The 72,089-nt window shown below is 37.3% G+C and overlaps 1 long non-coding RNA gene across 1 annotated transcript; it reads left to right on the forward strand.

The window, feature by feature from the left end:
• Positions 1 to 13,302: 13,302 nt before the first annotated feature.
• LOC143695013 (uncharacterized) lies at positions 13,303 to 27,765 on the forward strand. The gene is made up of 3 exons (XR_013183880.1): positions 13,303 to 13,511; positions 20,904 to 20,968; positions 22,799 to 27,765. It is a non-coding gene; the product is annotated as an uncharacterized LOC143695013 (long non-coding RNA).
• The last annotated feature ends 44,324 nt before the right edge of the window (positions 27,766 to 72,089 follow it).

Raw genomic sequence — 72,089 nt, forward strand, 5'->3', positions numbered from 1 at the left:
GCCACTCACACTACTTACTGGGCTGGGACTAGCAAGAGCTGATGACAAAAACTTCATCGGGACTTGAGTCATGCACTTCAGAGCAGTTACATTTTTAAAAAATGCTTATATCACATGGTTGCCATTTCTGATTTTAGCAGGCAATTTTAAATTTATCTCCAATTTGCATCTAGTTGCATTAAAAGATAAAGCAGTCTTAAAATCTTGTTTTCATGAGTGCCAGGCTAAAATAATACAGGTGACTGGAATCCTTTTTTTCAAGTTTAAGAGCTTAGGGCTGAAAACTTTAGAAATTAAAATGTTGCATGAAGATACAGATCAGAGATCTTTGTGTTGTGTGATTGCTTTGCTCTTCTGGGGTCCACTAGTCTGTAAGCAAGTAGATTGTTTGATCTCTGCCTGTTCCATTCCTTAATTACTCACTCCTAAATCAAAGTCAATTTCCACACTGTCTTTGATGAAATAGCCATTAATAGACTGTTGGCTTGCAGTTTTGTTGACATTCATTTGTAAAAGCTGCTTAAGAAAAGTAACTTATTATGATGCTGGTTCTCAAATTTTATTTCTACAAGTATCAGGAATCATCTGGACTAATTGGTCAAAAGATGAAGTAAATAGGAATAGAACAACTTTCCATTCTAATATTTTAAGACCTGCTGCTTAAATTTTTAGTCAATATATAAAGGCTGGATATAGTTGGTTTTTAAGGCACAAACAGGAAGAACAACAAAAATCTCCCCATGGCAAATTGTTTATAAGCAGGTTTTTAAGTGTCTTCTCAATTTTCAGTTTACAATAAGAATCCCTTTTTCACATTACCTAGGAAAACTGATGCTATTCTACATAGATATACTGCAAACAAATTTTCATTTTCATTTCCTGGATAGCTGCCACATTATGCATACTTGATGAAAAATGAAATAAAAAAATTATTTTAATTTAGTCAGATTAATTGCATCTTTAGGATTTTATTATTGAAAAAGATGTCTAAAAGAACCTGTACTCTCCTCAAAATTTCCTGGACTGTCAATTACACCAATGCGAAGATTCCATTCAAATGCAGAATAAAGTTACTCTACTATGATTGTAAAAAATTCAATTTCAAAGCTTTTTACTGCTAAGAAAAATGCTAAATAGAAATTTGTGGTTGTAGTAAAATTTACAGGTTGAAAAATATATTTAATTTTTCCTCTAATTTCTGTGTTAAAATGAAGAAATTACCTAAGGTGGTCTAAGTGATTTTGTTGTGTAATATTATTTAAAACTTTATCAGCTGCCTCTACAAGAGTTTCCATGATGAAAATCTTGTAGTAAGCTTTCACTGAGACAGATATACATTAAAGAATTTTTAAATTAGCCCAGCTTGTCAGCAGTTATCCACAAGAAGAGCATCTCATTAAGCAAAGTAGAATATCAGCTTTAGGGAAATAATTTGGCTTCTGACATTGAGAGATACAGATACATCTCAATTTGTGTCAATATGGACTTTCATCTGAATTTAATAAATAGATCATGTTTTGCAAAACATTTATATCTAATGAGTGCTTCATATTAAAGGATAAGATATTCCCTTCTGTTTTCTTCTTTAACATAATTTTCTACTGTCTTCTCTGGTGCAGAGATGCAGAGATATTCATATGGTTTTCCAACCCCAGAACATGAAGGAATTGAAGGGGTCTCAGTGTGATTAAAATCACAGAATCACTGAGTCACAGAATATCCTAAGTTGGAAGGGACCCACAAGAACTGTCAGAGTCCAGCTCCTGGCCCTGCACAGGATGGCTCCAATAATCACACCATGTACCTGAGAGCATCGTCCAAATGTTTCTTGAACTCAGGCAGGCTTGGTGCTGCGATCAATGCCTTAAACATTTAGCCTTGCAGTTTCACTGAGTCACAGACCTTTAACACTGCTGCAGGGGTTTTGTACTTACTGTCAGAAGGATGTCAAATATAGCTCTTTATTCACATTAATTCTATACAGAGATTGCAGCTAGGCATAAAAGAACAAACTGTGATTTTCAAGAATTCTTTTTGCAAACTTCATGGAACTGCAAAAAACCCCAAATCAACAAAACAAACTAACCAAAAAAAAATATCAGAAAGAAGGTAATTTCAAAATATCAGGCTCTTCCACCATAACCAACAGACCCTAAGGAGAGTGAAAGGCATTACAAAACCAGTAACTACCTGCTGGTTAAATCCTTGATGGATATTTTCACAGCCTATTACAATCAGATAGCATAAAGGACTTTCATCATGCAGATGATGCTGGACTTAGATGACAGATTAATTAATCTAAGAAAAGACGTAATCATATTAAAGCTGCCACGGGGGGGAGGTCTCTTGTGAGAGATACTGAATATGAACATATTGTGTAGTCGCTTTATGAAATACTTTTGGCAAAATATCAGTAGCAAAATCTTAATAAAGAGCGTGAAAAAAACAGTATTGAGAAATACCTGTAGATTTTAAAAATATGATAACTGAACTAAAAATGGATGGAATGGACTGATATGAGAGCTCATACTGCTGGCTGCAACACCAGTACTCTGGAGATAATTAGAAGCTTAGAGTAACATATTCAGGTTTCCTTTCACATATTTAGAGTATTTGCATTTTGGGGTAGCCTGAATTTTGTGTGGAAATTGCCTCTGTAGTGATGACATTCTTTCTCTGATGTTGAAAACTTCCTGGCATCTAGAACACTGATCTGGAGGCTTGCCTACATCGTTTATTCCACTTAAGAATGCCCTTCTGCAGTGTGTTTTAGCTGACTGTCCCCATTCACCCTGCTGTGGTTCACAGCACGGTGCTTTCTAAGGTATCATGAATTGGGTTCATTCCAGATGCTTTCCAGGAGCACACCTGTCACCAAGGCACATTCTTTCCTTGAGAACACACAAGATCTTGTCCAATGTTAAAAATCAACTAAATAAAACCCTCCAACTTCCCATCCTGAAATCAGTACTGCTTCCTATTGTAATATAGTCTCAGTTTTCTGTGTAATGGGGTAATCAATACTGACCAGGTTCATGGAAGTTTGGTGTATACAGGAGGAAACTTTGAATTAAGCTCATGAGGCCTTTTCCTGTGCTGGGTAATGGACTAGACATAAGACAGCAGAAAAAAAGAAGGGAAATCAGCTTTCCCTGCTCTTCCCACTGATTCAGTTTCTGAGCTTTCATACTTACATAATATCATTGGACAAGCTCAGGGGAAGAACTTAGGAGCCAGTTCATTAATAGAAGCTCTCAAAACACAAAATCACACAAAACTTCGTTGTCTTTACTGTTGCTGATATGGGCATCAAACTTTGCACTGATGTGGAACCATTAAGTTTGGAAGAGACCTCCAAGATAATTGAGTCCAAACATTAAGCCAGCACTGTCTAGTCCACCACATCCAAAAGCCTTTCAAACGCTCTGAGGATGGTCAACTCAATCACTTCCTTGACCACTCATCCTCTGAAAAAAAAACTTCCCAATATCTGATTTAACTTCCCTTGGTGCAAATTGAGGGCATTTCCACTGATCCAGTCACTTGTTTCCTGGAAGAAGAGGTGAAACCCAGCTTCTTGCAGACTCCATGGAGGTATTTGTAGAGAGCAGTAAGGTCTCCTTTCAGCTTACTTTTCTCCAGGCTAAAAAATCCTAGCTCCCTCAGTTGGACCTTGTAGGACATGTTCTCCAGACCCTTCTCCAGCTCTGTCGTCCTTCTCTGGCCATGCTCAATGTCTTTCTTTGGGGCTGAAAACTGAGGATTAGAGCTGCAGCTTCACTGGTGCTGAGTGTAGGGGAAAAACACTGGAGAATGTGGCCATAGATTCTTCTACCTCTCTCATGCTATGTAAATGCTCTACCATTTGGGATAATTCCCCCTCAAGCTTAATTCAGGACTTTGTCTGTGACTGCTGACAACTTACAAACAAAAGTCAATCCTGTTATCTGTGTCCATAGTTATTTACTCTTCCAGGAACAATCATGATGTTAAGATCACTGCCGAGACTTTTCATTCCATGTGGGAGAATTTAGTGTCCACATTCCCTTAAAAGATCTTTCTATTTAATTGCAAGGGTAGTATTATTGAAAAATAAAGTGTATGCCGAGTGATCCACGGCACTTAATAAGTGTAAAGATCCCACAGCTGTCTGTATTTACACTTCAGGGTGATACTCCTGAAGAGTCCTTTCTTCACAGGAAGGTTTAATAGCTCATAAAACATGTTTGTCAGATGTCAGCCTATTATATAGTCACTTGATGGCTCTTCTCTCCTACACAGGCCTGTCATATTATTTAATATTGTGTCTCCACAAGGTGGTAGAAGTGGGTAATTAATTCCACAGCATGTAGCATTCATAGTTTGATTGCTTTCCCTTTTACTCTGGTGATGAAAAGATAGCTTAGTCCTTTATTTTATGGATTTTTATAAATATGCCAAATTTTCTTATAAATCTCTTGTTAATGATCAGCATTTCATTTATCTCTCTTGTCATATTTTGTTGTAAACAGTTTTCCTTTAATTAATCTCATCACTTTTTCCTCAGCTCCCTTTAATGTTGACTTTTCTAAGATTCTTTTATTTGCTGTTTAATTGTACTGGTAAAGCATGACATGTAATGGCTTGAATCCAAGGTCAGGTAGCTTGGAATGCATGAATCAAACTCTTTATGGGTTGATCTTAAATGAAATACTGAGTGGTGAAGCCATCAAAAGAGAGTCCAGGCCAAAATTGTCAACGGGAATGACTCATTCTATAATGTACACTTCAGAATATTCCATGCTGTTGCAAACTGTCACAGTAAAGAAGTGGAAGATAAACACTTGTTGTTTCCTTTGTGCTGCTGAGATTTTAATGGGCATCTGAATCCTAACTGTCTAGTGGGAGGACATCTCTCACTCCATGTGTTCTAGCTTCCTCACTCATGAGCTTTATCATTACTCTCCATAAATGCGTAGACTCTATTTTTGTATACCATGACCATATATTTTCAGTCTGTTTAGATAAACTTTTGATATAAATACAGAGATCAGTATTTAAGGATTTAATTAAATTAAAATAAAATACTTATGTGGATGGCAGTGCAACATTTTTAATTTCAAATTTTTTCTCACATCAATTGTAATCTATTTTAAGTATCTCATTTTCTCTGGAGTTGTGATTTATATGCTTGAGAAGAGTAGAATACAGTATATATTTACAGATGAAATATTCTTTTTTTTGGCTGCATATCAAATCTGGATATTTGATTTAGGATTTACACATTCAGGGCTTGCCATCAAAATAAGCTTTTTTATTACATGACTTCTAAAATGAAAATTTTGTTATATATCTAAAGTTTTTAAATAAATAGGGCTGAATTAAATAAATAGGAGTTTCAATTTACAGTTGTGGAAAATTTGAGTAATTTTGCAATTCTAAACTAAAGAAATATGAATCCAGATTGCCAGCGCTCTTGAAGCGTAACCTATGATCAGATACCAATCTTGCCCAATCTGTTTGCTTTATCTTTTGAGAAAACTAATTAATGAATAGAAAGGTATTTCAAGTACTGCTGAACAAAGGGTTTCCAAGTTGAAGAAGCTTTTTGTAACAACCTTCACATGACATTCAGCAAAACCACCATAACTAGTTAAATATGCTTACCTTTTCTGAAGTCTGAAAAAACCCCTCATAGTCTACGGAATCATAGAGCATTAGCTTCAAGAAAATAATTTTAAAAATACTATTTTCCTTTCAAAACAGGTGCTTGTAAGTGCAGGTTACAAGTATGTACAGCTTTGTGACTCAGAAACTGAGGATTTGAAAAGTTGAGCACATCTGCCAAGTTGTAAGCACTGTCTAGGCTCTTTTTCATGCAAACTGTCTCAGAAATCCTGAATGAAAAATGTTTTATAACTGTGAGAAAAGGATCACAGTTTAAAGGAATAATTTTGCACACCTCTTAGCCTCTTAGTCCCTCTTCAAATTGAAAGGAAAACCATTTAATCTGGAACAGAATACAATTCTCTAATGAAGATGCCAGTGGAACAAATGAGCATTCAATGAAGCAAGTTCTGTTCATCTAAATTTTTAAAACATCATTCCTAAATATGCAGCCTCTTGCAGAAGGACCTGTTGAATGAAGTTAATGGTGTTGTGTGGATCACAGGTTCTCATTTATCTCTCTATCTGGTCTGTATCTTAATGTACATGTTCAGGAAATGGAAACTGAAACTTCTGCATATTCTTCTGCTCTGTTGGCCATAATCAGTGTCTGAGGTACTGTCTTTGATATTTTAAACTTTGCTGGAGATTTGTACATGATTGATCAATTTTTAGAACATGGAGGGTCAATCTTAATCAAGGCTCTAAGACATATCCAAATAAAAGTACAGAATAAATGCAAAGCTATTCCATAGGCACATTAAACAATATTAAAAAAAAACACTCTAAATTCCAGGTGAGTAATGCACCTTGACTCATAATGACCAGAAAATAATTTCATCTTGGAGGCTGTAAGGAAAGAAAGATCACAGGCTGCCTTGTTATAAATAGCAAGGAAGAATTAGAAACATCTATCTTGAGTACTGCAGGTATAGACTCCTAACAGTAACATTTGCAAAGACAATGAAATACTGTTCATTTGCAGTAAGGGATTTAATTAGTACTTCATACTGTGATTGAAGAATAGTCTTTCCCATCTAGTGAACTTGTTTTCTATTTTAGAAAATTTAAAAATTGAATAATGAGAAGATTGCACATAAACGTAATTAATTTAATCCCACAGAGATGTTTTTTAAGTTACTGTGTGGGCAAGAACAGGAGAGCTGAAATTGGTCTTCGGGTAGATGATGGAATGAAATAAGTATTTCATAAAGGGAGTAGCATGAAAAACTCGTGATGGTATCATGTGAAAACTCAGATTCAAGTACATCTGTGTTGTATGCTTCCTTCACTAATTTGGCATTCAAAAGTGGATATAAATTTTTACAGTCTTCATCAGTCTCGCAGCCGAAAACTTTTCAGTCAAAATGTCCCCATAGAATGCCTTGTCAGAAAAGTACACTCAGGTTAGACAGATTAGTGCTCTGGTTTTGTCTTGGACAGAGTTCATTTTCTTCTTAGTATCTGGTACAGTGCTGTGGTTTGGGTTTGGTATGAGAATAATGTTGAAAACACATGAATGTTTCAGCTCTTGCCTAGAGCTTGCCTGAAGTCAAAGATTTTTCAGTGTCCCATGAACTTCCGATGAGGAGCTGCATAAAAAGCCATGAGGAAGCACGGCCAGGGCACATGGCCAGAACTGGCTCAAGGAATTTTCCATACCACAGAATGTTGTGCCAAATTTATAAGTTGGGGGAGTTACCTGGCAGAGGGTTGAAGAGGGGATAGGCTGGATATTGGTCAGTGGGTGGTGAGCAGTTTTGTGCATCACTTTTTTTTCCTTGGGTTCTGTTATTCTCTCTCCCTCTCCTTGCAATTACAATTATTATTATTAATATTAGCAAATACACAACAACAACCACAATGACAATAATAATAGCAATAATTTGTTTCTATTATTAAATTGTTCTTGCCTCAACCAACAAGGATTACCCTTTCTTTCTGATTATCCACACCCCCAGTGTGCCAGGATGGGGGAATGAATGAGCAGCTGCATGGTACTTAATTGCTAGCTGGGGTTAAACCACAGCAATTACTTAGGGCAAAGAGTTTTGAGGAATGTTTGTTCTTGTGGAAGAGAAATGTCCTTAATTTCCAATTTCTATTCTTATGGGATATTTAGCAGCTTTTAATCTGAGTTATATTAAACCATGGTTAACTTTCCATTCTAAAGAACTATTACCAAATAAAATCAACTGATTGCAAAAAAAAGTTATGGTGAGCTTTTATGAACTACAGGCATGAACCTCCTTCATCAGTGTCTTACCATTATGTTTGTTCTCACACTGCTCTGAAGATAGTGAATTTTTTGACCACAGATACTGTGAAAATTGAAAAACATTTCTATACCAAAGACAACACAAGATGGTAAAAAAGGAGGTATATAAGTACAAAATGCTAATAAGAACTTCGATTCTCATCTCAAATATTTTTCCTATTTAATGGCCTAAAAATGAAGGATGAAATATTAGAGAATCTTTTAGAAAAGTTAGCATAAATGGCCCCATTCTTAGAGGTTGTTGAATGCACCCATAGTTTTGCAGAGAGGTTCAGATATGTTTTGCAGAGGGCTGTTTTTTAGCCCTTGGCTACTGCACATACTCAGTGTGCATTTTTGCCTCCCAGTCTAAACTGGAGTCCTGCAATATGCTGTGCACAGAATCAAGAAGAAGCTGGTTACTAGGGAATTCAATTTATCTCCACTAACACTGTTATAATGCCTGCCATAAAGACGTTTCCTCACTTGAATATACTTGGAGAAGACAAACAAATAAGTAAAATTCTTGGGTGTTCCTCTCCTCTGCGGTCAATCTGGACTTCCAGGGAAACAGTGTGAACACCAGCGGAGATCAGACAGTGCAGCACCTGCTCCGTGGCAGCAGTGATTTCTCCAACTTCAGAGTTCTTCTCAGTTTTCAGAGGTCAAAAATTTTTCTGATGGGAACAAGCAGACCTTTACAGTTACAAAATATTCATTTATTTGACAAGGAACTTAAAGACCTCTGTGTTTTTTCACTACTAAGAATTGTCACCTGCCACTAGTGATGCCCTTACTGAAGGTCACTAGGAAATGACAATAATTACTGACCAAAGTAAATCATCAACCTGCTTTTAAGAATATTCCCTTCAAGATATGGAGAAACCAAGTTATTCACAATGGACTCTGTGTGAAAACATTCTTACATTGAAATGTCACCTAATAATTTAAATATGAGTGATAATATTTTGCTTACTATATTGGGTCAAAAGCACTTCCCTTTGGTCAATGATAAATTGATCAGTCATACACACAGGAAAAGTATCTCACACTTTAAACCAAGCTATACTGAACATGTGGAAAATCTATGGGTTTACAATATCAATAATAGCAAAAATTTCATCCTTTTCTCATTGGGTTTTCTCTATTTTCTGCACTTTAAAAATCTATTTTGACACACTGAAAGCTATCTGGTAGCTGAATCCAATAAACTATTCAATCTTTTTTTTTTCACTTCAGCACCATGACTCTGGGAAGAAAAGCCTGAGAAATCTCACTGAAATTGTCACTGGTTTTATTGAAGAGCAAAACCTTCTGTTTTTCTGATGTCTAATAATGGCTTGCATGAGTCTGTATTTTTAATAAATTTTGGACTACAAAGGAAAAACTCACATGAATACTTGAGGAAATACTGGAGCCAAAATTGAGCAAAACTTTTCTTTATACACATGCTTAAAATTCACCAGGCAAAATGTCTTTTGCATGTCAGCTGATGAAAGCAGTACTTTTTTCAGTTTTTTCCTCTTCCAAAACTTTGGTTACTATCTGAAATTCTTAAGAAAAATTTCCTAAGCTTTGCTGTAGCATTCACTGTCAGTGATTCAAAGTAGCTCTATTTTTGCTGTTTGAGTTTTCTGGTATCTATGTATGATGCTTTATCTGCAGTTAATTTCAACTGTGAGAATACATCCTCTGGAAAGAAAGTGCAATGTAATATTACCAATTTTTAATTGAAATCCTAGAATATCCACAAGGATCATTGAAGTCTAAGTCCTGGCCTTGCACAAGACAACCCCAAGAATCAGAGCACATGCCTGAGAGTGTTCTCCAAACATTTATTGTACTTTGTCAGGCTTGGTGCTGTGACCGCTTCCTTGTGGAGCCTGTTCCAGTGCCCAGCCACCCTCAATGCACTTGCCTATTTACCATACAGCCTGAAACATCCTATGTGCCTAATATAATTTTCATATGAACCAATAGCCTAATAGTAATTAGGCTATTGTATTTCCAGAGTTACAATTATATTTTCAAAAGGATAAAGAAACTGGAAGTTCTCTTGCATGATGTGGAGGAAGGGAAGGGGACAATTCCCCTATGTATCACTTTCCTGAAATCAGAGTACTGACTTTAAATACCCATGCTTTGAGGCACTACACCTGATCCAACCTTCTCCTCTCAACTCAAAACCCTCTCTTTGGCTCACAGATGTCTCAAGAACCCTCAGCCTTGCATGCAGCAGAAAATCAGTCTTATTTTCCACCAAACAAGGCCTAATTTACATTAGGCATTGTTGAAAAAGGTGTTAGGATATGGCCTTTAGTTATCCCCAAAGGACAAGAGAGTAACAAGAGAGAATCACCTCAAGCTTAAGTGACACATGCACAAATCAAAGTTTAATAAAAGTAAGCCTTTCAAAAAGTGAAACAAGTTGCAGTGTAGCTGTGATCCAGTGCCATATCTGAGGTGCTGGTAGAGTACAAAATATCCTGGAGGGTGCTGATGGAATCTGAAGAAAATCACTGGGATTATGAAACCACATATAGATATTGGGGATGAGAAGCTAGCCACGCAGCTCAAAAGAAAGAGATCTGCAATACCTGTGCTGGAGTCCCTAAAGCAACTGAAATACTAGGAACAGAATAACCACTTTAGTTACTGCCCCAATTGCCAGGACTACACTGCATGTCCATATCAGCTCCTGCATGCAGGCCAATTCTGTGCAGGAATGAATTAAACAAAGGAAAAAATGCAGATGGAAATATTTGGGTAACCCATCTGGGCCACTAAGGTCAAAAAAAGACATCATGACATACCAAATCTGTTTTGCTGTGCTTAGAGGACTGCTATGTGCTACATGTAGTGCCAGCATATGCCATCCACCCACAAACACGTCTGCTGCCATGACTCTCACAACAGACTGCTGGAAAATGAGTGGTGAGGAGATTTGCAGTAGGACAGGTGTACAAAAATACATGTATAACAACCTATGGGCAAGGCACTAGATAGAAAGCAGTGTTTCCACAAAAGACATAATCTTGACTCTGGTGCTCAACAGCACTGAGAATGATAAATGAGGTTGCAATTAATTAGATAATTGTGACTATGTGAATAATGCCACATTTGTAATGAGTAAATTTACTTGGACAAATTCTCATATTAGTGGCATTAACAATCAGTTCAGATATTAAGATCTGGAGGATGTCTCAATGTGTATATAAAGTTTCAGAAACGGAAACGCACTGAACTAATCTGTATGGATATTTACAGGCACATCAACAGAACAAGAAGTGGAAGTGTAGCAGTTCACACAGGTTAGATGCTGTTGACATACTATTAACATATGGACTTTAGTTAACTCAACAGGCTAAGGGAGTAACTTAAGGACAGAAGAGAATAAGCAACCTAATGTCTGTAGTGCAGTCTTTGAGGCAAGCAGATTGTGAGCACCAAGCAGTGGTGACAGGTTTTGGACATTGCACAAATTTCAATGAGACAACCAAGAATTTGATTTTGTCTATCAAATCAGATAACTGATGGTCATCAGGTTACCATCAGGAGAAGACCCAAAGAACTCAAGCCTGGAAAAGGTCTGTGCATAGCATGGCTAGAATCTAGCCTAGCTAAGTCAACTTTTCTCTTGGACAGTGCTATCCCACTAGCAGAGCAGAGAAGTACAATAATTTTAAAAATTGAATTTATCTGTGATTAAGTTGCTTTTGTATCCAATTCCAGTCAGGCCCTGCTTTATCATTTGGTTTTAAATCACAAAAGGAGGATTCCACATTTCCATGGTTGCACCTGCTCACCAGTCCATCCAACATTTAACCTTTTATCTCAGACCTGTCAGGATTATGCCCGTATCTCTCCAAAGACAAATGTAGTCTGTACATATTATGGCTTTGGTAGCAGTTGTCATTGTATATTAGGGACCTAATAAAACTAGCTAGCAGGAAAATGACACTTTTTACATTGTTGCCTCTTAGAGTTTTCTTATCTTCTATTTCATTCTGATTTTAGGCTTGTCCTGACAAGAGATGCTTCATTCAATTCCAAATCACTTCCCTTCTAAGCCCTCCATTATCCTGGAGAGCTCAACCACTACCCTTCCAAAGCTCACTCTTTGACTCCTTCCAAGCCTTATCCAAATCTCCATGTCTTTATTTGACTTGCCTGGTCAGCCAACAACTTGCGTTTCAGCAGTCATTCTGTTCTCTGTGTTTCAGCAGTCCTTCATTCCTCATTCTCATTCTTCACACTGTGTCCAGATTTGACATGGTCCTTGTCTGGCCATTCTTGTTCAGTCTATCCAAAAATCACTCCTCTGTTCTCCTGGGTTGTCCCTGACATCTCTTTAGCTTGGCTGCTGCAGCCTAGTGAAACTCTCCATCCCTCTGCCTCTTCCTATCAGCTCTAACAATGGATCCAGATATGACTGCTATTTAAAGCACCAAATGTAGCCATCATTTAATCCAAATCTACCCACATCTACTTTATTGTCTGGAAAAAAATTACTTTGATGAAGGAGGAGAAATTAAAAAGGAAAAATTAAAAAGGAAACATGAGTTAAACAACATGCAAACAGGATTTTCACAGGAGCTATTGAGGCACTGTTTTGTGTTCTAGCTTTAGAAGAAACATAGTACTTACAAACTTATTGTAGCATGCCTGTTCTGGTGGAAAAGGGGACAAGGACAAGCCTGTTCCCCCCAGAAAACTGTGACTGATAGAAATCAAGTTTGTATTTTAATAGATAGCACTGAGAAATAATGCAAATTTCTTTCTGTTCATGGTGTATACTTCAAATTTAATGTTTCGGTTCACATATGCTTGAACTGAAGTAAGTAAAATGGAGTTTCTTTGGGCTCCTTTCCTTCAAAGAAAAAGGAAAAAAGTGAATTGAATGGAAATTTGGTCTTTGAAAGAGCTGTGCTTCTTTCAGAAGAACTAGAAACTTTTGACCAGTATGTTAATCTGACCTATCAGTGATAGGTTCTCTGGAATACATAAAATTAATCTCTTGATTTAAAGTCTTTCTAATCAAGTCTTTCTTGATTTAAAGTCTTGAAAATGGAGAATGGTAATTAAGTCCCCATAGAACTGCTTTTATTAACTATAACTAATAATTTTGATTGAGGATTTGGCAGGAAATGCCTGCTTTAAGAATGAATATTGCTTACTTGGTGACACTCAGTGGATTTGTCAATGCAGTATTTTATTCCAGGACAATTGAGTCATCCACCACATAGCCAATATATTTGCTAAGAGTTACACAAGTGGCCTTGGAATAAAATGGAATATCTAGGCCTTATGCATCTCAATGAAGGAAGCAGATTGTCATAACAACTTTGAAAATGCCATTCTTTTTCAGTCACAATTAATTTTAGCCCAGCACAGGCACTTCACAGAACTGAAAACCAGAAATTCAACAATAAAACTGAAGGCGATTGCTAAAAGGTGCAGGTTATGGACTCTTTCTACATCTAGCATGCTGCAACAGTCCTCATTCACAGCATGAAAGAACAAAAGCCAGAGAAGACAGAAAATGAAGCCCATGAAAAAGTCCTATTCATTCTATATTGTGGAGAATTTGAATAGTGTATCTTTAAAGGTAAGCTTTCAATATAACAGGAGAGTCTCAACTAATTAACAGCAATTAATGGATTTAAAGCACATATTCATGTGCTTTGCTGAATTGAAGCCTAAATAATGGTTACAAAATAATCCTGTGTGTGTACTGCTTGCTTCTTTTTGTGTGAACAATTTCTTCTGTATCATTCAGAGACTTTATCACAGTAAATAGTGCTTGGCTTTTGTGTGGCCTTCCCTAAGCAGCAAGGACAGAGAGACTGGCCCATGGCCTAAAGACCTTACAGACTAACACTTCCTCCATTTTAGAAGTGGACAATCAAGATCTCTTTTAATAAAGTGTGGATCAGTGTTAGTTTCTTTACATAAAAGGTTTATTTAATGTATATGTGTTACTTACAAAGCAGACAACTTGTACAATTGCAAATATGTAATACAAAAATTCCTTTGAATTAAAAAAAAAATTGTTTCTCCTTTTCCTTCTTTATCATCTACTGTTTCATTATCTTGCCCTCATCCATATCATCTCAGTCTAGAGCCAAGTAATATTCTTTAAGCGGAAATAGGAGATTCTGCCAAGAATTTCTCTATGTAAAATCCCTTTCCATGTTGTCAAGACTCATGGCAAATCATTTTTTCTCAGTTGGAGTGTTATCTGCTTTGGCTGAGAAGTGAGTTTTGAAAAAAACAAGGTGTGAAAAAATGTCACGCTTTGTTTTGTCCAGGCTGGTGTCATCTGTCATATGTATTGCTGTTATTTATTTAGCTGCATTGAGCAGCAGTGTGTTTTTATTTGATCTCTTTGACTTTTGACTTTGCTTCTCCAGAAGTCCTTTTGTCTCCCCTCTTCATCAGCTTTGTCCTGTGTGAATGGACTGTCAGCATCTGTGGATGTCATGGTCTACCCATTTTGTTTTGGTCCTTACAGGCTCAAAAAGGCAAGATGAAACAAGGGAAAGGAGAAAGACTTTCTGTTCCTGACTTGTAAGAAGGCAGGTCTTGAAAGTTTCTTTAATTTTCGAGAATATTGCTATATGGAAAGAATATTATTCTTTTTGTATAATAAACTTTCTGCTTATTAGAGAATATGTTTCTTCAGAAGATCACAAAATACCTCTCAAACCAAATTAACATCATTACCTTATTTTCATGAAATCCTGATTATTGAAGAGATTTATCTGCAGTGACTCAGCAGGTCTGAGGAACTGTAACTGGAACCAAGATATTTTTGAAAGATGAGTCTGACCACTGTAGCTAAGAATATGAATTCTTTAAAAGATGTTTCAAATGTTTTATACTTTTTGAAAAATTACTCTTGGTTTCCTTATCATCACTGAGAGACCTTCACAGTCAGAGTGAAAGGTAAGGCTGGTGTACTGTACCATGGGCAAGCCCACCAATCACTAGAGCAAACACAAACTGCAGAAATGTGGTGGGGCTATAGGAAAGGGGGTGTGGATAAGATTGATGTTGCTAAATATGGGCTAGTCATGCTTATTTTCAAATGCACATTCTGTCTCTGTGAAGTGGTCTCACAATGATGGGTAGTCCTTCCACTTGGCTGTACTACAAAGGGACTTCAGGCAGTGTTTGCCACCACTTTTCTGTGAATCTTGTGCCCTCATACCATGTCTGCTTCTAGGTGAATCATTCCTTCACAAATTAACCTTTATCTTAAAATACATTCTCTCAAAATACTGATCAAATTGATATAAGCTATATGTTTTAGGAGAGTTATAGAACCAAATGTGAAGTAACAGAAGAGACAATAAACAATAAATAGGGATAGTCTATCATGTAATAATTTGCTCCCATTTGTACAATGTATCAAGAAATTCAGTGTGTTAACTGTTGATTTCATAGGGAAACAGTGTCTTTTGTAGGTAAACAGTAATGTTTGTCACATCATATTCTTTGAGCAGGATGACTCTGCCTTTGTACAAGGCAGATACTTTCACATAGGTGTATATTATTTTCTTTACATGTGCAACAAAAAAAATTAGAGAATTAAATTCTTTAGCATAAGAAGTGGATCTTAAATGGCTTAAATTGGTTGATCATGAAACTCTGGGAAACAGAGCAAGCAAACAATTACAGAACACACAAAACAAAAGCTTAGTTCAATGTATAAACATGATTTTTATGTGATATGTGATATTTTCTGGTAATGAGCAGTTGAAGACAATCAGGTAACAGGCTGTGTTGAAGATATCCTAGGACTGCTAAGGTGTTTCTTTTCAACATATTCTCAATTCCAGCAAAAACTCAGGACCAAACTAACACTGAAACTTTTCTTCTTTTTTTTTGCCCACTAGTATAGAATTATCCACCTTACATTTCATGGCAAATGAAAGAGTTGCTGCCCCACTATTGAACTGCAGTGGCCTCAGATTCACAGAGAAGATGCACAAGATTATCAAATAAGATGTTCTGTTGTCTATCTTACTTCCTTGAAACTAAAATATGAAGTGCCTCTCCAAGGAATTCCTTTGGAATACGATGCTTTATTCCATCTTCTGAATAAAATTGTTTTATTTTAATGCTGAATGTCTTTGGAAATGATTCTTCCAGCTGTGGCATACTGAAATGTCTGTGGCTTAGAGGCTTGCTCCAAGACCTCTATCAGCAACACTTTCACAAATGCATGTGTTCAGGAAACTATGGCAAAATATTGGTGTGAATCTTTTGCATTGTCTTTGAAAACAATCAGCAAGTCATAGTCATGAATATTTTCTCATAAAAGCCTACATGTGCATACACTATATGTGTGTGTATGTATGTAGAGATTAAAATGCATATATGTAGATGAACACATACATAATAAAAAAAATACAGATTGCAGTTTCTGGACACCTGCCACTGGCTTGTAGCTAATAATAAGCATGATTGACTCCTGCAAAATGTGACTAAAAAAAAAGTGGATTTAAGTCTCCTGTCTGTCTGGACATAATATCAGAGTTTAGAATTTTAGTTTTCTTGAAATGAAGGCCCCCAAACCTCTAGGGTAAAAATATCAAGAATGATATATGATTGCTCTAAAAGTTATTTTGTCCAAAAATAATCACAATGGGATTATTAATAACATATTTAATGTTGAATCCTTCATTGTGGTTTCAAGATTTAAAAGCAGAAAATATGCAGAGAAAATATTACTGAATATCAAGTGCATCTTTCTGTGTGGAGTAGAATACAGAAATCTGTCTTGCTTAATGAGGATTACCTAAATCTTATGAAATATTTAATTGTCATGCTATGTATTTTAGAATTACAGGAAAGCAATAATCAGTTCAGACCACACAGATAAAATATGAGGAAAATTCTAGAAATCTTAATGCTGAAAGTGTATTCGTATATGTCAATGTCTTTCTTACACCAGTGAAATCAAGTAAAGGGAGACATTTCAGTTTCTTCCTAGTTCCATAGCAACAGAAGACCAGACATGTTGATATCCACCATCAACAGTATATTCAATTTTAAAAGGCACTTAAACCTCTTTTAAGTTAAGCTCTTTAAGAATTTTTAAGCTACCTTTCTTGGGAAAGACAGTGTTGCATTGTCTCAGAGGCTTAGAAATTCTTTCCATGAAGAGGTAATTATTCCTGTTCCTTGTTGGAATTTGTGGCCATAAAATAAATGAGATTTCATCTCATAGCTATAACAGTTTGAAAAATGTTTCCGTAATGGTGTGAGATCCAATCTCTTCTGGCTACATGTGGGTAACTAACATTGATAGGAAGGAATTTTTTGCATGCAGATGCCAAGGAAAATAAACAAGGGACATGCAACTGGCATCACACTGCAGGAAAAATAGGTATTGATATCAAGCTGGAAGTTCAAAGTGGGGGTTTCTATACAGGTATAGTCAGTTTACGTTTCCATAGAGCTGAAATGAGAAATGGTCCTTACATTAAATACTCTTATACGCCTCTTTGGAATGAAGAATAGACCCTTTCTTCCAATAATATAGTTGAAGTTCAAGGTTATTTCCCTACATTGAGCATGCATTCATATTTCATAGCTAATATACTTAGAAATACTTCAGAAATGGTCCAAACACATCAAACACATCAAAGCATTGGTTATGTGAGATTATATTTCTATACAGGGATATGAACTCTATATTTTGGGCGACCTTGCAAAGAAGAAATCACCAAGAGTCTCTTCTCTGAACAAAATTACTTTACATTGTGGTCACTCTGATTCCTTTCCCTTTGAGAAAAACTCCCGTGAGTGTGAATATGAGACATGGTAACAAAAGCACACAGGGCTGAAAAGCCATCAAGAAGGGAGCATGAATTCAAACAACTTCCAACCTTGAAATGATGAGGTTATTATAAATCATATCCCTGAAATGCCAAGGTGAAGGGAGAAACCTTGTGTGTCCTTACAAGTGCATTCAGTTTCGTCCTCAGACAGTGTATTATTCACATGCAGAAGAGGGCTAGTTATGAATAGATGCTCCCAACTCCTATCCTATTCCACAGGCTTTCAACACACAAGAGCAAACATAAAGGATGAAATAATTTCAAGCATCTCTTAAGGCTTAGTAGAATTAAAGAATTTCAGGGTCATGAAATAGCTCGTTGAGCGTCATTGTCCTCTCAGCATCTCTACTGGTATCCTGGAGCCATAGACTTATTTATTATATTCTAAAAGCACGTTTTTCATAGCAGTTATGAAAGTTTTGACTTTCCAATCACTGTTTATTCCCACTCTGTTCCCTATGCAAATTTCTTTTCTGATTGCAAAATGTCAGGATTTTTGTGTTGTGCCCTGGATGACCCGGAAAGGAATCTTTTTGGAACTCAGAAATTACATTACTACATGGAGTGATAAAATTAGCCAAAGCATTCCTGGTGAACTCTACAGAATGTTGGTGCCACAACAGGCTTTCCTAACTCAGCATTGATATTCACCACTTGCCTCCCATTCCTCTTCTGCTTAAGTAGAAAAATTATTACAGTGTTAGTGTAATCCTCGACAAAACAAGACCTTCTTTGGTGGGGGAAACAAATAAATTAGTCTTTATTCTACTCTACCAGACCAATCATCTGAATATGCTTTTATGCTTAAAAAAACCAAAATTCATTCTTACAGGGGAATTTTTCTATTGACTATTTAAGCTGCATGGTTAAAGGAGCTTCCACCCTCTTCCTATGTCTTCTCAATATTCAAATGCATTAAACAGGTCTCTCTGCCTTTGCACAAAATTTCCCATGTTGCAGTCTTTGGATCACAGAGACAAAATGCATTAGGTGTGTCTTTAAACCTGTTTAGGAAGTCTCCTCAGTGTTTAGTGCATGCTTTCTCACAATCATCTCCCTTAATCATGGTAACAAAGTATTATATTATTCTTCTGGAGAGGGCTCAAATGGGTTTCAAAATTTATATCCATAAATGACAGTAACCTACAAAAAAGCTAAGTTTAACTCTCTCAAAAGCTGTACATTTCAACAGATAGTTCTGCCACGGTCTCTCCATTTAGATTGACATTGTTTTGTCAAAATAGTGAGATTAAAAAAATAGTGCAACTGCAAACAAGAATGGTGTGAAAAAAGCAAAATTGATTAGAAAATTAGTAGTTTTGAGGTAGAGGATTATCTCACAAGAAAGTACTGTTCCAAAGAATGAGACTATAACTACAAACTGTCATGATAATGTGTGATTTTAATTATATCACTAGCATTGATAGATTAACAGATAATGAACAGAAATATCAATGACATCAATATTACTTCAAACGCAGGCTAAATATTTAATGTGTAAATTGAAAAATCAATGTAAAAGTAAAATTTCCTGAGCTAAAGACAAAGTGTGTTAAATAGATCTGAATGACAGAGATTGGTTAACTCCCTAATTGGAAGAACACACAAGTGAAACTAACCACATAAGTCAAAAAATAAATGAAAGAAAGGCTGTCACAAAGATTAAAGATTTATACAGCTGTTTCATCCATCTGGTGTTTAACCAAGCAAAGGCTGGTGGAGAGCATATGACTCAGATGCCTGTATTGCAGGATAACTGACTGATTAAATGAATTTGTACATCCATCAAAGACCATAAGATTTAAAATTAGACTTACCAAAAAAAGAGACACAAAATGTTTTGAGAGCACAGAATTTGTAGACGAGTTGGCACTGATTTTAAAGGCAGTTTTAGAAGACCACAGAACAAGATACCAGGATGGGTTTTGGAGCTGCAGCATATATTAAGTGCATAATTATTGAAATCTATAGGCTTTGATGCATTGGCCAAAAATACTGCACATAAAGAATATGGGTGACTTTTGAATTTAAAACTGAAGCATTCGGTGGTGAGTTAGACTTATAAATATGAAGCCATGGAGAAAATTTTTTCCCACTGGATTTGAACAGGTTATGCATAAAATTTCCCATGAATTTTATTCAAGTGAAGAAAAAATAAACTGATGTTAGTACTGCCACTTGTCAAATCAGCCTTACAATCTGCTTAACTATGCACCCAAAATCTCAAGAAAAGCTGTTGGTTTAATTGAGATGTTTTTCATATCGCCAAAACATTCAGATGTGCTGGTAATTGAGAAAAAAATCAGTTTCCCACTTCTAAACTTTTCAATGAAAAGTCCTGGTGATTTGCAGTGCATGGGTCAGCAACCAGTAGTTCTTTGTTTCAGGGTGAGTACTTTTTAACATGTCTCATGCCCAGCAGAGCATACAAAATCTTGGAAAAAGAAACATTCAGTCTATCTTACAGTAGTGAGATTGTTTTTATTTAGCTGTAGTAAATATCATGTACATAAATATCTTGAGATGTTTGCCTCTTGTATTCTCTCCCATACATGTACTGATGGGGAACCTTGCACACCGAAACATGCAGTGACTGGAACAACGGGAAGAACGACCTGATGAACATGATGAAAGGCAGAGATTTGGGAGGATCAAGGTTAACATGTTGGACATCCTCATAACAGAACTCTAAATTTGCCATGAGAGAAGATGCAGCAAAAAAAATTGTATTAAATATCCAAAAAAAGATATGTAAATGTTTTCAGTTTTCTGTAAAATCTCTAAATTTTCTCCCTATCTGTCGTGCACTGGTATACTGCAGCAAAGAACATGCCAAACAAAATCTAAACATACTGACAGAACACTGGCTTTGGTCTTTCCCACATGCTTTCTCTTTGCCTTTTCCTAATAACTATTTTTTTGGATTTTTCACAGCTTTTAACATCACACAGTACCAAAAGCCACAACTTACAAAATTTTAAGTGTGTTTAACTTGATACTATGTGTGTTATTTATTAAATTAACTATGGACTATGCTGGGCTATATAAAACACTGAGTGCATAAAACATGTCAACCCATAGAAATTCTAAAGCTCAGCTTATCTACAGGCTGGTCACTTGCAATAGTTTAATTGTGCTTGCTTTTACAGAGCTCCTGAAGCACAAATCCTGCAAGAATTTAGGGCAAAACCTTGAATACCTCCATTTACTGCAGGTAAGTCCACTTTGTAAAACAGACAGGGCATATAGGTACAGCCATCTACGGGCTGTGTGATCTTCCTCCACTTATACATTGGCAGACATTTAAGCCCAAGTCAATCACCTTCAATAAGAAAACACAAGGAACTCAAGAAGGTAATCTGTCTCACAGGTACCCAGTTTACTTTCATATTAATAGTACTTTAGAAGTGGTTATTTCTTTCTGGGGATGTTGAAGGAAATGTTGGCAGACTGACTGCCTCAAAATGTAGATGTAAAACTTTTAGATATCTGCTTTATGATGCTTTGATTTTCCATGGTTGTACTTGCCTGCTGCCTAACACCAAAGGTGCTGGACTGTTTCTTTTACCGTCATGTCTTTGTATAGGGTCAGCACAAAGCCACCTGTGGGACATAATACAATTCTTACATACAATTCGTACATACAATTCTTGCTCAAGTTTCTGTCTCCCTGGTATTAAACTCCTGTGCAGGTCATTGCATGATAATGGAGAGCAGCAGAGCAAGATGTGTGCAGCCACTCACGAAGCAGGTCCCTAGCTGTCAGACATGGTGAATGTTAAAAATGCCCCATGGACTTCTGAAGAAAACAGACACAATTTTTTTTCTCCCCTTGTGGGGAAAGTGCTGCTGTTCACTAGGTGACATATCATAGAGCATGGATGGATGAACCATGCCATGGACAAGGAAGCCTTGAAGAAGAAATGGGGGACACTTAGCTGGACATTTCACTGTTCCCTTTTTGTCTTAAATGACCTTTAATTTTGTACCAATAAGCAAAAGGGTTAATATGGATAGAGATTTAGAGTATTTCAAAGATGGAAGTAAATTTGCAAGTGAAAAAAATTGAAACTGTATAGATTATAGGTTATAAAGCTATGGAATTAATAAGTTTACTTGCATTACTTCTCTGTGAATTCCTTCCCACAGTCCTGCTTTGTCCCCAAAGAAAAGTAACAATATCTACCAATGGCATCATCTACTTCAGACTCAGTTTTTCTGACAAGACAGATGGCAACCTTTTGCAGAATATATCCAAAATGCTCTATAGAGAGCACTTAGAGATAAACATGAAAAGACATTTAGAGCACAGGGTGCACAGGATACATTTGTAAACACGCATACATATAAAAGTAAGATAATTACTGATTTTTCAAAAGTATAGGGAAGATGGTCTACAGAGATATTGTTTTTCTAATAAGCAGAGGTAAACCCTAGAAGGCATGGTTTAATTGGGGAAGTTTTTAACCAGGTTTTGGCATTAAGAAGATACCAAAAAAAATTACAGAGATGATTGTTACACTTTTGCTCTTCTCTATGCCTGATAAGAAGGCAGTAAGTCACACTTAAAATGACCCAGATTTTAGAATTCCTGAAGTGAATGAGTTGACAAAATAATGGTAGAAATGGTTAGTTCAAAGAAAGTGGAAACCATAGTTAGAAAGCATGTGGAGGGTATTGTAGGGTTGGTTTTGAGCAGATCTATCTTTCCTTAAGAAACTTTTGGGACACAACTCTTTTTGTAATATTTTCAAGGATGTATTAATATAAGTCAAACTTTCAGCAGGATCAAGAGCTTTCAAGGGAATGCTTTCATGGCACTGATGACCACTCTCACTAGAGACAGACATCTCATACACAACACCTGCTTTTTTCATTCTAAAAAATTTGCCCAGCTGTTATCAGTGTGTCTTTGCTCCCAGGGAAAGAATGCAAAATGAGGGCACCTGGGAAAATTGCCTCATTCTTTCTATCCCATTCAAGTTAAAATTAATCAAGGATGAAAAGTTTTAAAGGTGTTTTTTCTCTTTCCCACTGGATTTAGGCAGTCAGAAGAAAATTAAACAAAAGGAGGAAGATGATGAATCAGCCTCAGAATGTGAATAATTTGGGGACCAAGGAGCTCCAGACAAAAGAAAACACAATTCTCATTTTCACAGTTCATCTTTCATTTTTGAATACTCATCACCATCTACTGCCAAGATGCCAAGATTAAAATCTGTTTCTCCATTTGTCATCTCTTACTTCAAGTGAGTTCAAAGGGATCACTGGTCCCAGACTGAAAGTGCATCACTCAGAGCATGAAAAACAACATAAGAGTTTGCAAGGAAAATCAGCATGAAGTCATTAATGAAATTGTGTTTTTCTGACAGTAAAGAACATGGAAGGAGAGAAAGGAAAGACCCTTTCCACAGGGTATTTTCAAGTGTCTTCTTTCTGTTTTATCTATTCTGGAATCCTTTTTTCTGAGTTTCATCCCTTTCCTTTTCTATTATAAATGCAAAAAATATATTGCTACTGCAAAGAGTAATCAAACACTGGGGTACTCAGAATCTGGATCCTATTTCTCACATATTTCATGTATGATCTCAAAAGGTCTCATAGGCCATCTTTTCCATGGTTGCATACTTGTGATGAGAGCTATCTTGTCTACCGAGTTTGCAAGGCTACACTCTGCATTGTTACCAAGAGATCCAGCCTCTCACAGCACCCAGCTTCTCTGGACATTCTGTATTCCAGGCTGCAGAAATGGTGCCACCTTTCTTCTAGAAGATCTCAGGAAATCTTGACCCTGTGTGTAATATCTACACAGAAAAACTTCTTGTGTTGAGAATGCAATGGCCTAAATATCAATTACTTGACACCATGAGGAGCAGAGAATTTTGCACCTAACTGGCAGGAAAAGAAAAGCCCAGGAGCACAGAAGTTTTCTATACGGACTGACCAGTGGCATGGAAGCAGGAGGAAGGTGAATACAGCCCTGGTGCCTGACAGGATGGGGGCTGTACTGTCAGCAATCCGTCAAACCAGTGTGAGTAGCCAGAGTTGTCAGTAAAGTAAAATAAGAGCAATCCCCAGTTTCTTTGGCCAGCTTTATTGCCCCAACTCTATTGACTCTTTCCCAAGTGGCTAACTGGTTCTAAAATCCCTGAGTCCTGGTCGTGAACCATTTCAGAGAGTTGAATCCAAGCCTTTGTATTTGGAGCTCTAGCAAGTCCCTGGAGTTTGTCCATCCATCTAATCCAGAATGGGATCTCCCTGTCCAGATCCTTCATGGCCTGGAACTGATATAGCACTGAAGGCATGGATTTGAGAGCCTGCCCAATGGGATTGTCAGTGTGAAGCCACATTTAACACTACCAAAAGATTGCCGTCAATGCACACACTTTCATAGAATCACAAAGCCCTAGAATGGGTTGGGTTTGAAGGCACCCTAAAGATCATCTCATTTCAATCTCCCTGCCACAAGCAGGGACACCTTCCACTAGACAAGGCTGCTCAAAGCCCCATCCAACCTGGGCTTGAACACTTTCAAGGATGAGGAATCCACAGCCTCTTTGGGCAGCCTGTTCCATTGCCTCTCCATCCTCACAGTAAAAAATTTCTTCCTACTATCTAACCTAAACCTACTCTCTTTCAGCTTAAAGCCATTTCTCCTTGTACTATCACTACATGCCCTTGTAAAAAGTTCCTCTCCAGCTCTCTTGCAGACCCCCTTCAGGTACTGGAAGGTGCTGTAAGGTGTCCCCAGAACCTTTTCTAGGCTGAACAAGTGCAGCTCTCTCATTCTGTCCCCGTAGAAGAGATGCTCCATTCCTCTCATCAGGATCATACCAAAATCTGTTTAATACTGAGCTTACATCCTGAAATTGTTGCTCAGCAGTGAGCTTTTATAAGAAAGGGTATTTGTGTCTTAAATTGTTTTAAAAGCTACATCTTGCGTATTGTTTTTTTTACCATCATTAAAGAAAAATACAGCTTTTGGGTTTTGCTTCTTGGTTGGAGGCATAATTACGTAAACATTATGTGTGTGTATACAGGGCAGATTCTAAGTATACATATATATTATAAGTGTAAAACAATAAAAGTAGGTGAGCACATAGATTAATATTATCCTAACTATGGCAGATGTATACATATGTTCACATATGCATGTGCACAATACAGAGTGAACTAATGCTTCCTATCCTACTCAAAGGACAACTATTGATATATATAAAATCACAACAGAAATACTTGCAGCAAGGTAAAAATCCAATGGCTTTTGGATTAATGGAGTTGCTGCTAGAAACACTTATGATCATCAAACATTGTTTTTGATTTATTGTCCTCCAATACCTCTAAAAACAAAAGGAAAAGGGTAAATTTTATTTTATTTACCAAATTTTAGCCTAAACACCAAGTTACCATGCAAATTTTCTGTAATTCTGTGTGAAAATGCTAGTATTTTATTTTTATTTTGAAAGATACCATCCATTATTATGTAAAATGCATTAAACAAAGAGCAGCCATTTCTCCTTATTTATTTTGTTTTTCTTTAAAAAGATGTTTTTCAGCCTGGAAAACACTCTAACAATAAAATATGAAGAAAATACAAGTAATTTCAAGATGTTCTGGGACTGTGGGGAACAGAAAAATGAACATTTATAATTAAAGACTACATCATAATGCTCCTGAAAAGAACTGATTGAAGCATTTTTCATGCAATTTCACTGCACAGAGGCCAAAACAGTCCACAGAATAACAGTATAAGTGTTGAAAGGGATGCTTTAAACAGGAAATTTTTTAATCTGGATTCTCAACTCAGAAATGACCAGAGCAAGAGACTCACATTTTTAGTGCTTCAGTCGTTGTAAGCTGAGGCTTTATCTTCACTCTGTCCATTTCAGAGAGAACTGCCTGGAGATGCTCAGCCCTTAAGGAAGGAGGCAAAAGCTCCCAGCCAGGGTCATCAGAATTTACTTGACATTCGAATCACTTTGAAAACTCACAAGACAAAAAGGTTTCAAGATTCATGTGTATTTTGCAGATGTTTTTGAAGTATATGTTTGGATCTCAGGATAGTCCAGCACAATTCCATAAACCAACTGCGAAGGTTCAACTCTGGAATGAAAAGAGGATCTGGAAAATCAAATATTGTCATGGAAAGGATTTGGGAAATAAAATGTCATGGAAAGGAACTTTTACTTTCTTTCAGCTTTGAAGCTGAAATCTTTTAAATTTTCAGGTTAATTTGAGATCCCAATTTTCTTGTAATAAAGCTTATTCTTTCACTCTCTCCATGTTTACTTACAGGTAGGCATTATACTGAAATATGCATCTTCTTTCTGGAGTTTTACCAGGATTGCTGACATTTCCTGAAATTTTTGTCCTGATTTTTTACAATTTTTTTCTTGATTCTCTACATGGAAGTAAGAAACCAGGAATTCCCAATTCTGACAAGGAATAAGTGCTTAATTACTATTATCTAGGAAATTCTGCAACCTCACTCTTTGAAACTCTAACAGGGTGCCTCAGATACATTCTTAATAAGAGGATCAGACCTATGTGTCCAAGTTGGAGACTATTACAAAAATAAAAAAAACAAATAGCCCAAAAACCTGACAATATTAATTAATACCAGGAGCAGCTACCTGCCCTTAAGTCACAAATGGAAGAAAGGAAACTGAAAGAATATTGAAATGCACAAAAACTCATTCAAGCCTTCATAAACCTAAGAAAAAAATACATCTCCTATTTATCTCAATTAAGAACTCCAAAGGTTGTAGCAGCTGTTGTGGAGAAACTCTCCTACGTTGAAAAAATAGTATTTACATAAGGAAAACAAGCATTTCCTCTTGAATTTATAAGCAGATGAACTGTTCAGAGCTTTGTGACAAACCAGAAGACCATCCCACGCAACGAAGAGTTGAGGAATGCATTTTATGCTCTCATTTACCAAAGCATTTCAGACACATCTTTGCTTAAAGGAGAAATTTTGTAAACACAAATTCCTAGGAAAAGATAATTGGATCACAGCATGGCAGGAAGAATGCATGACCTAGCAATGTACCAAGGACAAAGGACTTTTTTTCTGCAGAATATGAGAATGGCACACCACGGACTCATTGGAAAGACAAGTTATTGAAGACAGGATTGCCTGTGTGCCGATGTTCCACAGCTGCCATCCAGGATGCAGCTTCAGAGGCAAGCCAGTAATAACACCTACCTTGGACAGCTTGTTGATGCTTTGTGTTCAGCTGAAATGTTAGAACAAGATGGAATATCCTGAGCACAGCAAGTGGACAAGCTAATGCCCCTGGAGATCACAAAGCCAAATCACATTTAAGCTGATATTGATCTGAGGGAGATGACCCTGTTAGTAGAGGACTATCAGTGGAAATTAAAGAAATTGCTTTGCAGGCAAACTTGACAGGTAGCCCAATTTTTGTGATTAAATGTTGGGTTATTATTTGTAATTCATCAGACTGTTCCAAGGTAGAAGCACTACTTTTCATATTAACTGTCATAATATTGAAGAAAAAGGAGGCAGAGGCCAGAAGTGCACACAGCAGCCATATTTCTGGATGTGGAGTACCAAGAAACTTCCAGAGAGGTAGAACAAAACATCTGGCTAGCTAAAACAGACTGGGACATGCATAAAGTTGGCAAGCAGGAGAGCCATAATATAATTGCCTATTCTTTCCAAAGTTCTCAAGTGGGAAAAGTGAATCCTATTTGGGACTTCTGGCTTAATGGGCAGAAGCAGAGACTGGAGGGAGATTGCTTTGCCTTAAACCATTTCCAGAGAAGAAGTTGGCTCAATATCAAGCATAGCCAGTGCAGGGGTGAGGACAAGCCAGGTGCAGAAGTCAAACTGGTCACTCAGAGGAGCTCATCATTCAAAGCTGAGCAGGCCATCACCTTGTTTCTCAGGAGAGGGAAGAGCATATCCTCACATCCAGAGGCCTGTGCACTTTGTTCAAACTTTACTGGACATTGTCTACCATATAATAAATGCATATGTGCTGCTCTGTGGCTCAGGCAGATTTTTGTCTCTGCTAACATATTTGGGAATCTATCAGATTCCCATATTTGGGAATCTATCAGATCATCTTAGTAAGGAATTTGTGCTAAGGTTAATACAATACTGAACAAAGGGACTTCATACTCCCTCATTTATTTATTTCTCTCTCTGTCTCCTCTCTTTTCCTCCACTGTCACCTTCACTGCTCTTTCTTCATTTTTCTCACTCATTAGAGTGTCATTTTATTACTTCAAAGGCATTTTCAAATATATGGCCTAAATGGTGACCTGAAAACAGCAACATTAGAAAAATCCTACATGGGCAGGAGCATCTCCAGTCACAAAAGTCTACTCCCTCTGGGCTTCAGCTTGGTCTCCTGAGACCTCTCCTCTTGGCTCTGTCATTGTCATTATCTCTTCAGAGCAGTTTCTCTCTGACAGACCTTTTAGGCAAGGACCAGGATTTTTAATTGCATTCTGAAACAAAGGATGCAGACCTACACCGTATCTGTCTCTTTGTTCAACAGGCAGGCTGGATGTGCTGGATTTTCTGTGCAGTGTGCATGCCCTTGCAGACCTTTCCTGCCAAAAAACTGTAACAGCAGACTTTGCTTATAAGCACTGTTGCAGATTTTTGTACTATTTGTAGTTGCCTTATTTGCCTGGGAAAACATGTATTAAGTGCCTGTACTAATTACTATAAGACAGTTTCAGCAGGTGATTTGTCAAACCTATGCAAATATTCAGCCTGATGAAAATTAAATGTGTCTGAAAGTAATTTAATTTGGGGAGAAAAAGTAATATAGAATTTTAAGTTATTACCTTTTAACCATTAATGTCAATCATATTGGTAATAGACAGCTTCAAAACACTCTTTAGTGGAGGAGAAGAGTATTTTTAATTTATTTCTCTAGCTTCCTAACAAATTGAAAGGCTTTCTGCAAGATTTTGCCACACAGTATGCTGGCTGCACTATTAATTAAAAGCTGGTAGTTTCTAAATTAACCTGTGAGTACCTACAGGGATGGAAATTGCCTCCTTAACATTATTATTTACTGACAAAGCAGGTGATGACCTGCTCGTATCTCCAAAACAAGCTCATTAGCTTGTCCTAATGGCTACTGCAGATAAACACTCTGATATTTCACTATCATGCTGCCTATAGAAGAATGAGCTGCTGAAATAAAAATAAGGAGAAAAAGAAAATAAAAGAAAATAAGCAAAAAAAAAAAAAAAGCACCACAGATTTCTAGCTAACTGGGCCTTCTAGTAGGGCCAGTGTGACTCATTCTTGGTCAATAGATGCATACCTGACAGCTGCCATTAATAACTATTAAAGTGCTGCTTGAGCTGCAGGGTGAGACATGCTTCAATGTTCTAAAAATAAGATATTACCATTCTGCAAGAGTAATAGTTTAGGCAGCAGTGGTTTTAACCCTCTTGGTCTGACTCTTCAAACTGACATCATTTAATCTAAATGTTCTGTCCTGCCAGGTCTCCTTTCGGGTATGCGGTATGATGAAAGAGCTCAGAAGTCATTAATACAAATGTTTCTATAGAAAGTATTGGTCAGGTCTATCTAGAAGTGACTGTCTCATACATTACCTGCTGAGAAGACAAACATAAATCCTAGGCCAGCAAACTCATCAACACCCCTCATGTTACCAAAAGGCTGGATGACAACATTAGTGCACTGGGAAACTGAGCACCACCACTAAATTGGAAGGAGATGAATTTGCCTTTTTCTGACTCCTGCTGCATCCTCTGGTAAACAGAAATTGCTTTAGAGGAAGTTCAAACACAATTTCTGTGAATCCTCTTCAAGTTGGGGTTTGTTTTTTTTTTTTGTTTCACTGGAATTTACAAGTATAGATTGATGACTGAGACTCTCTAAAAGACCTTCCCGCATTGTGTCCTTGGTTTGGTTTACGTAAGATGATGCTGGGTACTATTTCTTTATAACTGATTTAATTTTAGAGACAGCCAAACTTCCGCTCTCCAATCAATTACAGTGGCCATTTATATGTACAGAGAATTTGGCTTAGGACCTTTTGAGTCTAATGCATTTAGGACAAATTTATTTGCCAAAATATATGGACCTTTTCTATGATTCTGTTTAAAGCAAGGTTTTGTATTAGATGGGAAGAATAGAAGACTTCACAATGTTCTTCTCTGTCTTTAAAATTAACATCTTTCCAATATATTGGGTTCTTGTCTTCTTCTAGAGAGACAGATTTTTTTCGTGTCAATCCCCATGTTAAAATATTTGAACAATGAAGTAGTGTGGAAAATTAAGCCAGTTCACACCACTTCTAGTCATTGTTGAAGTATTTCTTCCTGAGTTGACAAGAGGGGGGATTTTGGGAAGTATTTTGTATAAATTATCTTTATCTAAAACTTCTCTAGTGAGGTTTTGAAGGCTCTATTAGTAAAACTATTTTCAAAGCCATTAATCTAAGTAACATGATTTGCTACTGATTATGTAACTGGAAAAAATCTTATGACTTCTTGGCATAATGCTTCCTTAGACACCAAATTATCCCCCTTTATTTAGCTTGCTTCCTCCTTCTGTTATTTCCATTTTGGTGCTAAAGATTTGCCTACACAGCACTCTGTAATGCTGTGTCATCATACCTGAAGGAGGTCAGCTCTGCAAGCACAGGATTCTCCAGGGTCTTGTGAATTGCTTTTAAAACAATGGAAAGAGGATCTGTTTGCAGAATTTTAACTTTTTCCCTTTGCTTCTGCTCAGTGTTTTGCATTTGTTGAATCACAGTTTTTCTGGTAGTCTCCAGGGCACAAGTTAAGAAATTCTGGGTCTTGAAGTCTCAGGGTACATCTGAAACAAAACACAGGCAGCTGTACTTTGAGGTGCTGCATGGAGGTTCAGCCACACTGGTGCCTAGATCAGGGAACTGGGGTTCCCAAACTTCTTTCTAACATGTTTGTTGGATTCTTATTCCCATGACTGAAAGAAGACAGGGAAGCCACAGCTGAGCCACACCCAATGTGTGCATCCGAACTCAGGTTAGAATAACTCTTGAGACAGCTCAGTTATGCCCTGAGGTGTCCTGCCTTTTATACAAAGGTAGTACCTTCATGTAGCAGGATAAGGAAAGAAGTTTACACATTGTGCATGGCCACAGTGAAAAGATCAGACTGCCAGTCTGCCACTCCTTCATCCAAAGTTCAGAAATCCACGTCTTTTACAATTTGCAGCAGGTTGGGTGGGTTTTTTGTTTCTTTGTTTGGGTTTTTTGCTTTGTGTTTCCTAGCTTTTATTGTTGTCTTTATTTTGGTTTGGGGGGGTTGTTTGTTTGTTTGTTTTGTTTTTTATTTTATTTTAGGCTTGCATTCTTTCTGCTGGCTGAAATATGCATGACTTCTTTCCAAGACAAGCTACTTGGAATTGCTGATCAGTGATCTTTGTTTTGCGGCTGAGGCCAGATTTTCTGCTGGGTCTGTGCCACTCTCTGCAGTAAAGCATTTGCCCTCCATCACCAGAGAGCCTTGTGGAGAAGCCATGGAGAATGAGAATCTTCAGTATATCTCTATACACCCTACTGCTCACAAGGGAAGTTTCTAAGTTATGATTTTATTATTTTCTGTGGTTTAACATGACATGAGAACAGAGGTGGACTGTTCTTCTTGTCCCATGTGTGCAGGATGATATTGCTGTCTTTATTACTTTGGAACTTTAGGGATTAAAGCTATTTGGCATATAAGAAGAAGCAACAAGTGACTCTTTAATTAATCCCTGGTTATCACAACAGCTGATAGACACAGAGCGAACATTATGTTCTCATACAGAAAACGAAAACAAAAAATCTTTATCTCCTGCATACCGTGGAGACTAAAGAAGAGTTAAAACCACTGTGAAATGACTGCAATGAAAGAAAGCTCTGACTGTCTCTAGTGCTGATTTAGAGCCTTTGCAAGACTCTAATCAAGAATGAAATTAACAGTGCAACAATAAGACAATGTTCTTTGTATTTTTGGACATGCCTGCTCACTAGGGTGCATGTTATCTGCAAGCACAAAGCGGACAGAAAACCCTGCTCAGCTATTTAGGCCACACATGCGGCAGACAGCAGTTCAACAAGCTCCAGTAAGAGAAAATCTCATTATTTCCATGTTTGCCTTTCCAAGATCTGAACTACTAAGGAAGCACACTGAAGAAATACCTTTGATTCTGGACAAGGGTTTATAAAGCATCATGTTAAAAATTTGAGATACAATTGATTACTCACATGTCTGAGGTATATGAAAAACTGTTAAAGTATGTGTAGTCTGAATTAGATGTTGGTGTACTTTGAATTTTATTTACTTATAATTAGATTGCTCATTTTTATGCTTTTTCTTATTAGTCCTCATAAGGCCTATGTTTAATCTCAAGAAAAGCCAACCTCATTGTATGGAAGGAGATTAAACAAGATTTTACAATTAAACTGTAAAACACAGCTCTCCTTGTGTCTGTAATTCCCTCTACCTCACTAAATAAGTCACCAACAGCAAAATGTATTATCTTACACTTCCAAGCTCTGTTTGTCAGAGAAGGTGAAGAGGTGACAATGGCAGAACTCAGAGGGCTGGGAAAGAGGAGAGGAATTTATTTGCAGAATAGTGCTCTAAGATAAGAAGACAAAAGAATCCAGAACTTTTGAAGTTTTAACAGGCTAAGCTTTCAGTTTTGTTCAGGAGAAACACATGCAAGTATTTTTCTCCAGCTAAAAAACAAATACAGCATTTTGAAAATAGAAACATTGTACTGGAAAATATTAAGGCAAAAACCATTTTTTTAAAGTCTTGGTCTTGATACGTTCCTGATGGAATGATAATGCTTCTCCATAAAAAACCCCAAATGAAAAAACAACCAAACAAAAATATCCACTCCTGTTCATAAAGTGTAGAAAAGTAAATTATGATGGACACTAAGACAAGTTAAAATGATGATCAGAAATAGACAGGATCTGTCTGAAGGTAACTATTAGAATAAATAAATTAAGTGTGGGATAACAGTACTTCTGTTGATGCCAACTTTATGATCTTTGTTTAATAATAAAAACCTTAGAGAAACTTTAATAGAAATATTTAGAGTTCCAGATGTAATTGGCTGTATCATGTTCCATTGCAGGACATATTGCTCAGTAAACAGTGCAAAGAAAAGTAAAGACATTTAAAATTGATTTTTTTTTCAATCGACTGAAAACTGAGGCTTGTGAGGACACTGACTCTAACATCAGTAAAGGTAGTTTAGCAGACCATTGCTTCCAGAATAAGACAGTGTCCACACAGGGAACAGAGTAGTGATATGCAGTTCCTTTCTTGTATTTTTTAAAGAGTCCAATTTCATATATCTGGAAATTCAGATCTTTCTAATCATTTTCCCCATGAAATCCTGTAATTTCACCACAGAGAATTCAGAATAAGGATGATCAAAACTCAGGCACAAAAATATTCACTTTGAGAAAACATTAAATAAAAGAACTTTCTTCTTTAATCGCAAAATTTTATTTACTTTACAAAGTTAAAACGCCCTTCAATTTAAAAATTATCTCATTTTAAAATGAATGAATACTCAATTTAATGTAAAATACTTACCACAACCTGACATTTTTTCCTTCAAAACACTCAAAGAACCTGTTAGGTTTTTATGCTGCCTTAGCCCACTTCAACTTACCTTGCTTTCTGTTTACTTCAATTATTTTATAAATTGTCTCCTATAGACAGATGCTTGCTATCAAAAAGCAATTCCTGTGTAACTCTGTCAGTCTGTCTCACTCCTGATTCTGCCCTGTGTGTTTCCAGCCCTTTGGTTCCTTTCAGCCACACTTGACAGCCTGAAAGTAGCAGAGAAGACAAGCACCTCACTGCAAACAAGGTGCTGTTCTCAGGCCTTGGAGGGGACTCTTACAGACAGCTATGAGAGTATGATGCCTCACTTTTTTAGGCACCAGCATTTAATGTAGAACCAAAGTATTTATGAATACTGAAAAATGGTTTCTGTAAAGCTTGGGAGCTTCTGGGTAAAGCTGTGAAGACAGGCTGTCTCTGCCCTCTGGGATATGGGGGGTTTTGCAAGGTTCTGAGCTGTCTCTTGGCTCCCTGGTGGTGGCATGCCAGTGTCTGCCGTGCCATTTACTGTTTAGCCAGAGATGGTTAGAGGAGGTCAGGCAGCCTTCAGAAGTCAGACAGGTCTGTATACTTAGCAGAATATTGACTCTTTTCCTGGCATATAAGGCCGTGGCTTTTCAGAATCTGTACTCTCCCCCCCAGCCAAACCACCCAGGCCCTGTTGGTGCAGTGAGAAGTGACTCTTTTGGATGGAGACAGAGGGATGCCTCAAGAATATCCAGCAGCAGCAGCAGCAGCAGCAACTGGTTTGGCACTAGTTCTTTTGGTGCTAACTCAAAAATAAGGAAAGCATTGTTTATAAGGTACATGCAGCCTTTTTAAAAGAGCAGTCTTAATACTGAACTTTCAGAATTAAGTATAAAAGCTTCAAGTTGGCATGAGGACTGAGTCATACTGCATGCAAACAGGAAACAACAGGAGGCTGATCCCTAAGAAACTGTCTCAAAATATCAGTTCAAATAAACAGCCTGACTAGGCAGTGGAGTCTAAAATTTCATTATGTAATCCTATTTTTCAACATTTTTAAACAACAAGCATATGGGCTAAACAGTAGGTCATTACCTTAGTGAGAATTTAACTTCTGATATTTGCAAAATCTGCAGCCTGAAAAATGTTCACTTTTCTTTTCTGGTCCCACAATGTTCTAGAAAAGTTCTAAAGATAACTTGACATTTACTTTTGTATTTGCGTATGACAGGATTCGGATTTCAAAATCAATGCAGAAAGAACCATATAGAGAGGTAAATAATCTACCAAGAAATCTTGCTGCTTTTTTTTTTTTTTTCCCCAGATCCTGTGTTGCTGACAATACATTATAAAAAACCTGGAAGACTTTATTTTTTAGCTATGTTGCTAAAAAATATTTAATCTATTTTCACCAGGTGAACTCTGGCTTGAATATCACTAACTGGGTGCTATTCCAAGACAAGCAACTTAATAGTGCTTGTTTATGAAAAACCTCCGTTCATTTCTTACCAAGGAAGAGGCATCTGCCATCAGATAGGACCTAACAATGGAGTTAAATTGTAAAGGACACTGCACAACCCCTAGAAAATATATGCCAGATTACCTGGAATGTGTCACTGATGTGAAAACAAAGCACATGAAAATCTGTAAGTGAACAATTAAGGGACAGGATAATTTCATTCATGTCATCGTTTTCTTCTCCCGTGGCAAGCGAATTACCATGAGATGATTGGCAAAGTATCCTTTGAATAAGAAATTGATTTTATAGTTTTGTAATTTGTTATCTTGACCTTTACATGTATTTTGCAAATTTTATTGGAGGCAGTGTTAAGGTTCAGCAGTTTATGTAAATGATATTGAGGTTAATGAGGTGTGAATGATTATATGGCAGTGAAGAGCTGCCTGGATCCTTTAATGGTTCATCTCTAGGCTTTCTACTGTTTGCAGTAACACAATGGCACATTTCAGAGGAGGCTGGAAGAAATTTCATCACGGATCAGTTAACTGTGTACTTTTTAACATATGTTCTGTCTTTTTGAAAGCATCCTTTAAATTAATAGTAAATTATATTTGTAATAAGGACAAGATAATCTACTCATGTAAATAAGTATTTCTCAGTTGAACTGAGATCAGAGAGGATTTTTTTTTCTCTCTAAAATCCTTTCTTCAGTATGTCACAAATTTTATGTGTTTAAAATTCAATTCAGTTACAATATTCTTACATGAAAGTAGTGGTTCAGACCACAACTCTATACAAACCCAGGTTTCCTCCCCAGTATATGGCCATATGTGCTTCTTTTTCCACTGTTTTATAATGTTCCCTTTATTTGCCCCTAGTGCCTTTATTTTCAAGCTGTCTTTCTCCAACCTGGAAATAACAAAGCTTTCTGAGATCCTATGCTATTCAATGCTAAGTCTGAGATCCACCTGGATTTTAAAGAAAATTAATCTGGGACAAATATTGAACTATGTCCTTTACTGGAGTCAGGGGAGCAGCCTGAATTATCCCAGAGATTGACTCACTCTATTTTGATTTTCCTAACCCCACTAGAAAATTTCAACACCAGCAGGAGTTGAGACAGACATTCTGGAAAACCATCTCCCTATGAGTGTGAAAATCAGGCATCCAGTAAAAGGAAAACTTCATTCTTAACCACAAATTAATTATCACAACCACATAAGAAAAACATAAAACAAGATAATTATGACATTTAGCCAGTTTTGATTTGATTCAATACAATGTCAAAGTGACTAAAAATAATAAATACCTGTGCAGTTGCATTAAAGAAAATTTAAAAAGAAGTCTTTAGTTCTAATGAAAGAGCTTATCTTTTTTGAACTAGCCATCACAACTTTGTAATAGGGCTTATTGTTGTTACACATGTTTTATTTTCTCTGTGAGAGCTGACTTCTGCCAAAACCAGACCCGGGCCTGGGCTCAAGACCATCTTCTCCTAACGTTTCAGTCATCTGGACTCCAACACATGTGCAGGTGCAACCTGCTGCTGAGCTCTGAAGCACCCTCATAGGAAAAGGATAAACACACCTGGAAAATCAGCACAGGGCCAAGACCTTTTTGCCACCCAGACAGCAAGATTTGTGCAGATAAGGGATTGCTCCATTTCAGGGTTCAGATAATTTATGCTGGTCTCCTTGGAGATGCTGTGTGGATGATTTGTCTCTGAGCTACAAAATACTTGAAAAAAATTATGAGGCATGGCATTTTCATGAGAAAACAAATACTTGGGCCCATACTTAGCTACCACAAGACACTTGGCCAACAGGAGGAACACAGGAGTTTTGCCACAGAAGTTCTCACTGGTAACAAATTTAATGCACAGCGCCTCTCAAAAGGAACTACTTAAACTGACCACCAAGATTCACTGCCATTGTAAATACAGGTTAAATCAAACTTTTCCTTTAAAGAATGATGGATCTCTCCTTCGGAAGTTAATGTGATCCCTGTGTTTCCAAGTAAAATAGTGGGTATGACAAGTTAAGACAGATGGAAATGAGTTGAAAATGTTGCCTGGGCTTTACAGCAGTTTTTGTAGTATAGCTCACTAGGAGATGTTGGGGAAATGATGTCAAAAGTGGTGACAGGGAAAGTTCTGTCTAAAGAGGAAACTGGGAAGATGGTGTGCAAAGGTACCTGCTGTCCATGTATCAGTGAGTGGCACTGAGATGGTGTTAGCCAAAAGGGAGTGATACTGGCTAGGAAAAATGGCCAACTTGGTAGGTGAAGATGTTATTCCCAGCCAAAATCATGAGGATGCTGAATAAGTATGAAGTGATTAAACAAAGGCAGAAAATTTGGTAAACATGACAGCAGATGACACTGACAAGATAAAAGCACAGTAATGGACACTGGGACCAGTAACTCTCAGTACTCAAATTTGTCAATGGTAAGTAAATTAACTGTGACAATCCAGGACAAAGACAGACATGACAATGGGCACCTGAGTGAATTCATCTGCTTCAAATGAAAGGGCCTCTTAGTTTCTTTCAGGGCAAGGCAAAAGATTGCAGGAGCTGTTTGTGAAACATTACTTCGGTCTAGTTTGTGCATTGGGGCAATGCTGGTTTAATCACCTCAGAGTCTCATTTGACATACGGTGCAGGCATGTGAGGAAATGTGTGCAGGGAGAAGGTGCTCAGGGTATAGCTGTCTGCAGTAAGATTTGCAGTCAGTCGTAGCTTTTACCAGCTTGTTTCTTCCCACTGGCAGCTCCAGATCCCACAGCTCAACTAAGTCTTTCGCAGTGTCATTGTGGTGCTAACGTCTGTGAGAATTTGTGACTGTATTGAAACAATCATGCTGGCTTCCTGTCACAGCAGATCTTGACATCTGGAGGAAATATTTGTAGCTAAAGGCACAGGCAAAGCTACAGCAACATCTGTAACAAACGATGAGTCACAGTCCGCTTGCAATATTTCTAGTATAACATGAAATAATAAAAAAACAATAGTGTTCATGCTGTCACTCAAGGCTCTGTAAGACATTCTGGGTACTTTTCCAGTATGAGGAGGCGTTTGTATGGATGTCTAAGAAGCAGATGTGCAAATCTGTTGCTCATTGACACCGTCTTTCTCAAATTGCCTCTTCACAACACACATCTGTTAACCTTTTGGGAACCCACTATCACAACTTGTTGCAGGGGGAGAAAAAGAGAATGAAAAACCATAGTAAATCATTGTGGGTGTGTCAGCGTGGTTGGCTTCCATTCACTTGTTCAAAATTTCACATAATGCTTAAAGGTTTCCAGAAGGGAAAGACAAGAATCATTCTGTAGATTTTTTTTAATTTCAAAACTGTTCTTTCTCAAAATAAGGATGAAACATACTAATCTGAAGAAAATTATGTACACAAGGAAGATTTAACAGAGTTTTGTTCAGTGGGGAATGTTTAAACATTTTCAAAACATGTTATTTTAATTATCTCATATAAAAAGTTGTTAAACTGTCTTTACAATATATATTAGCTTATTTTCATGGTTTTAAGCCTAGCTGGAAATTAAGACCCACACAGAGCTGCTTGCTCAACACCCAGCTCTTCCCCACCCCACCATGGTGGAATGGGGAGGAGAATAAAAGTAAAATTTGTGTGTTCAGATAATCAAAAAAAGTAAAATAGAGTAATAATAATGAAAAGGAGAAAAAAAGTGATGCACAATGCAATTGCTCATCACCTGCTGACCCACCGATCCCCCTTCCTGAGCCCAGACTGACTAGGACATTTTTATATAAAAACTAGTCCTGTACTATTTAAAAATGTAATTAAATAGGATGAATAGCAACCACAAAAGATATTTTAAACTGGAGTAGACATACAGGAGCCACCTGTATCTCTTACAGAAAGCTTTTATAAGGTGCCATTGCATTCTGAGGTTAAAACAAGCACTTGCTAAAATCCCCTAGATAGATCTAGGAAGAAGATGCTGCCAACAGGCATCTTCAGGCATTCAGGTTTACATGACCACATAAAACTTGAGACCCTGTGCTCAAAAGCTGATGTCTTCAACTTCATCTTTTACTGTCCACCTCCAGAAACATTAGCTCTTTCCCTGGCCTCCAGTGCTCAGCCACATCGCCTGTGATGGCCCCGGTGCTGGGCGAGAAAGATTTTGGTGGTGAAATACTTTGGGGCTCCATAATGACTTCCCAGTTGGATGGGTTAGCTGCCAAGAGTAGAAAAGCTCTGGAAGAACATACTTGGGCTTGCTGGATGAGCAGAGAGTAGGGGACCAGACTTGTGAGTTTCAAAGAATTAAAGCCTTAGTTCAAACATATGCATGACTTGTTTCAGTCATCACACAGCAGTCACTGTGCTAGGGAGGGTTTTATACACCATATCACTGTAAACCCCACAAAGGAGGGTCTCTCCCTCCTCAGCCAGGCTGGATGAGATACAAGCATCCTTATCATAGTGCTATGTACAGAATAAGTTCATTTATTTCAGCCTGAGAAAATAAAATGTTGTTTAATCTAATAGAAATTAATTTGTATGCTACATATGAAAATACAGATTGTTTTAGATAATGTTCAGATTCATAACTCAGGCTGTTAAAAAGAGATTGCTTCCCTTGAAAATTATGCTACACTGATCTGCTGCTATATGCTAAATGTCTGGGGGTAGGAGACACTTTTCAATCACTGTGCTGGTGCCAGTTTTTTTTTTTTGGTTTTCATTATTGGCACATTCAATTCACAGGATAATCTAAAAAAAGAGGCACTTGTGGAATTCTGCCAAAATTATGTTACTGGGTTTGATTCCCCCTGATTATGATTAGAAATTGAAATTAATATTCACACTGTATTTGTTTCTCCAACTTTTCACATTTAATGCATTTTAAATCAGCTGTGCTGGCATCATCTGTCTGAAATAGTTGCACAAATGGCCAGGATTCTCCAGCCATCTTAGTCATGCAAAGCATAGTCTCTTTAAAAGGACAATGTTTTTTTCTTCCATTGGCAGAGCAAAGTTGTCCATCTCTTCTGGGATGTGAATGTGACTAGCAATGGAAAGTGGTAGTTAATTTTAAACTGTCTCATTCAGACAACCTGAGATGTTGAGACATCCTCAGATTTTTTGCATTGCATCAGATGGCTTACAAGCAGCACATTCCTAATATATTTAAAAAAGAAACTGCTTGAGACAACTTGTCAGAAGTTTTAGTGCAAGTTGAAGCTAAGGCATAAATTAATGTAAAACATTTTCTAAAATCACAGAATCATTCTGATTGGAAAGAAAATCTCGAGATCATCTGGTGCAACCTTCTGCTCAAGCAGAGTTAGAGTGGGTTTCCCAGGTCTATGTCCAGGCAGCTATTCAGTATCTCCAAGGGTGGAAACTCCACAACTTCTCTGCACTCTTTTAGTGTTTGACCACTTCCACAATACAAAAAGTGCCTTCTTGTGTTCAGTTTTTTTTTTTAACCATTGCTTTTTGTCCTGTCACTGGGCACAAGTGAGGAATTCTTGGCTCCCTCATCTTCATTCCCTGCCATCAGATATTTAAATATGTTGATGGAATACTCCTGAGCCTTCTCTTCTCCAGGCTGAAACAGTCCCTGCTTTATCAGTCTCATATAAAAGATGCTCCAGTTGCTTTATGGAAAACAGAGACTCCTTCACAGGACAAGAGGAAATGTCCTGAAGTTACTCCAAAAGCAGTTTGGATTAGACATTAAGACCCAGTCATTCATAGAAAGGGTTGCAAAGCATTTGAACAGACTGCCCAAGGAAGTGGTGCAGTCACCATTCCTGGAAGCATTCAGAAAACCTGAGGACATGGTTTATGGTGAACATGGTGGTGGTACCACTAGGATGGCACTCAGACGCAATGATCCTAAACATTTTTTCCAGCCTTACCAATCCTGTGATTCTATGTCCCTTTGTTGGACTCAAACCAGCATGTCCATGTCTCTCTTCTGCTGGGGAGCTCAGAACAGGACCCAGCACTTCAGGTGTATGTCACCAGGGCTGAGTAGATGGAAAGGATCACATCCCTCCATCGTCTGATGACTCTTTTCCTCAGAGGATACTACTGGCTGCTTTTACCATGAAGGCACAGTGCTGGCTCACTGTCCCCATTATTTTATATAAATATTATTATGGCTTGCCATTCACTTCACTGCTTCCATAGAGTAAAAAAATGGCCTGACTTAATAAAAAAGGATATAGACATATTTAAAACATTTTTTAAGGTATGGATAATTGAGGTTTAAGTGAAAAAAAGCAATCTATCACTTAACATAAATTTTTAGTTCTCTCATTTGGACAAACCCCATTCTGGTTTCATTCATATAAGGAGTGTTTTGAAAATGTAACATTCAATGCTTTGAAATTACAAACAAGAAATCACACCAGAGCTGATAATATTGCTGAAATTTTTCTTAGAACTCAAAGAGTGTTCTCATAGTTTGTAGACACATCTCTAGGAAGTTAAAGGACTGTGAGAAGGATAATAGCTTTTAAAATCTTACATTGAAATGCATTATTTGTGAGATTAAATACTTGGGTCTTGTCTTTAGAAAACAGTAATTGAGGCCTGCCATTAAACTCCTTTGTAACTTTGCTTCAGTTTTGTTTCATAGACAAAGTTAGGAAACCTCACATGAGCACCTACCCTAATGTGATGTAGATTATAAAGCATGTATCAGGTTAAGTCCTCTGAATATATAGCTCGAAAATGTGCAATACAATAGAATTATCTTTACAATCCAGTCGTCCTCAAAATGTAGATCTTCTCAGTAACCACAAGGCTTCCCCTATTTCTCTCTCAGGGGCCTTGTTCAGAAGAACTTGTGATAGTCCCCCATTTCTTCATTTTGAGTCAAATTAATGCACTATACTAAAGAAAAATATCAAATTCATATGAAGGTACTTAGCTTTGGAGGACACTGGAACAGCAGTGTCATTAATGGGATGAAAAGCTCCAGAGTTATGGTGTTGGCGTCTCTGACATTTCTCACTGATAGTTTGAGAAATTTCTTTATTAATGTGAAAATATAAAATCAGAGACATGACAACATTCATACCCTGATCATGCACTCAGTCTCTTCACAGAGACATTTAAAGTAGAAAAGTTCTCAAGTGTGAGAATTATGTAAATTAGGTGTAGGTAAGAATCCCAAGTAAAATGTGAAGCTAAGTCATAAACCCAAGTCATTACAACTTTTCCACATAAATATAATTTTTGCCTTGCAGATCTGTCTACTATCAGCTCAAGACTGGGAAAATTGCTTGAACAGCATAGTTGCAAACCCAGAACAAATATTTCCAGTCAGTCATATTTTCCCCTGCTTCTCAATTTTAAAAGTAAGGGTCTAAGAAAACATGAATTTCTTTCTCTTCATGAACCATCATCAAAATAAGACTTTTTTTTTTTCTCTTTTCTTTGCTCACCTCCCTGTCCTTGTCTGCATTTAGCTGAATGAAAGACTCTAGGATTTTAATTTATACACAGGATACATTTCTTCAAGAGAAACAAAAAGAAGTGGAAAGAAAAAATAAGAGGGAGAGAAATTACAAATATGGACCATTTGGGGCGCAGCCTACACTTTAGTGAAGGAGAAAGTGCATTGGCTGCACATTATCTGAAATACTGTCTAGGACACCCTAAGGTAGTAGATCCTACAGGTGCTCCAGCCATGGAGTAGACCTATCAGTCAAGTCTACAAATCCACTTTAGAAACATTCTCTACCAGATGGGAAGCATTAGTTCATTACTTTCAGATGTTGTGTTATGGAATTTCACTGGTCAGTCTCCTCTTAACTCAGCAATGTGATTTCTCAAAGAGGGACTATGAAAGCATTGCACAGTATTGCCCAAAGTAGCTTTGCTCTGCAGTAAGGGTTGTCTCCACAGTCATAAGAGGTAAACCTGGAGACACTAAAATATTTTGTACTGTCATATCTGACTTCAGCATCAACAGATGAATTGTTCCCTGAATACTCTCTGATTCCCTGGTTAGTAAGGTAATTGAGAACATTCAGCAGACAGTATTTATTGTTATGATGTATTTATTGTCATGATGTCTCCCACTAAATATTCTAGTATGACAGTAGACCTTTTCAGAAAACAAATTAATTCAACAACTAAACCGCATGACACTGAAAAGGAAAAGAAGTCCATTTTTACCTGTTTTCTCTGACTTGCTAATCCTAATCATATAAAATTATGTATAAAGGTGATCAAGCACAGGACTACCCTGAGAGAACTGCAGATTCACTGTGTACAGCTTTATTCAGTACATATTTTCATCCTGTTTTCTTTTTTCTTATGTTCCTTCCATTCCTTGTTCTGATTTCTGCAGGAGTGTGTCCTATCTGGTGAAATCCTGGAATCCTCTCATTTGGATTGACTCATATGTAGAATCTTGAGGGTAGTAAAACCTGGGGTCTTGATTTCCCTCCTCTCTGCCTCTGTGGAGACAGAAGGATAGATAAATAAACTCAGAAGACACCTTTCCATGACTCAGTTAATGGGGTTAGATTAATTGCTTAGTTTTCATCATCACTCAGAGATCATGACAAAGGGTGATTGTCCCTGGCTCCTTTCCTTCTGCCAGAGGAAAGACAGGCTCCAGCATTTATTTCTTCCAGACTGGACTGGGATAGCACAGGGGACCAGCAACATATCACTTGTGATGGATAACCATCCCCTTCATCCTTCAGACACATGAATAACCCATGTTCACAGATTTAAAGATTAGGTGAAATGAAAACTTTGCTGCTGTAGGCTTCAGTATTTTTCTTGCTGAACTGGATGATGGTGATGCTTCTCTGAGTGGTAAGTCCACGGAACAGGTTATAATCCAGAAAGGGTGCAGGACCAGGGTAGGAAGCTTGGCCTAATATATGATGAAATTCAAATAACTGAGGCAAAGAATAACTTTTAATTTGCTACAAAGAAACACACATCAAGAGCCAGGAGATTCTTTTTTTTTAGGTAAACCAGTTCACAGCAAATGATCCCACCAGAGGTGTCAATTATGGTGTGACAGGGATCCCTAAAGCATCTCCAAATGAACCAATGCAACTCTAAGGAGAAAGTAGAGCTGAACAGACATATTGGATTGGAGTTCAAATGGAAGGGCTATGGTAATGTGGCATAGAGTCCAGGTGCTTATTAACTCCTGTCTCCACATCTCTCTCACCCAATATTAGCTTAGGTGTTTTATTACACAGAAGTGTATGTTTATCCTTCAGGGAATTTCTGCTCTGCTGGGGGCACACATATGAGTAATTCCTTTCTATTCAGTATAAATGGGCTGGCAAGAAGCTGCAGAAAACTATAAGAGTTTAATTAGCTGGTTCAATGATATTATTTTCAAAATATTTTCCCCAGGGCACATAGTTCTGTATTGCCTGCTGAAGTCTTATCCTTGACCCCTGAGTATAAAGTGCCATGGATTCAGTTTGATGCCATCTTGCAAGACAGGTATTAATGAGACTTTGATGAACACTTGGACACACACTTAGATGGAAGCTCCACTAAAGAAAAAGGGAGTTTTTCTCTACATTTGGCTGGCTTTGGATAAAGCCTTTAGCATTGTCAAAATCTGTGAACTATCTCACTTTAAAAATAAATTTTGAAAATATGTCAGATGCAGTCAATAAACATACTGATAATCTAGTAAATAAATATTGGTTGTTATAAGCTATACTGGGATTCAAGCAGCTAATCTTTATGAAAACAGTATAATGGTGAATAAATCTTCACTGCCAAGTGTAATTTGAGGCAGCAAAAATGATTGTAGCTTTTCTTTCATCTCAAAGAAATGGCTATCACCAGAGTTCTCCATTATGACTACTATATTTTATATAATCAATTCCCTTTAAAATGGTTATTATATGTTATTATATCCATATATACATAATACTAACAATTCTGATAAGCAACAGATTATTCAAGAGTAGAGATATCACTCACTGGGAGCATGGAGCATACATAGTACAAGCTTCTGTCCTGAAGTTTGTGCTTTATCTTTATTGGCTGAATATTTAATTTGCTTTCTATCATGGGAAGAATAAATTATATTAAAAAAAAAAAAAGGAAGGGAAGCATAACCTCAAAAATACTTGTTACAAAGAAAGAACCAGCCAAAAAATTGCCATATATTTCTACCTGCTGTTTCATTGAGCATATATTATTTGTGGACTGTGGCTTGGACAGAGTGTGTATTCACAATGATAAAGGGAGGCAGAAATTCTCACATCTCCTTTGTGGCCATCTAGATATGAACAGGGAGCTAAAGGGGAAGCAGATTTTATGGATCTTTGAAATACATCTCCTACACCCCAAAATCCACAAACCAGAAGGCTAAAAGGATGCTAGTGGAGAGTGGAGAAGACTGGGGTGGTGTTGGGCATTGTCCTCCACAAATGCTCTGTCCAAGACAGCTGGGCCAGTTCAAGGGATTTCTAATTTACTTTTGGGAAAGACTAATCAAACAGCTACATGCTTTCCACCTACAATGAGAGACATCTGCTGCAAAGGTTTCTGGCCGGTGCGTGTTGTACTCCATCTCATGATCAGCACTAAGCCTGTACAAACACCTACATAAATATTATTAGAGTTACTATCAACCAATTTGTATCACAGTAACGCCATTGATTTTCACTGGAAATATACTGGCTATACATCAGCTGAAGAACTGGCTTGCAAATTGAATTTCTTTGCTGAGGCATAAGTATTTAGGGACAGGCTTCTGGAGAACAAATGTGAAGAAGTAACATATAAGAGGAATTTGATAAAGGCTTGATCAGCTTCTGAGACTGAAAGACTGTAGGGAACAATTTAATGAAGGACAATGCTGTCTGCAAGGCATACTGTTGTCGTGAACATCAGATACTAAATTATTTTTCTTTCTTTTTTAAATTTAGAAATTGACAGCTCCTCCTCCAATTACACATTTACAAATGGTGCAGCTCCAATGGAGCACAAACAACATATTTAGCCCCTGAAAAAGTAGAGAACTTTGGGAAAAAAAATTACGTATCTTAGGCTACCCCAGATGAGTCTGTTTGACTATAGCCATTAATTGCTCTATAAATTTTCTCAAAGTAGGTGTAGGTACCTTACAGGGACATCTAGGAACTACTTTTGCTGTACAATAGGACAACTGACAACAAACACATTCTATTAAAACACATTCCTACTTTTTTGTTCTTGCTGCTTGCATTGAGATAGAATCAAATTTTATCAAGAAAAATGGGAAAGATCCTACTGATCTAGGTGCCCTTAGAATCAGATCTCTTGGGCTGGGTCAATTCCTATTGACAATTTTTTTCTCCATTATGCTCATGAAGTTTTGCTCCAGCAAACCTTGTGTCTCCTTGAGCACTTTATTCCTTGCCTCCAAGCATTCTGTTCACCTTCTCCAACAGTGTGTCTTTTTAACATGAACTGTTTTCAGGTTCATTTTTCTCTTGAGCACTACAAGATGGATCAGGGTACCACAGCTAGATGACGTTTGGAGTCCCTGTTGATTCCAGATTGCTTACAGATTTCTGCTAGGTCCTGTGGTTTGCTTCATGAATCATGCCAGCCTAATCTTTGATGCTATGAAAGAGCTCTGTGCCCTGGGGATGGCTTAGGAATAAAACCAAAAGCAAGATTAGTGAATGGGCTCAGTATGGCAGAAGAGTATGACCTGCAAAAAAAATGTATATATAATCCAGAATTAATTCACTTTAAGAAAGGATTTCTATTAGTTATACTGAATCATATTCCTATGTAATTTAAAGAGTCTCTAATATAGCTTCCCCCAGGCCTGCTGAAACCTGTTTACAAAATGAAGTTCAGCTAAACTTCAGCTGGAACTGACAAGGAAACAGGCAGGGCAAGCATAGTATTCTTGGGCTTTCTTCCCACAGCAGTGAGTTGTGGGGTGACATCATTCTGATTTGCTACAGTGGATTTTTCTGAAGACAAAATAGAAAAGAGTAGGGAGGCAAGGGGAAAGGATGCCTGAACATAAGAGTGGCTATCAGGCCAGCCTTAGACTGGTCTAGACTAGAGGTTGGTAGGAAAGGAATTAAAAATTAACAAGTATATAATTTTACTTTTCTTTGTATATCCCAGCTTCAGGTATTTGCCGACCAAGATGCTTCTTAATCCACAGCTTGTTATTGTATCTTTACATTCAATATAAAAAAAGAAAGAAGGCAGCAACGAGAGTGAAATAATAGCAAAGGTATTGCATGAATAGCTTGAAAATTCACATGGCGCTCAGGAAACAAGGCTATGATGACCTTATTTTCTATTCTCATCTGACCTAATCAGAACACTTTTAGGGCTAAAAAATTAAAGTCAGAGCAGTGTGCTGGAAAATCCTTGCAGACTGCTCTAGCTGAAGAGGTCTGATGTTTTAAATATGCAAAAACCTCTTCTTAGGTTATAAAATGTGTCCCTCTGTACTTCTTTTCACGCACACCCTCCACCTCTGTCTTTTGGTTTTGGCTGGAGTAGAGTGGCTGGCTTTTCTTCACAGTGGCAAGTGTGGCAGGGGGAAGGTGCAGGTACGTGCTGAACACAAGTTTGATAAAATAGAGATGTTTTTTGTTAAAACATGAGCAAAGCTTGCACAGAATACAAGTTTTTTCTCCTTCTCATACCACCCCACTAGTGAGGAGGCTGGGGGTGTGAAAGAAATTTTGAGGGAACATAGCTATATCTAAATGTAACGCTCTTTTGAATAGGAGACGGAGGCAAACAGCGCAGCCAAGGTCTTCAAAATTACAGCTTCCCCAAAACTTGCACCTCAAGCCCAGAGGAATGCAGAGCAACCTCAGCCATGGGACACTGCCCTTTTCACAGTGCTTCTGCAGCAGCTGTCTTCTCTGGAAGGTGCTCTGGCCACATGATACACCTCCAGGAAGGGAACATAGAGAGACAACCCTATAGCGGCATACGGGAGAACAACAACACTATAGTCGGCACTGTGGAATAGCTCAGGCCAGAATTTTCTCCCCTTTGGGCTTCTTGAAGCTCATCCAAATCATACCTTAACCTCAGCATATAGTGTGGACATGTGGCAGCTTCCAGCACAGGCAGAAATGATGGCTTGCTTGTGCTCAGGTGCAGCACAGAGATGTGCACACAGAGAATGGGTGCACACAGAGAATGAGTGCACAAGCATGGCTACAAGATTTTGCAAAGGGGTGGGTTTTGCCTTGTGTGTCTGTGACAGCATTAAGTCTTTCCTCTTATGTTCCATTTAAAAATGAAATTTTATCTTGACTGTGCTAAAATTACACTTTAAATATGAAGCTACATGCTGTAAAGTTTCATTAAAATGCATGCAAATATGCATTTGCTAAAGGAATGGCACATTTCTCCAAAACATGAAGCAGGATTTCCCTTTAATTAGATTTACACAAAGAAACTGGTTATTTTCCTGTCATTTTTTCCCCCTTAAATTTTTTTCTTTTGCTAAAGGAAGCACTTGTGAAATCCTCTTCCCTATCAGAGTAGTCAATTCTCTTTATTTCCAGGAAGGCAACACTATCTCTGAAATATCAGGTAATCAGCAGCTTACAGCTTACTTTGGAATTTGGCACAAATGAGAAAATCACTATATTATAAAAAACCCCATAATGAAATAGCTCTTCATACCTGCTTATTATTCTGAGCAGAGCTTTCATTTTCCTTTATGGCATTTGTACATTAAAAAAACCCCACCAAAACAGAAAAAAACCTCACTGAATTTTTATGTATTTATATGATACATTTGCAGGAAGCAGAGCAAACTATGAAAGCCGTGATATGAGTGTGGATTGAAAGGAAGTAGCACAGAAGGGTGACATTTATTAATTTACAGATGGTATTACTCTAGCTGCCTGAAACCATAGTGATCTGGTAACAGACATGGAACTCCAAATGCCTGAAGCAACCCCAGATGTCACAGCATACACTCCAGGGAATATAATTTAATAATAATTTATATGGTAAGTATCACACTTGTGAAATATGTCATTCAGCACCATCACTGTGCACATTCCCTGGTGAGTAATTTAAGAACATATAATATTTCAAAGCTTTGAATCAGGAGATGATAATTAGATTCCTACTTTAAATCAGGTATAGGAAGGGGAAAGTTAATCAACTTAAAAAGATAATTTAGCAGGTTTGGATTCTCTAATGACACTTCTTATTAGAATTAGGGCATAATTTGGGACACATATAAAGTTGCTAATTATTATGAAAATATTTTCAAACATGCTGCAGGCTCAAAGGTGAAAAAGGTTTATGCGAATCTTGACAATAAAACCTGTAAGATGCTCCATAGCTTGGTATGTGTTCTGAGCAGCTATGGGCTTCATGTTAAAAACTGTAATTGGAAATTTTTCATTTGGGCTGCCTGGCTCCTGAACTGAATCCTATGGTTACTGAAGAGGTCTGTGGGATTTTTTGAGAAGGAATCCATTCTCTTTCTGACTGTGTTTTTCTGTTTGTGGTCCCAATATTCTGTTAATCATCAGGAATTGCAGCTCTTTCCCTAGCAATAAGATTGAGGCAGAAATGTCTTCTCTTCCTAACACTGTTCAGTGTGCTCCAATTCAGTGGAAAGAATTGCAGCAGGGCTTAAAAAGCACTTTGTAAATCATCCAGAAGAAAAGCAAATACATTTAAGACAGGTCTTAAAAGGAGGACAGAATTTTTCAAAGTGAATATTCTAACCACTAGATTAAACTGTGCACCCTGCAGTGCATCTCAGCTTCTCCAGAGGAAGTAGGTTTGTTTGGTGAGCAATAATAAACTGAGGAAAATGCCTCAATGCTCTAAAAAAGAAAAGGGTTTGATCTAAACTTGTGAAAGAGAAGTTTGAGTTATGCCCATGTTAATCCTGAATGCACTGTAGTAAGAGAAGAGGCTTTGCATTGTGCTTCTGTCTCTAGAGGACTTTCAGACTCCCAGGTCCTCATTTAGACAATATAGCATTAAAGCTTGTGGAATTGTTCAATCATGAACAATTCATGAAGGATCTACTGCTGCTGATTTTAAAATGCTTTGGATATCCCTCACCTCTTTAGGCACCTAGAAGTTACATCAACTAGTCCATCTCCTAGGCTTCCTGTGCAGTGAATGGAGAGACCTGAGGATTTTCAGGAGACAATTTATCCTCTTTTTCTAGACACTAAGGACATGAGTCACACATCTAAAGGTGCTTGCCTTTCACCATTGACTACAGAGAAAGTCAAGATGTTTAACTTTTTGTCAGTTAGAGAGATAAATTCCACCCCCGCTGTCTGCATTAGGCATTGTGATTTAAATAAAACTTATACAATATGGGACCTTTGCATAGTCTCGTTTAAGGTACAGAAGGGGAAAGGTTTTTACTGTACCTCATTAAATCTCATCTCTATATTCTTCTTTTGCATCTAAGAAAACAGAAAGGCATTTAAAAAACAGTGCAAAGCCAAAATGTGCACTTTTGCCAAATACACAGCAGTACTTTGTCAAGGGTGTTGTTTTAAAGTGGAAAGTTTGCACCATCATTCAGTGAGGCACTGATGGAAAAGCTCATTGCCATCCTTTTTCCCATGAGTTTTATATTCATGAATCAGCGTTCAAGTTAAGGGTCAAGGTGGTCTCCTTGCTCTTTGAAAAGTTACATTACTGACAAATACCAGAAGAGTGTCCCATCGTATAGCAAGTGAGTTGCAGAAACCAGCTAGGATTGCATACATTCCAGTGAAGTTTCATAAACAGGCTTTCTTGAAATAATCTTCAATACACTTCAAATGCTACTGAACTGAGTAACCAGGAGAAGATAAACTTCCAGAAAAAACAGGAAATCCATCTAGACAGAGGACCAAGTCCAAATCTTAGAGCACATGAAACCATCTCATGAATAAAAAATTCTGTTATCTTCACCTTGATCATGTAGAAATGCCAGGCTACCCTCTTCATGTTAATGGAAAGTATAAAAATGATTTATTGCAGAATGAGAGTTTTATAATTTGCTTCACATACAACAGACCTTCAGACTATGTACATCCTTAGATAAAAACACTGCTTTCCAAGCTTTTATTCCTGCTCTGCTTTAGCTTAGCTTTATTCTTTTACCCAGCTTGTGAATCGAGAGAAAGAGTCTCACATACCTAAAGTTGTATTTTGAGAAACAGGAAAACCTCTGCTGGTACAGTATTTCAAAGGACCAACACTCGTGTACAAGATTGTTGTTATAAAATAAGGCATAGCATGGCCATGACTGTTGCTGTCCCCTTCTGCAGACAAAAGAAATATACAAGTAACTCAGGAGTATTTGGTATACCAGAAAATCTCTGCTGGACATGCAGACCAATTTTGTATCTGCTAAGTCAAACAATGTTCTTCTGAACAGTGAATAAAAATCCAAACCTAAAGTTTTGTCAGGCCGTTGTTTAAAGGATTGGGCTAAGTAGGGAATTGCAAGCGGTGAAACACGGCTTGCTGATGCCATTAGAGAAATAGGTTGACACATGGGCAAAGAGAAACATCTCCATGGGGTTGTGGAGATTGAGCTCTTATGAGGGGGTAGAGCAGTCTAGACTGAGCTTTTTAGTCTTTTAATTTGGATGTTGTAGGCACATTTTATGTTTGTTACTGTGGTTTGCCTTATAATGATAAACTACTTTGCCATTAGGGCTATGCTCTCTGTGAGAAAAACTCTTTGATATATTCAAAACTACTAAAGATGAGAGCCCATTTGTGGTTGTCAGAATTTAGTTTTGTTCTTTCTTTGCATCTGAGTGCTGAGATAATGATGTTTTTTTCTGAGGCAGAGAAACCACAAGGTTAATTACATAAAAGTGGAAAATATTCAAAATAAAACTTGTTAGAGTTTAGTTTGACAGTTTTAGACCTTAAATACTATTTACTTCCAATCTCAAAGTAACAATAATTTAATAGAATAATGTATATTGCTAGAATATTTTTCTTTATTCATATCTTTTTAAATCCCCAATAACATATGTAGATTTCATCATAGCAAATTAAGTACCAAGCAATATAAAGTTTTAGAGACAATTTCTTCATCATTATCTACAGGATCATTATAAAAAAGAACATAAAGTTGGTTTCAAGTATTGATTTTCAAAGTCAAACCATGAAGCAGATATATTTGAGACAAAAAATACCTAATATCCCCTTTCATTAAATCTGATGGCTATTAGACTCCTCAGAATTACTTGCTAATGTTTCTTTATGGTATCAAGTCTCTGTAATAAGAAACAATTTGTTACTCAAATGTCTGATGCTTTTAGCTGAAATGCAGGTTTGTTTTGTTTTCATGCATAAGTATGTATTTTGAAAAATCAGAATCATAGTAAAATAGTACCTCAGAATGTGTATCTAGTATATATTTACATATACAGTGTAATGCCTGCCAATATGTAAATCATTCATTTTATCATGGTTTTAATTCAAATCTAGTCCAAACAACAACTTTACCCATGAACCGTATCTGAACCCAAGCTATTATTCTGGAGCTTTCAACCAAAATCCCCAGCACTGGTGATTTCCTGTACAAGATGATGGTTCAACTACATCATTTCTGGGAAGTACTTCAAAACAAACCCATTTGATCATAATTAATGTGCTCCCAATGCACATTCAGTTTACCCTCATCCAAAAGGCATCCCATGTGTATGCTACAAGACTGCTCATCAATCTGACCAAAACCCTACCAATGGGAGGAGGATTTATTTCCAGAACTGTACTTCTGACTCAATGCAGGACCCAGTAGTGGATGGCAATGTGGGCAGTCTCTACAAGCCCTATGCAAACTCATTCAGCTTCAACCTATGTTTGGTTTTAGGCTGGAATTTAAAGATCTGAGAAAACCAAAGGTACTCTTCGATCTCATTTTAAATTTTAGCCCTTCCCTTCTCCCCAAGCAGAACACTGTCACCTCTAATATTTAAGGACTAGAGTAAGCCTACAGTTTTCCTCCAGTTTTTCTGCTACAGATATGAGCATTTGAGAGTGGTACTCGCCTGGGAAAACCACTGAGGTATCAGCATTGGACTGGAAAATGCTGAAATGTTTAACTATCCTTGTTTTCAGAAGGCCTCCACTCCACAATCACTTCTTTATTTATCACAAGATTTATCTGAACCAGAAATTAGGCTAAAACTAGTTCTTTACTTATCTATTACTGTAAAATATGTGGTTTAGTCCACATATCTTGTTTTTATTTTATTTTGTTTTATTTTATGGATGTTTTTTAATTAACATACATAAAATTATTGCCTCTTGATTATGTTATATATGACTGATTTATTTAGTGCAGCAAACAGATTTGCCTCAGCACTGATTTCTCAGCTTTGTTCTATTGAAGAATATTTTTATTGTCAAAAAGGTGGAATGGAACCACAAATCCCTGAGATATGAGCACAATCAATCTTGTTAACTGCTGCTTTAGCCAGTGATCTTTATTAGGTGCATATCTCCTATTGAATACTCACTGAGCTCAAGGCTCTGGTACCTGAGCACTGATCTGCCACTGCTTCCAACACAGGGTGTTTGTGCTCAGCCTGTAGGTCCTGTTTTGTTTGGTTTATAACTAAAAGGTCGCCCTCAGGGAAAGCAAAAAATCCACCAAACACTCAAGAATAGTCCTGCAAAATGTTCCCTTGCACTCACTGTTACGAGTAGAAAAAGCTGCCAATATTTTTTAAAAGGTTGCAGAGTGAACAGGTTGGACCAATTGCTGTGAGGGTGGAGTTCTAACTGCTTGTAATTGTAATTACCGGACGTTTTTCATTAACTACCTGTCCTTGATGGTTAAGAATTCCTCCTTTTGTCGAGTGACACCTTGCTGCTTCCTAGAAGATGACACTCATACAGTGGAGGGGAAGAGACATTGAGTTGACATGCAAATGACATCGGATCCAGCATGCAGCGGGAGAGACCCCTCACCAAACCTAGCCAAAAACCCCTAAAACAATGAGCCAACACAAAATTGACGAATCAAAGTGATGACTAGACGTGAGGAACAAAGTCCAGAGATTGCAGAGATGCTGAGACCCTTTTTTTGCCCCTCGCCTTAGCCATGGAGGACCTTGGCTAGAGGCAGGAGGTCAAACCAGAGGGGTGAGGGATTTCCCAATGCTCCTGTGAGAGCAGAACCCCCAACTCTGCCCACAGACCAGAGGACAAAGCTGTGCTCTTCCTCCTCCTCCAAGTCACTCCTGGGAGCGGTGTGATTGTGGACCCATCGGTTCTTCCCACCCAAACTGATCACTTTTAATGAAGGCATTGAAAAGGAGAAAGGTCTCCTGCCCGTGTTTATTTCACTCACACGTTCTCATTTTACAGGATCTGAAGTTTTCCTTCAACTAACAATATTCAGTTCCAGAAAATGTTGAGTTCAGGTGGGTTTTCTTAAACACTGGACAGCCACAATCTGTAGTCTTCTGCTCTTTCCCAAATATAAGTATAGTTTAAAATTATTTCCTCCTGCACTCAAGGAAAAAATCTCCATGATAGAACTACGATGAAAAATACAGTAGTAAAAAGAGCTAAATACACTCTCTTCTAATATTTAGAATAATTGTATGTCTGGCACAATGCCATTCCAGGGACACGAGGTCACAAGGAACCCAACAATAAATACTAGATAAGAAGACACTGTTTTTTCCCCTGCTGTTAAGTCAACTTGATTCCAGCCTTTTGGTTTTCCTCTTTCATGAGTGAGAAAAGATTACATTTCTGCTTTGGAGGAGTCTTACAGAAAGAAAACAAACTAACAAAACAGCAACAACAACAACAACAAAACTCAAAAAAACCCACAAACAAACAAGCAAAAGTACATTTGCAGTTTCTTCTTAATTGCTTTTCCCTAAAGACATCTGCCTTGCTCTGACTTCACAAAGATAAGATCAGTGGTGAAATTAAGAGAAGAGAAGACATGTACAGTTTTTCTGTGTGTTCTTTGCTTAGGCTTTGAATCAGATCTATTAACGAAAACTGAAACTGAACTTCCACCAAAATGAGGTGACTAATAAATGAGGAAATTGTAAGTTCTTCAGTAACTGGTTGTTACCAAAGTTGTAAATCTGACTGGTGAGAAACACTAAGTAAAAGCATTCCATTTTCTAACAGACAAGAGGTCCAAAGCAGCAGAGAAAGCAGCCTTAGAAAGAAGTCCTTAGACATATACAGGCCATACTTTCATGCTGAAGGGAATCCAATGCATGCTCCAGCACACTTATTTGTAAAGTTGGAGGGGTGAAGTTGGAGATTCCCAAGTTCAAAGCTAACCTTCTGAAACTTAACTCATTTAAATGTGTGGAAAAATAAAATCCTATTACTGTGATATTAAATATTTATGGGCACTTTCAAAGACTGAAAATTTTTAGTTGAGGAAAACACATGACTCACCCTTTTGCTTGAGCTTTCTTAATAGTTTTCTGGTGCTTTAATGTTATCATGTGTACAACACTTTACAGACAATCTCTGTGCACTCCTGTGGATAAATATACATAATATTCACAGGAAATATTCATAATACGGAAATATTTATTTCTTGATCTGGTTTGCTTCAATTCTTTGCAAGATGTTGCTGATGTTTCTGGAAATTTTTAGCAGCATTTCCTGCTTTGTGCTTCTTTCTTATAACAGGTGAGTCAATGGTCATATGCTTTGTTGAGACACGAACTAACTGTTATGATTTCTCCATGACATGTATTTTCACTTTAAAAGAGCATTTCTTCAGAAAGTTAAAGTTGTTCCCTCCTGACTTGACAGCATACCCCAGAAAGCTTTTACACAGAGCTAAGAAATCTGAGTAGTTCTGAAATACCGAGGGAGCCTTGCCAATTCTTACCCCCTGTCACAAACATATTTAACTTTTGATTAAACATAAACCTTTCTTGTAATACTGCAAAATATTAATCCAGAAGGTTCTCCTTTCTCATACAAATCATTTCTTCATTTGTCTAGTTTAACAATTCATTTCAGAAAAAAAAATTGGTAAAACAAAGTAACATGTATGTATAATTCTGACTGGACATGCATAACTTTAAAACACGCCTTTAAACATTTTTCATAAGGATATACAATCAGCGACAAGAAACATCCTTTTAAGATAGTGAAGACTGAATTGCAGTGCTTCAGATATTATAAAATTCATCCAGAGGGATTATCTATTATCTAAAAATGGCTGGTACTGAAAAGCTCTCCTGTATGAAACATTTGCCTAAATTTGTCCCAGGGCTTAACTGTCCTTTAAATTAGAAAAGTATTTTATTTTAAATAAACCTATTGCTTCTTACCCTGTTCCCTATGGATAATGAAGAATGGGTTGTTTCTCTTTTTGCTGCATCCATTTATAGATTTAAAGACTACAGTATGTTCTATGTTAATCTTGTTCTGAACTGTTTAAGATTTTTGAGTCTATTCCTTTGGTAAGCCGTAACACTTTAATCATTCTCCTTTGAAGTATCTGTACGATATTGTGATTATCTTGAATGACAGACCTGAAAATCAGACAAGGATAGCTCAGACAAGGACTGAGACATGACCATTATGCAAGAATTCAAATATCCAATATGTGGCACTTCCATTTACACATCAAAATATATACTATTTAAGCTTTTTTTTCAGTCATGCTTTGGACTCCATTTCTCCTGCTCTGCCACTGTCCTTTCCTTGAGGTTCTGGCTGAGGTCCCTGGAATTGCTTTAGGCAGTTGCAGTAGACCCACAATGGGAGTTATGGAAAAGTAGAAACTGCCCAAACATAACAGGCAGTTTTCTTTTAGGCTTCTCACCCAGTGATTAGTATCTGGAGAAGAGGCCCTGAAGGTCATTGCTACACACTAACAATGAAGTTTTTTTTCTAAGGATATAACCACAAAATATTTAATTGAGATTTTTTTTTAAACTTGGTTGTATTACCAAAAATCATGTAAAAATAAAATTATATTGAAAAATTATATTAGCCTGCCCAATCTACTAACACATCCTTACCCATGAACATGAATGGAATGTCATCTTGAATATTTTTTCATATATCATGAAGAAAATAATTGTATCAATTGTTTGAATTTTTTTCAGAAAAGAGTTAAAGCCAACATCATTGTGGGTATCCAGTTTTTGGAATGCAGCTTAACTTTTCTTCTGCTGAGTCTCTGAGTCATTCTCTTCATAAAGCACCTGCAGACATTTCATCTTGTCTTAATTTGAAAACTATTTTCTGCAGTCCAATGTAGAACTTTTTTAGTTTTTTCATATGCTTCTATAATTAGGTTAAATTTGGATGATTCATGATGTTAAATGATCCTCAAGGCCATGCTTCCGAATTCTTCAATAGTACCTCATAAAATGCAAACCAATAAAATGCAACAGCTATTGTGCATAAACTATCTCAAGGTCTTCTGATTCTCCCTGCACATCCTAGCACAACACTGGCCTGGCTAGACAGCTCTATCTCCTCAGTTTGTATGTAACATACTATAAAACCTCTCTACCTACAAAGAAGAAATTAAGAGACAAAGGAGACATCAGAGGAGTGAAAACACACACCCAAGCAGTAAAGCATCAAAAAGATGTGAGTTACAGAAAGTTGGGTTTGCATCCTCCAATTTTGGACAAGCTGCTGGGCTGGAATCATGTTTATATTACCTGTCTGTGTGGAAGATTCTATCAAAAACAGAAGTAAGGATTTGTCTATGGAGCCATGTGACATAGCCATGAACATCCAGGCTGTATTTTTTGACAGTTGCAAAGCTATATTATAGAGCTCAATAGTCTGTAGGAAGTAGAGGAAGGCATTATCATCCACTGCCACGAGGAAAATGAAATACTTTCACACTACTGCATCCTCCAGCATAGTGCAAATTCATGATATCCATATCAGAGGGCACAACAGCTGGCTGAGCTCTAGCAGAGGAGTCCAAGCTGCCTTTAAAAGGGTATGTGACCAGAGGGTTCTGTGCTCCAGACCGTGCCTGTAGGATTGCGCTGTTTTCATTGAGGTGGTTTGGGGTTCAGATTAACACAGGTGAAAGTCTCTAGAAAAGAGCCTGCAGGACCTCCTCCCCAGGATGTCCTCATCCGGCAGTGACATGATAAAGGAGAAAGGGGAGCAGGGACTGTGTGACAACATCCCTGTGAACAAACCTTGCTCTGCTGCGTATATCTATATCACTCTTGTTCCTTTCACAGCATGGAAGACAAAACACTGTCAATCCTCATGGCCATGTTGCTGTAAATTCAGCTTTACCTCCTTTCAAAACAGGGTCTGCATACTTTCCAGGGCCTATATTGTGCTTGTAATCTGATGGCATTAATTGTAAATATGCATTTTTTACTCACCATCTCACAGCAGGAGCAATGCTGTTTTTTCCAGTGGGATGGACTTATTTCAAAACAGCCCATGGACACATACATTAATATCTCTACAGCTACCTTTCTGTGCCCTGTCCAGCAAATGAAGAAGAATCATGAACCCATTAGCATGTAAATTTATTTTTCCCTTCCTTATGAGTCGCTTACAAGGATGTGGAATAGCCCTGGGGAAGTCCCTGGGCTTGTGAAGGCTTTCAAGGCACTGTTACAGAGATTCACCAAAAGGGTACCCTACTCTCCATGTCTTCCTAATCACAACCCACAACCAGTGGAACACAAAAAAATCTCTACTGTTTATTTATTGAATTATGTGTGGCAGTACTTGAAAGGAAAAAATGAAAAAGTTTTTCTTTAAGATCTCTTCCACTTACCCTTTAATTTGTTAAGCAGGTAGTCTGAAACACAGATGCAGTAGAATACCCACTCTTGACATTGCAAAAGAAAAGGAAAGAGATTCAGAAAGTACCAGTTGCAGAACACCATTCTGATTTTGTTTTCCCTCAGCCCGGTATGGAGACCCAAATTTTCCCTCCCAAGATAGCTGAGTACAATTGCAATGTGTCATGTATAGCAAACACTTGTTCAGTGCACACACATGGGTCACTGGGCTGACCTGGGAGGTTGCCACTTACACTTCAGTGAGCTGGATGAGGTGTAATGTACCTTTCCAATAAACTAAATTACACTGCTTTACTAGTGATTCCAATGTAACTTCAGCCTCAAATGCACTCTCTTCTAAACCATCCGCAAAACTGAAATTTGTGTGCGCTCTGCTGGCTCACTTTTCAGTGGTGGAAATGTACTTTCCTTGCCTTCACAAATGTAAGCTGATCTCGCTGTTATCCATCTGGAACACGGCTGGAAATGGCGCCTTTTCAATCCATGCCACTGGCCATGCCTTCTCCTACTTTGTAACTTTCTCCTACTTGTCAGGGACATTCCTTCTGGCTTCTGCTGCCATGTAGCACCTAAACCCACCTGATGCAGAAGAGGAAATAGAGTCTTTTATGTCAGTTAGCAACAGATGCTCTCAGCCAGGTCTACGCATTCCTCTTGCTTTTTAGCATCTCATAAGCAACTGTTATAAGCACAGGCAGGACCAGTGCCATGGGTTGAAGCTCTGTGATGGTGCTCCTCTCTGTTCTGGGACACATGACAGCTGTCACTACCAGCTAACAGTGACATGTGAGGAAGCAAAGGCCACCCCAGAGAGCTGCAGCACCAACTCACTTGAGGTTTTGTGTGCTTGATTCACTGGGGGTGTATCATATTTCCATGATTACTTTTAAAAGGTTATAAAATCAACTCAGAAACTTCTCAATGGTGACATGTGGTTATAGCCATGAAGCAATTTTCTTTTTTTCCCAAGTGAAATTTTTCTATTAGAGCATATTTTAAGTGACATAAAAGTAAGATCAATTACTACACTATATTGGCCTTGGACACATTTTCAGATTTCTAATGGCTTTAGACTAAAAATCACTTGTCTTTGGCAAGTGATGAATTAATTATATTTAAAAATTATATCTGTCAAGATAATGAAGTTCAAAATTAACTGCTGAACATAAAGAATGTTTTTCTCTCTATTCAATTTTCATAATATTTAAAATTCTGGATGGTACAACAGTTCCAGAACATGAGCTAAGTTTCAAGGGAGCTATTTTCTTCAAATTAAAAAAAAAAAAAAGGAATTTTCTACATTGCTAAACCACCATCCAAGATAGTCTGATTAGAGCACTGTTGAGTGTTAACCCTGGGAAGACGGCTAAGCCACACAAAACCACTCACCCATCCCTCTACAACAGGATGGGGGAGAGAATGTGAGGTGTAAAAGTGAGAAAACTTGTGGGTTGAGATAAGGACAGTTTGATGGGTAAAGCAAAGCCACGCAGAAGCAAAGTAAAACAAGGAATTCCTTTAGTACTCCCTACACGCAGATGGATGTTCAGTCATTTTCAGGAAAGCCAGGCTCCACCATCCATTAGCAGTGCCTTGGGAGGACAAACACCATCAGTCTGAATTTTCCCTCTTCCTCTTCTTTCTCCCAGCTTCTATCGCTCAGTACAGCATCATATGGCATGGGATACCCCTCTGATCAGTCGATGTCTCTCCTCTCATCAGTGTCCTCTCCCAGCCTCTTGTGCATTCCCAGCCTGCTGGCTGGTGGGATGGAGTGAGTAACAGAGAAACCCTTGAAGCAGAGTAAGCACTGCTCAGCAACAACTCACACATCAATACTGCTTTGGTCACTAGTCCAAAATACAATACCCTACATAAATTACTATGAATAAAATTGTCTTATCCAAAAGCCCTACAAACATTAAAAGTTTCTGTAAACTTGAATAAAAATAAAAGGAGAATAAGGGAAAGAGAAGCCTGATGACTGAGACGTGTCCTTTCTTCTTCTTGTTAGGCATATATCCCCGTGTCTTCCATTGCTGAATGGTGTCTTTCACCTAAAAGAACTTGGATGCATACAAGTAATTTTCATGTCTAGCAATAGAGTACAAGTCAGTCATGATTTGTATGTGCATATCTCTCCACCCAGATTACAGCAGAGTGAAGGAAATAATTAACAAAAAAACTTCTAGATTACCTGCTAAGGCTGTCTACTTCAGCTACTCTGGTGGATAAGTCTAACTAAATATTCCCTGGTAATATTTTTCATGAAAATGCTTTAGTTCTTGGACTCATTTCAGCTTGTTATATTTTTTATATAACTTTTAGAAATAGAAATATGTATTTCCTAGTGGATTTTCCTCTGTCTCCATGTAATGTACAACCTTTTTATTTATTTGCTTTAGGATCTCTGCTGTTATCTGTCTTCCCCAGTCTTACCCAAAATGACAGAAACCAGTGAATAAAGAGTAGTACTGTTGGATATCTATGTGTCTTAGAAGAAATAGATCTAGAGCTAACAGCCAACCTTTTCCTATTACTTACTAAGCTGAGGTGAACACCTTAAATGCAGACATCTGAAATTCAGGAATTCAAACTGTGTCATGAGAGTTACAAAATTTTAATAAAGCCTGGTGTGTATCTGATTTGAATCTTTCCTATCCAGACAGAAAGAGAAACCAAGGGACAATTATCTCACAATCCTTTATCGTTTTGGTGTGGGACAAGACAATTTGGTGATCTTTTTCTTACATTCAGCCTTCAAGAAACCACAAACAGAGGAACGTATTTACTTAGCTTGTTTTGAGTGGAAAGAGGGAGCCATTTATTTCTAAACAGTCTCTATGGAGATCAAGGATAGACTAATTAACTTTAACTTAATCTACAAATCACACTGACAGTCAGTATCCCACAGAAAAACACTTCCCCACTACAGTGGCAAATTGGTAAATAATCACCTCTTCACACTCTGTTCATTTGCCATTCTCTTCTCTATTTTTGGGTAGGGATGAAGATAAACTTTCTGTTTCTCAGCAGAAAAGGGACACGTCACTCAGAACTGATTGGGAGTAGCGTAGTTTTGGATACATAAGGAAGAAATTTGAAAAGAGCCTTTTTGTCTGTCTGGATAGTTACTGAGACTCCGGATGTAATAAAGAGTGCCAACGTGATGGTGACTAACTGATGATGCTTTTCAATATAAGTTTCAGAAAGAAACAATGCAATATTGTTTCTGTACTTTTAAAATGAAAATCCTTCTCTTGTTGAAATCAACAGAAGTCACACACTTAACATTCTGCTCAGATATCCTGTTCCCCTGAGTCATCTAGTAAGACTGCTAAGCATTTCACATTATGAATTCTTTATTCAAAGACAAAACATATACTTGACAAGTATATGTTTCAATATATTTCATTAATAAATATTTATAGACATTTATAAAAAGTGTACATTATCTGCCATATTTTTCAACATATTTAAAAGAAAATGTATTTCACTATCTTATAAATACATTACCATATGTTTTATTTCTGTCAGTATCCAAATGCTCTTCCTACAGAATAGATTCGTTTTGCAAGTGGATTCATAAGAAAATTCTTTTTAATAACTCTGATTCTTTTTCTTTCTTTATCTATTTCTTTATACCTGTCCTCCTCCCCTATTACTTAGTAACTTGATATGGCAACTAAAGCTTTGAAAAATGCTCAAAGCTTGGAATTGCATCCAACATTTTTTGAATACAAAATGTATTTATCTTTGTGGAACTTACATAGCTGTATAAGTGTCTAACACTCTATACAATTCAACATATGTAATGAAGTATGAAACAGGGCCATTATTACAAAAGCAGCCATGTCTGCAATAATTGATACAGAAAACATTACAAAGCAGCTACCATTTTAAATCCCAGACTTTTACTGACTGGGTACCCTCTGAAAAATATTAAGTTGATGGATACCAAAGGTGGTACCTGTTCATAAAACTTTGATTTAATAAGATTTTATTGTTGGAATTCAAGAGTACTCTAGACAGGAACTTGGTACTTGAGATAAATCCTAATGAAGTATTCTTGTCTCACTGGAGCAGAAGTTATGAAGATTATGTCAAACATCCTCTGGCAACTATCAGAAAAATCCAAGAAGACTTCCAGTTTTGTACTCCAAGTACTGCTTTTAATACTTTGCATATGTAAAGTTGATAGGATCATCTCTTATCCAAGGTACAACAGGTATTCAGAGTACTCTGGATACAATACAATTGTCATTTCATCTGTGCACTCTCAACTTCTAGTAGACTCCATCATGTTTGCCATGAATCAAAACATCTTTTGGTCCATAGAATTTCAGAGAAGAATTTTATTATATTCTGAAGTACTTTTATTTTCTTCCAAGTTACAGTTTTCCATGTTCAGTCATTTCAGAATAAAATATTATTAAGATAGCCTATTTTCTGAAAGCATGTCTGTAGTACAAAATCAAGGATGGTCATGTGCAGGATAACAAAAAAAAGATTACAGAAATTCATCCCAAGTTGTGGGTCCACACTTTTGTTAGTGTTGATGTTATGAAGAGAAATCTCCCTGAAAATTTTAATTTTCCATTCAGGAAACTAAGTGCCTTTTTGCCATGCAATGAACCCCCTGACAGCCAGTGTATGAGTCGTCCTGGAAATGAATCCCACACTCCTTGCTATGAGGAGGAATGAGAGGACAGATGAAAATCTGTACAGTGGAAGTTCAAATCCTTGATGTGATTCTGGGCTGTTTCCCTAGTGAGCCGTGCAAGGGTTTACCTGTCACTACCTCTGAAGAACTTGTGGAGCCCATGGGTTCCCTCATATCTCACCCTTGCCTCTAATGGCCAGAGCAAATGGAGACTATTTACCCCCTCAGGCTCACACATGTCCTTATGAAATGTATTAGGAGGATGTAGGATCAAGGGACATGCTCCTCGTCTTTTCAGACCTAAACCCTGTGGTGTGCTTTTTCCTTTATTGATTAAATCACTGCCTTCACACTCCTTTGATTAAGGATCTAATCTAATCTCTTTCTAAAGTGAGTTTCTCAGTCATGACCAGTCAGTGAACTATTGAGGTAGACTACTCCAAGAAGGTGTTTGTTCATTTAAAGTAGGAGAAACATTTTCTTCTTGTTGTAAGAAGGATATGTGAAGAAGGTGGATGGTGTCACTTTTTTTTAATCAGTTTTCAGTTAATCGTGGACCAAATAATAAGCATTAAAATGTAACATCTTAAGTGTTTGGATAAAACAAATGTCACAGTTAGGAGGAGAGAGAAAAATTCATCAGCTCTGATTAGATCAAGGGAAGCATACATGGTCTGATGCAGTCTGATGCATTGAATTCTTCAGGGATGTTCAAATAATTCAATGTTCTCTTCAAAAAGAACTGACAGCAAACAGATTGTTGTCTTTTGTATTAGGCATAGGCATTTCAGGCTGAAATACCTCTTACCTGTGTCTCATCCTGACAGTTATTAAATGGGGGCAAAAGGAACAGAACTTTTACTTGTTTTAATTCAGAGGCACAGAAAATCAGAAAGCATTCCCAGTTCTTAGCCTAGGTGCCCTTTGACTAATTCCAAACCTGCAAGCATGCAGCAGATCACTTCTTTCAGTCAGTAATCAGTAAGCAGTTTACCAATACTCAGAAGTGGTAAGTCAGCAAAATATGGTAAGTCAGAAAAATATGCCTCCCATCAAAATGCTTTCCACTTCATCATTGCTAGAGTTAAAAAAGGGGGGTTTGGGAAAATAATTCATGTCTACAACTTTCAGTGGGGATATATAGAGTATAAAGTGACGTGCCTCTTTTTCTGCATCTGATTGGATATAGGTCAGATAGTCAACTTCTAATTTGATGTAGGTCTAGGATACGTTTATAGATATTGTTTCAATGGGATAACTTAGCAATTACCAATACTCAACTATCTGTAAAATATTCTACAGTAGTGCTGCACAGCTTTTGTACATTTCCTTCATATTCTTTAGTAGGTAATTTCATCAGAGCTCTTTTCAAACTGCTTGTGTCATGCTGAGGATATATGCAAAGAATTATAGTAATCAGGAATGCTTTCTTGTGATCTATCTACATTATAATATTCTATGGAGACCTGCATTTCTTCATATATTACTGCATATGTCAGTACATAATACTAATACATAATTATACAATATATTATACACTGCCTTGCTAATTTGGAGGCTACACAATAATCTTCTCTGTTCACATTATGAGAACCAACAGCTGGACACAGTAGACGGTTCCAAGTTTTCCAGTTGTGGGACAAGAACTTCTGCAAAAAAATCAACGTATTTTTCTGTCAATACTTATATCTAGGTTGATACGAGATTAAAAAAAAAATTAAAATAGTTTCTCTGCTGTATAGGTTTATAGAGAAGATGTGGCAACAGAAAATGGGGTTTGTTCCTCCTGAGTACTACGCAGCAAACAAGTAGAGATATAAATTGAATGTGTTAGTACAAAAGAAGTAAAATGAGCATTGACACCCCTTTCTGCTGAACTCTTTTTATATCATCACCTCATTCTCTTCTTTTATTCCCATTCTATTTGTCTCTTTACCCTTCACACCATCTGGCAGAATGGATAGTAAATGCCTTAAAGAAGGGACAAGAGTTTTTTAGAAAGCTGCCCATGTACCTCAGTTCTGAGTTGATATTCTTAGGCATTGTCATTAACACTTAATCATGACAACATTTATCAAAGAATTGATGCAAAGGTGACCTATTTTAAAATAAATATTTCTCTAGTACATATTCACCCTGGGGGTTTGTCCCCTTGTATCTCTTTGCTGTTCCCTTAGCCTGATTTCTATATTCTATATATTCTCTTGTTACTGCTGAAGCATTTAAGATTAAGAAAAAAAAGTTCCACTACATTAGTTGGGGTTTTTTACTACAAAATTTATGATTATAGAAATACACATAAGAGATTGAAATGTTTATTAGCTAGGAATAGAGATGAGCACATAAGTATTTTTCCTGTCCTATGTAACTAACATTCAAATAGCCTGTTATGCATATTCTCATAACTAATTTATCTTATTTTATTTCATTTCATTTCATTTCATTTGAAATTTCCATTAGTTTATCAGTGATGTATTTCATGTTTCCAAGATTTTTTGGAATCCTTCTTGTAGCGGACTTGGCACTGTTAGGTCTGCAATTGGACTCGATGATCTTGAAGGGTTTTTTTCAACCAAAATGATTCTATGATTCTATCATTTCTTTAAGTTCTTAAGACTTCTCTAATTTTTGATTCTAGTGACATGCTGATAGGCTAGGTTAGCACATTGCCCTCATAGATATCTGTGTAGATAACTGATCTTTCATAGGCTTCTATAAAACCACTGAATCATATGCTTGTTTAAAAACAACTCACCGGTGTGAACAGAAATGATTGGACTTTTAATCAAAACAGTTTGCTCTTGATTCGAGTCCATCCAATAATCCATTTGATTAATTCTTAGAAGTTTTCAAAGTCAATAGGCTGTTAAGAGCTTGATTTCTTACTGGGAATAAAACTTTCCTTGAAAGTCTGAATATTGTACTTAGAAAAAAATATGTTCATGACATTATGTTGTGCAGAGCCAGACTGAAAAGAAATATCTTCTGATCAGTTTGCAGTCCCTCTAACTGAAAGTGACCAAAGGATAGAAGCAGGATTTCTTAAATGTCCCTGGATATGGCACTTAGTCAAATTAATATCTGAACAAATTGGAAAACACTAAGAGAAATAAAATCTATTATCTTCTGGTTTGTTGTATAAATTAAAGATTTTGTTTCATGGTTTTGATAAAGACTTTCCTATATAAACACTACCATGAGAATAAACTTCCTTTGAGAAACCATGACAACCAATGCCGAGTCTGAGAAGATGGACAGTGCAGCAGCTTCTTCTCAGATTTGGTGTTCAAAAATGTTTTGATTTTAGAGAAATACAGAATTTTAAAATATTGCTTGCAGTAGGACACAGAGTAAATCCTTTTCCTTTGAGATAGAGTTGGGAAGCCAGAAATCAGCCTCCACATCCTTCCTGTATATCTTATTTCCCTTCCACTCCACTCTGCTCTCTCCCCATCTGCTCCATCTGAAGTTGCCTCCATGTCTCAAGGATAATTTCCTGATATTCACTAGCAAGAAGAATGTTTTTAAAATAACATCCTTCCACACATACCATGTGCACCTCACATGATCCATCCTACTTCAAAAGTACTCTTCCTTGATTACTCTGGACCTGCACAGAGCCAACACTGGGAGCAGAAATAGGGAACCTTTATGGCAGGGGTCTAATATAGGAGCAGGATACGTGAGCAGGAAATTTATTATAGCAGTGTTGTTGGTACAGTAAAAAGCCTGTGCTTGCTTATACTGGGCTAGAGTTTCCTGCTCAGGTGCCTAATCCACTCTACAATTAAATTACTTTTTTATTTATAAAGATAACAAGAAATTATAATAGTGACTGGTCTGTATTTTAATGCTTTTATTAAAATGATTGCATAGAAACAGAAAATGGAATAGGAAGCAATCAAGGAGAGCAATGAAAAGACTGGTGGATAAAAAGGGCAAATTCTTTCCAAGCACTGAAAGTTTCCATGAAAACACAGGGTGACATATCCCTGAGGCCGTCACCTGAGACACTAACCTAAAAACTAGATCACTGTGATAGAGACCTTGGTCCATCTAATGTGAGAAACATACAGTCTCATTTATGATACTTTTCTACCTGTTGGAATCCTTTGTATGAATTACCCTCTTATCAGGAGAAAGGCAGGAAGCATAGAAGATTTATTTGTGCCAGGTTGCTATTGCACTCTAAAATTTATCAGGAGCTTATCTATTCTTCAGTGCCAGCAAAAGGAATAACTATAGCAAATGAATTAAAACAAAAAATAAAAAGGAAATAAAACAGTAAAAAAACCTGTGGTCAGTGTTAATGATCTACTTTCCTCTTAATTAATTTTAATTTACATATTCATAGAGGAAATATGATGTTGCTAGCCAGTCTGCTTGATCATAATATTCCCTTAATATTTTTCTTTATTTTTCTATTCCTAATCTTGATGCTCTTGATAGCTGAGTAACATCCAACATGCTAAACTGATATGAGATATGAAAGATATGAAAGTCCTTGTAGCCTCAGAACTGAAGCTGAGAACTAGGTCAAGTATTTAAATAAATGCTGTGTCTAGATGAAATACTAAGCATCAAAAAATTAATGTACATCCAAAATATGTTGATCTTAGGTTTCTGATAGTCCCTAATTAAGTAGACCACTCCTACACATATTCCTGAAATAGTCTTCTCAAGGTGCTAATTAATAGGCACAAATCTCTTCTAACATATGTAGAAGCATTTAAAAAATATGTTTCTAGCTTCCCATAAGACTTGAGCAACTGGTTTCACCCAAAAGATAATTTAACGTAGTTCTAAAAGTGCTTTTCTATTTCATTATCAACATATTGTTAGCAAAAGCTGGGTTAGATTCTGATATACTTACTTGTGAAAGAGGAACAATGCGTATAATTTATGCTGCATCTGAAAAAAAACCATTCTGAATTCAAACAAAACCCACTGGTGGATAAAAGTATCTCTTATCAGAGTTAAAACATCAGATTCTTATATTTACTAAGGCTGAGATGATGACAGCTTGCTACTCTGAGCATGTTTATAAACATAGGCTCACAATTCACTGATGTACTGAATGAAAAAACTCTACCTGGAAAAACACCGGGTTCCATTCTGATCCCTGTTTCACCAGCTGATGGCCAGAAGGAAGGGGAGGGCATTATTTGGACCAAGCCTTCAGGTGGGGCTCATACCTGCAGTGCCTGGGCTGAGAAGGATGCAAACCTTGCTTCATGCGTCATCTGAGTAGGTTCAGGTGGAGCCCACAAGAACAGCATCAAATAATTTCCAGCATCAACGAGATACAAGATGGGTGCCACCAACAACTCAGTGGTACCCCAAAGGGTGGGGATGACACAAGCACAGGTCTAGGATGCATGTGTGTGGGGGAAAGCTGCTCTGTACTTGCTAAGCACAGTCCCAGTGCTGCCATGAGACCTCATCCCCTGGCAGAAGCTGATCTGCGGGTCATAATGTGTGCCTAGGCTTTGTCTACCTTGGCTTTTGCTTTAATAACAATAAAAACAATAATAGCAATAATCCACCATTAATAACAATATAAAAATAGTGAAAAATATTGAAAAATAGTAATATTCCCAATTCACATAAAAATGTCTGCACTGAATCAGACCAAATGTTCTTTTACCCTCATGCTGTTTCCTGACACAGCTCTGGGCACATGCTTGGAGCTGTATAATCACTAGAACACATGCAATAGATGTAAAGTTCCCTAGGACCTACTCCAGCTTATTCCAGCTGGGAATTGGCCCACTATTGCTAAGCAGCCCACTGCAAACCTCCATGCTCTCTACATGAAATCTCACCACCTAGTGAGTGTGCTATTTACATCTGGATCTAAACATGCAATTTAATATTGCATACAAATTTCAATGAAAAGCAACATCCAGAATTAATATGTTTCTGACAGCTAGGCAGCCTTTTAAATTTTTCCTCCTGTGCAAGTTCTAAATTTGTTCCATCTAGTTTGACGATATGGTGCCTGTATAATAGACTGCCTTTAAAGCAAGAAAGAGCTTTGTCTTGTATTAAGTTTACATGCAAGTGTAAGATGTTGAGTAATGTGCAATTTTTTTACAGGGCTCAAACATCAAGTCTCTGCTCACCAGCAAGCATTACACTTGTTTCACAAAAGCCAGTGATGAGAATAACAATCATAATCTCAGCCAAGAGAATTGACTAGTGCAGGATAGCACCACACACAAAGCTGTTTAGCACATTACTGCAGGCAGAAATGTTACTTCAGCCTTTGCAAGGAAGTACTTGCTCAAACAATTCACAGGTAAGTCCTAGATATCAAAAGAAGATGTTGCAGTACTGACATTTATTCTTACATATGAATATGAATATTTCATGATCAAGCAGATTAAAACCTGTCTTAAGTAATTATTCTGAGCTGTTTACTACTAAATTCCCTGCTGAGTCAAAGCTGCATTTTCTATATTGTTTTGGTACAGAATATAGTAAATATATTTAAATCAACCAAATCAGGACATATATAGCAAGTGTGCAACTAAACTACTTAACATAGGTGAGAAAAAGTAGTAGTTGTGTGGAATTAATATATTGAATTGTTGTTGCTAACTATTAAAATAGCTGCAAACAAATTTTCCAGCAATTCTTTCATGCTCAGAGAAACAAGCTGAGTTTGAGAACAAGAAAAAAATTGATTATTTGTGAAAGTCTCGTATAAGTTAACTCAAGCACCACCCCCTCCCCACCCTCCAATTCAAACACAGGTTTGTCCTCACCTCACCTCTGAATCATCTGTTCAATCTGCCCTTTCTCCATCATGCTGTGCTGAACTCATTGTTTCAGTCATATGAACTGGGAAGCTGGGAGACAGAAATGTTTTTGCGCAATGTTTCCCATTCAGAAACAGTAAAATGAAAACGGTAGGAAAGGACGTCAGCCGCCCGATTATACACAGAGCGACGTGTCCTTTCAATGAGCTAGGCTTACAAGTAAGAACCAAAGACTTAGTATTTGAAGAAAAAAGTATTTTTTAATCTAATGGTGCAGGGTCTTGATTCAACAGAAACAGCCTAATAATATATCCTTCGTATTATGCTTGCTCTTGAGTAACAGGTGAGCTGGAGTCTCTGCACACACAGCAGCCATTAGGGAGTGCTTTTGTGTACCCGCAACATTTTCATGCTCATTTATAAAGAGCTGCTTTACCTCGCTGCAAACTCCCAAGAAGAAGCCGTGGAACCCAGCGGGAGGTGGGCAGTGCTAGGGATAAAGGTGTGAGAGTGTCTCCCAGCAGGGCGTCTCCCAGGCCATTTAGCAGCTCTCCTGTAAGTAAAAGGGATTTAAAAACCCTGCCACCACACCAGTTGTGGCTATCTCCTAAACCCAAACGTTTCAGGGAATATATAGTTTGCATTTGTCCTTCATAGCTCTTGACATGACAAAGATCTAGTTACTAGCTGCAGGTAGACTTGCACTTTGTGGCAGCTTCAACTTCTTTTCCAGGAAATGGAAGAGAGTGATTCTTCCTCCCAGCTGGGGATTTAATGATTTTGACATTAACTTGGGTTCATTGCTTTCCTTCAAGTATTTTGCATTCTTTACTTCTAGATAATTGTTCATCAGGGCAATTATAGAAAACAGCACAGCCTGGACCCCCAAAGTAGTGAAAATTCAATATTTTAAATTAAATCCACACCAACTGCGAGGCCTGAGCTCCTTGAAAATTAAAATCACAGCTCCTTCTTTCATGTTGTTTTTATCAAATCAGCATTTAGGGACTGAAAGAATTTTTCATACTAGTATATTTGACTTTGAGGGTAGAATTGCCAACTGCTGAAGCAAGAGCTTCCTAAACCAGAGTAATTTCTCTTCAAAGTAGGATTTTTAAAAAAAGGTTTTCATTGATAGATTCTTACTTATGCAAAATGCGAGCATTTCAGGATGTTGAAGAAACTCCTAGAGCACAAAAGCAAAGAGAGATGGGCTTCTGGAATCTGCTTGCCATTCAGGTGAAAAAAACACGACTAATGATTGTGAATTTGATATCTCATAAAACATTACGATATTTTTCTTTTCTTCTCACAAAATTAAGGAATAGGTTCTACACCACAGAGGCAAACATAGGTAGAGAATAACAAGTGTTGAGAAGCCATGCAGGATAAGTATTAGGCACTGGTTATCTAATTAAATATTATGGCTATTGATGAATGTTAGAATTTTTTTTTTCCTTTTCACTATCACATTATAAGAAAACCAAATCCTATTATATAGGAAATTTCCTTCTGGTCAAAGAATTCAATGTTAATAACAATTCATGAAGCAGAAATATATAAAATTCACTATGAAGAATAAATGATGGTACTAAGCAGAAATTGTTTATGTTAATTTGCTTTTATGACTTCACACTGACTCAAATACAGGTAATTTCAATGCACTATGACAGAAAAATGAAAACAATGATGATCCTTTATATGTGTCACATGGTCTGATTCTTGTGGCTGTCTGGTACAGGAGCTGGACTTCGATGATCCTTGTGGGTCCCTTCCTAATCAGGATATTCCATTGTATGATGCTCCATTTTCTAAAACATGGTATTAGAATCACTGTGTTATCAAAAAGTTATTAGCCTGCAAAAAATTCTATTTTTCTCTTCATCACAAATAGAAATAAACTACACATGGCAAATATGGCTGGTGTAGTGCAGGCTTTTTTCTAAACAGCTGGCTGCAAGATATATATATATATATAGATATATATATATAGATGTATATATATATTACATAGATAGATAGATAGATAGATATAGATATAGATAGATATAAAATCA

Source organism: Agelaius phoeniceus, chromosome 1, assembly GCF_051311805.1.
Source record: "Agelaius phoeniceus isolate bAgePho1 chromosome 1, bAgePho1.hap1, whole genome shotgun sequence".
NCBI lineage: Eukaryota > Metazoa > Chordata > Aves > Passeriformes > Icteridae > Agelaius > Agelaius phoeniceus.